The following is a 72,089-nucleotide window of genomic DNA, read 5'->3' on the forward strand; positions in this document are numbered from 1 at the left end:
ATGAGAGGTCAAATAACTTGGACATAAATTAGCCTCAAGTACGACAATAATCCTTCCCTCTTTCTCCTAGCAAATAGTTTGACAAAAACACGTCCTTCATAAAACCGAAGAAACGTATCCTTGTTTTATGATGATAAATAATTTGAATATCGTACGCGTGACAACACCCTGTTGTGGATACTGTAACGTTTCTGGGTTCGAAGATGCGGTTGCTCTGTCTGAGCAATTTGAGGAATAATGAAATAAATGATAAAGCTCTCAATCAAGTATTTTAATTAAAAATATGTACATATATCCTATTCAGTCCTGGAGCGCGTGCGCTTCCTAACTAAGTGAAATAGCATTTACACCTTTCGTAATAAAAACAACAAAGTCTCGAAAGCCTTATACAGGCACCTAAGACTTGTTAACCAAGTTTGATTTCTCACCTAAGCTGTACACAGGACTAACTCTGGTCGACTTCAGTCTGGAACTGACTAAGAGCTCTGATGTCGCTGCTTTTATACCCTAATTAATCACGTGATCCCGGGGGATCTAAAGGGTGCAACAAACCGGAAGTACTTGCTCCACAGACAGAATGGGATAAATTGATTTCGATTCCTACTTTTGTTTCAATACTATTCACGTGACCGCAACGACCGACACGCAAACACCTATATACACGTAAAGGATTGATTGATTGAATATTTCACTCATATGGAGACGTCACCACTGCCGATAAAGGGCTGCGAAATTTAGGCCTACGATCGGCGCTTATGGCCATTGAGCAGGGAGGGATCTTTATCGTGCCACACCTGCTGTGACATGGGACTTCGGTTTTTGCGGTCTCATCCGAGGACCGCCCCATCTAGTCGCCTCTTACGACAAGCGAGGGGGTACTGAGGATCTATTCTAACCCGGATCCCCACGGGATTACACATAAAGGAAGTACACGTAACTTCGATAATGTATGCCATTTTGAAAACAGCTCACTGAGAAATTTTTCACAGTGCATGATGTAATTAATTTATGGTGTTCATCGAGATCCTTGCGGTTGATGTTTATATGATAAAAATCACACACTTTATTTGAATAGATTTTTGTATTTACCATGTGTAATATCCTGTATTGCCCCCTTGTTCGGTTTGGTGTTGGTGAATATCTCTTGAGTTTGACTTTAACTTGTTTGTGGGATCCAGGAATCTTTTTGGTAAGTCAGGTGACTCTCTTGAAAAGAAATTTACTTTTGTGCTGGCCTTTTCCACGAGTTCAACGTGCTTGGTGTTTAAATTTGAGTCAGGAATAAAACCTAATGAGTTAATTCATTTGAATACTTGTAATTTTAAACAATTTATGAAGTTAATATTAATATGTGACTTTAATTTGAATAGCAAAATTAGCTCAAATATTAAAATACAGCAACATTGTTTTAGATCATTTTTTAAAAATATGTTGTAAAAGTTAATCTAACCCGTGAAGCAATGAAAATAAATTTCTTATAAAGCCGTAATGAGTGAGAGTTGATATGGGTAATTTTGTTATTTGAAAAAGGTGAAGATAACGAACAGTGATCAATCTTATAACTCCTATAAAGAATACAAACTTGAGGAGGGTAAACATGGATCCATGGACACACCAGAGGTGAATTTAGTTGTTTTATACTTCTTGCACTTAAATTTACACCTGTGACCTAGATTGTTCTAGAGAGTCGATGTTTACGTGTCGTGACAAGCTCAAATATTAAAATACAGCAATATAGTTATAGATCATTTCTTTTGAAATATGTTGTAAAAGTTAATTGTCTATTGTTCTAGACTTCATGTTAGTTTTAGTAGAAAAATGACGTAATGGTTGCATCATTGTCTTCAAGATTATACTAGAAAATTCATTCTTGTTATAAATACACTGGAATTCTTCTGAAAAAAGCTCTGGTTAGACAATTGCTGTGCAGTTAGATTTGTTTTTATAATACTGGGAACTAGGACTTTTGAATTACTATTTTTGAGTTTGTAGATTCTGTTTCGGATTTATTATTCAACTACTGTAAGTCAATATTTTTCTATTGTTACAATCTTCTTTGAATTATTAATAGTAAATAATTATTATCAATAGCCTTTTGTAATTAAATTCTGCTGCGATGTGGGTTTGTTCTGAGCCATAACATAGTGAATGGGTGAAATACTGTGATCGGCATAAGTTGCTAGTTATTTTTTTTTCAAATCCCAGTTACTTATGTTTACATGTGCCTAATATATAAATATTGCATGTAGTTGAGGGTAACGTTGAAAATTTTCACCCCGAGAAAACCATTGTCAACCGAGGCGTAGTCGAGGTTGATAATGGTTTCTCGAGGGATAAACATTTCAATGTTACCCTCAACTACATGCAATATTTGTTTAATTATACTGAATGTTATGTAAACTGGAAAGCAGAGAAACTTACGTATGTTGACAATTGATCAATCACTATCTTGCGATATTTCGTATTTCGATGCGAGTACTCGCGTTTATTACAAACGCTCAAACGACGTCGTATAGCAATCTACGGCGAACCGTACGCGCATAAATTTGACGCATGTGATAACTTTTTATAATATCACCCGTTGTGAAGTACTGTTACACGTTGCTAGATACTATCACCTGGGGCGCGTGTTTTCTGTTCTCAGAGGGTAACAATATGTTTTTTCAAATGCTTCTCGACCAGTCAGGTTCGAGTATTTTACATGAAAGTATAATAATATTATTTATCATGTTTTGTTTTACTTTATCATTATCTCAAATAGTATACATTGTATATCTAGGTAAACGGAATTTTATTTTACAACATTCAGATAGTGTAATATTGTGTGAAATGCAAGGCGAAGATAACGAACAGTGATCAATCTCATAACTCCCATAAGCAATACAAAATAGATAGTTGGGCAAACACGGACCCATGGACACACCAGAGGTGGGATCAGGTGTCTGAGAGGAGTAAGCATCCCCTGAAATGTCAATATTCAACAGACTTAGAGTCTCGCCCTTTCCACCTGATATGTAGTTTATTTCCTTGAATGTTTGTCAATTAGTGCTTGATTTTATATGTTACACATTAATTGTCATCTTCGCTAGCCAAGGGTTTACAATCCGCTCCGCTTCTCTACAAACCCTAGGCAGATTTAATGCGATGTTTGTAGCCTCAACTTTCAGTATATGATTGGACACAGGGAAAGTCCCTTGCTCAATCAGAGAACGTGTTACGTTAGATCACGTGCAAAACAAAGGAATGTGTAAATACCTACAACGGCCGTGTATCAAATACATATTCAAACCAATGACGTCACGTGCGCAGTTCAGACTCGTATATGCGTAAAGAAGAGCATTTTATTTACTACAGTACCGTGCCATAAGTTTATTATCAAACATCTTTTGTAATTGGTTGTTTTATGTTCTATCTATTCCAGATGTAGACAGTTGCGTCAGAACTATTTTCCTGAATTTGGAATTCACCCTACACACGTGGGGTTATTTTTAGATGTAGACTCAACGACTACATGTATTTCATAAGTTCACCACATGTTTATTTTCTAAATAATATTCTCACTGATTTCTTTTTCAAGTATGCAATTCATAAGAGATAGTTAAATTTATTATTAATATTTTGAATGATTTATATACCACTTTGCGTTACTCCCTGAGCGCAGCCATGTCTAAATAACATTTTTAAAAACAAGAGCTGAAACACGCATTTTCATTAGATAAGCATGATGTAATCCAAACAGGGTTATTTTCTCCATCCGCTGGAGGGAGCCATTCAAAGCCAAGAAAATCGCTTTAGAGCAACCAAGGGTTACAGAGAAGCGGAGCGGATCGTAAACCCTTGGCTAGCGAATGTGGTTAATTGTAGGATCCATGAATAAATAATGAATTTAGAATCCTTCCTTCCTGTAGCATTGTTCATTTATACAACAAATATAACATATCATGTTTATTTACATCCACTGTATCCCTTTCTTTAACGTAACATAAATAATTAATGTAAGAAAATTAAAAGTTGACAGATCCACCCGGAAAATTTACAAACTTTCTCGTGCATTTTGAAGATCATTAGGACAGATCAACATAATTAAGTTTTTGATTTGACGAGCATGATGCATTGAGAAGTTTATTTTCGAGTTCTTTATTAACCTTTACAAATATTATCGCCTAAACGTATCAAAGATGCGTATGGCCGAGTTGCAGTTTGAAAAATTATGCACTCTTGCATTCACGAAGTAAAAACATGAACGTATTTGATATAGTTTATAAGTATGGAGCTTTGAATGGCTGGAATAGGTATTTAGTGTGATAATGACCTTGACATTTGGATTTCAAAAGCAACATGAATCTATAATGTCATCAGGATTTGAAGTCTGATAAACATGCACCAGCAAGTACATGTATAAAAGTTAGAGGCAAGCCCAAATCTACAATATATAGTGAAAAAGAGACCTTGACCTTTTGACCTCAAAATAAATAGGAACCTTCCTCCTTTGGATGTGATAAAAATTTGCAAGTCTGACAAAGACGCACCAAGTAGTATGAAAGTTAGAGACCGGACAAGTTCAAATCTATGGCATTTAGTGATAAAGTGACCTTGACCTTTAACATTAAAATAAATAGGAACCTTCCTCTTTTGGATGTGATCATGTTATGTAAGTCTCAAAAAGATGCACCAAAGAGTATGAAAGTTAAAGGCTGGACAAGCCTTTTTTTTGTGGACGCCGCCCGCCCGACTGGACGCCCATCCTTCGCCAATTTAAAAGCCGAGATTTGCTACGCAACTCGGCTAAAAAACCTCTTTGTAGATACTAACATGGTTATTTCTAAGTAATTTTAAAAGCATTGTTGTAATTACAAATATTTAAAATTATAGGCAGATCAATGCGGAAATATTAATGAATAATAATATTTCCGAGTCTATTTCCCTGTCCACGTACAGTTCGAAATATTCTATTTGAACAATTGCATCAACATAGATATGATGAGAAAACTTGTACATTTTCTTTCAGTGGTTTGGTTTGGTAAGTACATGCACACTGAAACGTAAATAGAGTGAATAAAGAATATCAACTATAATCCACTAAACATTTCTTGAACAGCTTGTGGACTAGCTGACGAAAGGATGGAGAACTTATCTGGTCGTTCTGGTACAATCACCTCCCCGGGCTATCCTAGTTATCCAAACAATGTCAATTACACCTGGATTATAAGAACTGAACAGCCTGAAATGACTGTTAGTTTTACATTTGATGATCTGAACATCATCATAAATAGGGATGATGAATGCAAGAACGACTTTGTAGCGGTAAGAAATATCTTCAATAAGGTTTGAGCAAGCAATCTTGATCATGTACCATTTTTGTTCTAATTCATACAAGGATCTGACGATTCTTATTAGAAGTTATCGCGAACCCATTTTCTTTTAATACCGTTCTTAACATTGTATACTAAAATCCATTGGATGTATTTACATATAAACTTCCCATATTTATGTAGCAATATTTCATTATCATCTGCATATGGTGTTTATATATCTCAACTGATTCGATATGCAAGAGCTTGTTCTGCGTATAGTCAGTTTTTAAATCGAGGTAAGTTACTGACAAACAAGTTGATGGTACAGAGGTTTCAAAAGTCTCGATTGAAGTCAGCATTTCGCAAATTCTATGGTCGTTATAACGATCTAGTTTGCCAATACAACCTATCGTTGAGTTAAATGCTGTCTGACGTGTTTTTCATACCGATTGTTAAGCCGTTCTTGGCACACTAATTTTGACTACGGATAACTCCGTTTACCTGATCAGGAAATAGGGCTCATGGCGGGTGTGACCGGTCAACAGGGGATACTTACTCCTCCTAGGCACCTGATCCCACCTCTGGTGTGTCCAGGGGTCCGTGTTTGCCCAACTATCTATTTTGTATTGCTTATGGGAGTTATGAGATTGATCACTGTTCGTTATCTTCACCTTGCATGTACATGTATAAACTTGAAATTTCTCTGTCTCATCTTTAGAGCTGTAAAACGATTCTATTAGATCCCATGTATGTTTCCTAGTACTATTTTAGGAAGTACATGTATGTTTCCTAGTACTATTTTAGGAAGTACATGTAAGTTTCCTAGTAATATTTTAGGAAGTACATGCGTTGATGTTTAACCCAAAAGACATTCAATGAAGCATTCACCTCAAAATTTGATGCCGTTTAAATTACTATGTTTTGAATGAAAAAGTGAAGATAACAAATAGCGATCGATCTCATATCTCCTATAAAGAATATACAAAATTAAGAGTAGGGCAAACACGGACCATTGGACATACAAGGTACCTGAGGAGGGACCAGGTGCCTAGGAGGGGTAAGCATTCCCTGTCGACCGGTCACACCCGCCATGAGCCCTATCTTTCGATCAGGTGATCGGAGTAATCCGCAGTGAAAATCAGTGTGTAAGGAACGGCCTAACAATTTGTTATGAAACACGTCAGACAGCATTTGACCCAATGATAGGTTGTATTTGGCAAACTAGATCGTTATAACGACCATAAAATTTGCGAAATGCTGACTTTAAATTAGACTCTTTAAACCCTTATAACATCAACATATTGGTCAGTAATCTGCCTCGATTTAAACACTGGTCATGCGCGGAACAATGTACAAGAAATGTTGTCCATGTGAACACATTGCAGATCTTAAAGTTCTAACCAAATTAACATTTAATTAGAATCAGATTATCCGGATGAAAGAGGTATACGATTGTGCGAAAAACTGTATTACTGTATATGCACAGGAGAAATGAGGGAAAGAGAGAGCAATCTGTTTGAATGGTTTAAAGAATCTTGATATTGACTTTGAAGATAACGGAGATCGACCCGTGCTGTAGCGAATTTCTACGAAAATGTGGTCAATTGGATCCATTTACAGTAAATGTAACCGGGAACGTCACAAGAATATCATTTGTTACTGACGGGCGAGATACAGCCAAGGGCTTCAAACTCAGATGGAAAGGTTGGGCATCTGTTTACTAACTTTGAACGTTGACTTCCATCCTATATATGCCTGTTAATCCACTAGGTACTCCTTACACCTGAATACATGTATTACAGAATTATGGTACTCTGATAACAGTAATTGTGTATATAGTTACAGGAGGTAAAGATCAGCCAGAGAATCACTCTACAAGTGCATTTTCATCCATAACAAAGATGGGTAAAGTAGTCTTTTTGACTTCAATACTTATTTTCATAAATGCAATGGTTTCAGGGTGGTGTCGGAAAATAAAGCTACTCAGGATAAAAATTGTATCGTGCAATGTTTAAAGAGACGCTTGAATATTTAATTACATCATATGATCAGAGTATTACATTTTCGAGGGATAAGATGCCGTTAAAGATTTACATGGGAAAAAAAGGAATTAAAATTTCAGCAACAAAAAATCAACACGTACATACAGTGCCCTTAAGTATATTATCCTAGGACATAAGTCCAACACTCCATTCTTTCTCTCTGCTTTGTTTTACGCAGGCCTTCGTCATAATTATACCTGAGATATATACAGTTTACATGGACATGGTCTTCTTTTCTTTTCTTTTTTTTTTTAAATATTTTTCTTTTTCCATTTTTATTCACATTATGAATTTCCTGGAAGCTACTTTTGTAGCATTGGTCTGCATTAACATTCCCCATGATAATTGAAAGTCCATACTTTGTCACATGTATATATTGATTTTACTTTCTTTTTAATTAATCCCTTAAGACTCCGGGTCAGAATAGGTCCTCAATACCTCTTGCTTGTCGAACGAGGCGACTAAATGGGGCGGTCCTTCGGGTGAGACTGCAAAAACTAAGGTTCCGTGTCACAGCAGGTGTGGCAGGATAAAGATACCTCCCCGATCAAATATCGTAAGCGCCGAGCATAGACTTAAACTTTTCAGCCCTTCACCGGAAATGGTGACATCTCTGTATGAGTAAAACATTCTTTGGTGGGACGTTAAATAATCAACATGTACATTCAATCAATCTTTTCAACTACATCGGATCATGTCGAGTAGTAACCGACTGTCGATTCGAGGTGGTCATCCGCTGATGCAAGGTGAAGATAACGAATAGCGATCAATCTCATAACTCCTATAAGCTGATGTGTATCGTTATGATCTTTATTTTGCTCAAATCTTTTGCAGTACTTAGAAACATATAGTATTAAGGCATAATTGTAAAAAAGTGTATTTACACATATTTGTTGAAATAATGGGATGGACAATCATTCATGAAGCGAACAGTGAAGAACAAATCAAATTCTGAATGGAAGTACACATCTGGTAATTTTTGCATAATGTTTCAACAAATGAAAAATTGCATTATTTCTTGGTGTCTTTAACGACGTTTGTCCATTGCTGTAAATGTTCACATTTTAGATATCAAGAAATAAATAATCTAGCAACTAGAAATGTTATATACTTCAGATATTCTTCCCTTGAGTAATTCAGCAACGGCATTCTTATCCCCAACAACACGTACACGGGAGACAGTTACGACCGATGCACCAAATGTACCAATTACTGCGACTTTGTATTCAGCTGATAGGTCCCTGAAAACTTCTGAATTTGAATTGACCAGCATGATTGGAACATTGACAGAATCGGAGGTAACAGAAGAACCAGATGATGCATCAATAGGTAAAGTCGGCATAACGCTAAATCTTTTACGCAAAGCACAACTTGTATATGTTATTAAAATTGCCGATTACTCCTAAAACATCTACTAATGTTTAAGCAAGTAAGTCACATTTGAGCACATCCGCGCAGGATGTTACAGATATGTCGGTAGTAATTGAAATTTATTTTGTTTATCCACGTATATCATGAATTGATTACTACTTGTGGTGGAAGGGTTGTCTAATCAAAGGACCTACTATTCTGCATGATTTTAGAGTTTCTGTTTCATCTGAAACATGTATTCTTTCGACGTCAGGGCACTTTTGAACCCGCTTGGTCGTACCGTAAAAATTATGAAGTTTTTCGTCCAATTTTACCTATGATATCGCCATCAAGAAAGAAAAAATTAAAACCCATTTCTTAAATCATTCTGCAATGATAGATTTTTCAACTTTTGATAAAAATGTGATTTGTTTATTAAATTTGAAGCATATTACATAATAACTTTTTAAAAATTGTTAGATTATTTGTAAATGTAATCATTTTACAATTTGTCGTCTTTTCGTTATTTCGAGGCGAAAAAATGACAAAAGGATGGTTATCGTTTTGTCGTCTTCTCGCTTGGCGTTTTGTTGTCTTTTCGAGGCGAAAAGACAACAATACGAAAAGACGAGAAAACGATAATTAGTGTCTTTTCGCCTCGAAATAACGAACATACGACAAAACAAAACGACAACAAAATAGACGAAAACAGACGACAAACTGAACCTGCAAGTTAGCGACTTAATTTGTTGTGTTGTCTTTTCGTTTGTCGTTTTGTCGTCTTTTCGAGGCTAAGACGACAAAACCAATAATTAGCATCTTTACATCTCGAAATAACGAAAAGACGACAAAATACAGATTTCCCCGCTATTTTTGCTGTCTGATTTTCTAAGGATTAAATATGAAATTTGCTGTCTGTTGATAACTACATTTACAAAGGAAACAATTAAAATTAAATTACAGTTCAGATACTTGTATTCTACTGAAGAAATCTTTTTGTCTAAATGTTATACATGTACAAGGCATGTCGGAATAGGACGTTGAGGTGGGCAGGGGGCCTGGTCTGTCCCCTTTTCACATTTACTTTTCCAGTTATTTTAACATACAAATTCCACATTTTCTACATGAAAGGTGAAAATAACGAAAAGTGATCAATGCAAGGTGAAGATAACGAACAGTGATCAATCTCATAACTCCTACAAGCAATACAAAATAGATAGTTGGGCAAACACGGACCCCTGGACACACCAGAGGTGGGATCAGGTGCCTAGGAGGAGTAAGCATCCCCTGTTGACCGGTCACACCCGCCATGAGCCCCATATCAATCTCATAACTCCTATAAGCAAAATAGATAGTTTGGCAAACACGGACGCTGGACCTACACGCAAAGTTCGATTGATTTGCTTCCCCTTTTAATTTTAAAGCAGTAGCGAAAGGCAATTGATGTTTGAAATGCTAAATTGAAGAATACGTGTAATGAACTTTCTTCTATTTTTAAAACATTTCAAGTTTTGAGACACGACATTGTCATTATGCAATTTTGAAAACAGACTAGTTTTAAACTCACAATTTCTATAAATACGGCGTAGCACAATAAATGAGTCAACGTCCACGTTTACGCTATGTATTTCATTGAAAAATATCCTTTGATTGAACAATCATTCTGAATTGTTTTGTTTTAACATTTATGAAATCTAAAACATTTCATACGAAACATCTGCACATAAAATTTATTCATGCTTTTCAAAAAACCAAAACAAAACCTTTTACCAGAAATTGCAAATATATGACTAGTGAAACATTATCATCAACTTTTAACAATATATATCCTTCTGCATAAAAACGCTTACAAACTAAGATACATTGTTGGATCAAATAAGTGTTCTACCTATCGTTGCTTCTGACGAAAATATTAACAGCTGTGAAGGAGAAACTTCAAACTTACTGTGTGATTACACATGTCAGAAGTGATGTTAATCAAATGTGGATTCTAAACAATTCTAAAGAAATCTTAGTAAACTTGAAATCGCAAAACTTTTCCCAAATCAATAACATCGAAACCTATCACTTTACACGACCACTCCTCACGATGAATTAAAGACTAGACTTTTTAACTTCATCGGATCATGTCGAGTAGTAGCCGACCGTCGATTCGAAGTGGTCATCCGCTACTGTGTATCGTAATCATCTTTATTTTGCTCAAATCTTTTGCAGTACTTAGAAACATAGAGCATTAAGGTATTATTGTAAAAGGGTGTATTTACACATATTTGTTGAAATAACGGGTTGGACAGTTATTGATGAAGCGAACAGTGAAGAAAAAATTAAATTCTAAATGGAAGTACACACCTGGTAATTTTTGCATAATGTTTCAACAAATGAAAAATTGCATTGTTTCTTGGTGTCTTTAACGACGTTTGTCCATTCGTATATCATTGATGTAAATATTCACATTTTATATATCAAGAAATATATAATCTAGCAACTAGAAATGTTATGTACTTCAGATATTCTTCCCTTGAGTAATTCAGCAACGACATTCTTATCCCCAACAACACGTACACGGGAGACAGTTACGACCGATGCGCCAAATGTACCAATTACTGAGACTTTGTATTCAGCTGATAGGTCCCTGAATACTGCTGAATTGGAATTGACCAGCATGATTGGAACATTGACAGAATTGGAAGTAGCAGAAGAAGCAGACGATACATCAATAGGTAAAGTCAGCACAACGCTATATATTTTACGCAGTGAACAACTTAGATATATGTTATTAAAATTGCCGATTACTCCTAAACTAATGTTTAAGCAAGTAAGTCGCATTTGAGCACATCCGCGCTGGATGTTACAGATGAGTCGGTAGTGGTTCAAATTTATTTTCTTTGTCCACGTATATCATGAATTGATTAATATTTGCGGTGGAAGGGTTGTTTAATCAAAGGACCTAATATTCTGCACGATTTTAGAGTTTCTGTTTCATCTAAAACATGTATCCTTTCGACGTCAGGACACTTTTGAACCCGCTTGGTCGTACCGTAAAAAACGGATATGAAAAATCGGGTTCATATAACCGAGGGCGATTTCGTTACGGACATCCGTAGTGCAATAAAAATGATATAAAAAACCCCACAGTGTTATAGTCATAAGTGTTACGGCACCTTTGGTCGCTCGGCGACTATACGTGTGGTACGTTTGGTTGCCGACGACCATTTGTGCGGCACGTTTCGTCGCCAGCGACCAAACATGCCGCACGTATCGTCGCCCGGCGACCGAATGTGTCATAAGGGTGGGCACGAATGGTCGTCAATTTTAGGTCATACCCGAGCACGAATGGTCACCACCGAAGCCCCCTGTCCCAAACCCCAACTTTGCTTTTGTTTTGCAAAAAGGGTTTGTGTTCATGTGTGTATGAGTTCGTTCGTGCGTGTCTGTAGGTATTTAAGTGACAGTGTGAGTGTGTGCGCGAGTGTATGTGTACATGCATGTGCGTATACGTGCATGTGTGTATAGAATCCAGAAATGCCCAGCCTTTTTGTTTGTTTACTTTGTATCGTGCTTTACTTTTGTCACAAATGTGTGTAGGTATGTGCGTGTGCAATGCAAAACAAACTTCAACTTCTAAGCTATAAATAGGTCAGACAGTTTTCAGGGCTTTTTTCATTACCTATACAGATATTGCACTGATATTTAGTCATAGACTTCCTCTCAGAGGAATACAAGTTCAGTTTGCACTTCAACTGGATTGGTCCATCCTTGACTTACTTTTGGACTGAAAATAGGTCACACAGTTTTCCAGGCTTTTTCCATTACGGATACAGATATTGCCCTGATTGGCTGATATTTAGTCAAATGCTTGCTGTCCGACGGGCGTATATTGTACGGTTTGTGGTACTCTTGTTAAAACATTTCAAGTTTTGAGACACGACATTGTTATTATGCAATTTTGAAAACAGACTAGTTTTAAACGCACAATTTCTATATATGCAGCATAGTGTAATAAACTTTCACGTTTACGCTATATATTTCATTGTAAAATATCATTTGCTTGAACACTCATTCTGAATTAACTTTTGCTTTAACTTTTATGAAATCTAAAACATTTCATACGAAACATCTGCACATAAATTTTATTCATTGTATTAAAAAAATCTTTTTACCAGCAATTGCAAAAATATGACTAATGAAACATTATCATCAACTTTAAGCATTACATTTCCTTATACATGTATAATCCTTTAATAGAATGGAGTAAAATTATTGAGTGTGGTGTTCTTACGGTCTTACATCACGTGGGGATCCGGATTAGAATAGGTCTTCAGTACCCCCTTGCTTGTCGTAAGAGGCGACTAAATGGGCGGTCCTTCGGATGAGACCGCAAAAACCGAGGTCCTGTGTCACAGCAGGTGTGTCACGTTAAAGATGCCTCCCTGCTCAAAGGCCATAAGCGCCGAGGATAGGCCTAAATTTTGCAGCCCTTCACCGGCAGTGGTAACGTCTCCATATGAGTGAAATATTCTCGAAAGGAACGTTAAACAATATTCAATCAATCAATCTTACAGTCTTACAATATGTGCATGTGCATGGTTGTTTTGGGAAAAGACACCGATATCATACACTGCAGATATCATTGTTGTTAATTGTATAAAAATTACTATAAATTGAATCTCGATAAGTTTATAAAAATGATTTAGAGAAGTGATTGTTTTCAATGAATTATACAGTAAAATAAATAAAAGTTGACTCATTTATGACACTACATGTATGTATATATACTAGTATATATTTGGAAAAGTGTTCCGTATTGAAGTCAGTCATGTTTTTCCTGGCATCATAATTCATGCTTCTAAACGTATTATTTCCTTCGTGGTTATTAATACTTTATTAACGGGAAGATTCCCAACCTAAAATCACATTGTTTCTTGGCTGTAATGTCACTGTCATGTCAATCCTGTTAGCCTTACTTCCTCAACCAGCTGATGGATATTTGGTAAAAGATGAAATGTTTGCCAAATAATTTGTGTGAGGATTAAGGGTACTAAATTTAAGCTTATTTGAATTTGTGATAATTGTTAATAGATAAAACGTTGTCTGTGTATCTAAATGTCGAGCTGAAGGCCATATAGCTATTCTTTCTTCTCATGCAGATGGTTTTGAATAAATTCTGCCTCATAATAATATAAAAACAAGTCAGCTAATAAGGGAGCACAATTCGTACCCATGAAAATTCCAACTGACTGTTGAAATACACTACGAAGGTATTGTCAATGGGGAGTTCCAGTATCTTTTAAATATAAACTACAGAGTACTTGCGAATAGAATGAGAGTGGTGTTTAACATTTAGTATTTTTTAAATGACCGATCACTAGATATAAAAATTACATTTTCCCATTTTGTTTTGTTGAAAAAATGTAAATAGGTCATGTTGATACCACCTTCTTCACATACAACACCGGATTCTTCTTTACTTAATAATTCATCACAGATGTAGATATAAAATATGTAAACTTTATAATAAAGTTAATTAATTAGCTTTGAGTTCCATACATCTTTGTAGGCTGGATTACGTTTTATGTTACGTGGGGGTATAAAGGCTAGCTGATTTTTCATCACATCTTAGGAAGAAAAGAAACAAGAGGCCCAAGGGCCTAGAATCGCTCTTCTGATAAATTGTACAACCCCACCATTTCTATTCTTAGCCTCTTAGTATTCTAAATCTTTAGTTAAATCCTAAGAATTCAAAAAAAGTAGGTCAATGTGACCTACTTTTTGGTTTACACATTTTGAGAACCCAAGAAATATCAACTGACAAAGTTTGATGATTTTAATCCAATTAGTATCTGAATATTGAAATATAGCTGTCAAATTCCAATCGTAGGTCATGGTGACCTACTTTTTGGTCAGCGAACTCCGAACATGCAAGACCCATCAACTGACAAAGTTTGATGACTGTAGGTCAAATAGTATCTGAAATATATAAATATAGCCGTCCAATTCCAAAAGTAGGTCAAGGTGACCTACTTTTTCGTCAACACCCTTCAAACATGCAAGACCCAACAACTGACAAAGTTTGATGACTGTAGGTCAAATAGTATCTGAAATATATAAATATAGCCGTCCAATTCCAAAAGTAGGTCACGTTGACCTACTTTTTGGTCGAAACCCTTCGAACATGCAAGACCCAACAACTGACAAAGTTTGATGACTGTAGGTCAAATAGTATCTGAAATATATAAATATAGCCGTCCAATTCCAAAAGTAGGTCAAGGTGACCTACTTTTTGGTCGACACACTCCGTAGACTCAAGATGCATCAACTGTCAAAGTTTGATGATTGTAGGTCAATTAGTGACTGAAATATATAAATATAACTGTCAAATACCAAAAGTAGGTCACAGTGACCTACTTTTTGGTCGATACACTCTGAAGACTCAAGATGAATCAACTGACAAAGTTTGATGATTGTAGGTCAAATAGTGTCTGAAATATAGTAATTTAGCTGTCAAATACCAAAAGTAGGTCACGGTGACCTACTTTTTGGTCGACACAAACCGAAGACTGAAGACGCATCAACTGACAAAGTTTGATGATCCTAGGTTTTACAGTGCCCAAAATATGCATCTGAAATTGAAAATGTGAAATTTGAATATCTGCAAAATTGAAAAAGTAGGTCGCTGTGACCTACTTTTTTTATAAATATGTTTCAAGGCCTCAAGATGCATCAACTTACAAGATTTGATGATTCTAAACCTCTCGGTATTTGAAATAACAACTTAAAATATATCTATAAATGATAAGCCATAAAATTCAGAAAGTAGGTCACGGTGACCTATTTTTCAATTGACGCATTTCAAGGTCCCATGATCCACCAACTGACAAGTTTTGATGATCATAGGCTTCAAAGTGTCCAAGATATGCATCAAAATTAATTTTAAAATAAATACCTGCAAGATTCAAAAAGTAGGTCACCGTGACCTACTTTTGAGACAACTTGACACAAGGTCCTAAGATGCATCAACTGTCAAAATTTGATGATCCTAGTCCTTATAATGACTAAAATATCAAAGATTTAAGGAAATATAAATTTAGGTCAACTTTGAAGTGACCTTGAGACCACGCCCTTTGCCCCAGGGTAATGCCTTGAACAATTTTTAATCTACAACATATCCTCATCCTTATGTGTAAGTTTGGTGATAATCTGCCCAGTGGTTCTTGAGAAGAAGATTTTTTAGCAACCACTACTTTTGTTTGTATTTTCCTTATTATCTCCCCTTGTTAAAGGGTCACATCCCTCTATTTAGTATGTATGAAAGCCCTTGGGCCAATGATACCCTGTAACAAATTTGAAAAAAATTGGCCAAGGAGTTCTTGAGTTATAGCCCTTTTTCTAAAAAGTTTATGCACACCGCACAAATGGCCATAGCATTAGCTCTTTGAGCCTTCGGCTCAGAAGAGCTAAAAATCCAGTTTATATCAACCTTACCAAATCTAAGATAGATAGAATTATCAACAGCTACTGCAAAACTTATTAATTGCAAGACATACGAAATTAACATATAATTGTTGAATTTGCAAGTTAGAAATGTTCATGAAAATACTATTCGATAATTCATTTTTGGTGTGTAAATTTTTATTTACTTGCCGTTACCAAGCCATTGACGTTATTTTTGTTGTTGCTTAATTCATTATTCACGCCGACCGTTTTATTACGTATGTTATTTTATTATTAACTCTAGTTGATTAATAGGATTATAGCTGTTTGGAAGAAAAAACATAACAGCAGTCTTGAAAAATAATTCAATTGCTTTCAGTTACATTTGTGGTGGGAGGTGCTTGTGCGGTCGTGATTACGTATGCGTTCATAGCTGTAGGTGTTTATATAGTCAAACAATGGAGAAGGTATGCTTTTACACTAGTGTATATATGGGTAGATAAAACATTGAATATATATATATATATTTCTGTTTACTGAAATACAAAGAGATAAAAACCTATTTTAATGATAATGAAAATACAGAAATAATTAGAGTGAGAAAAAGAGGTATTTTTCGCTCAACTTTACAGGTATTCAATATATATTGAAAAAATAATGAACAATTTCAATGATTTCAATCAAAATAAATATGCATTGTTAAATAATAATTAAAGACAAAAGCAGATTAAATCCACATGACTGGTACTTAATTAGAAGCTGGCCTTTATGCACTTTATACTTTTGTTGGGTAAAATATGAAAAAACCTAGTTTTCTGAAACTGTGTGCGGAAAATGATTTAATTTCATTTCATATTTTCATAAAAAGAAAGTGTATCTAACTTTTTACCAAGATATTTGTATGAAATTACAATTTCTTTTTAAAATATTTTAATAAAACATGCGATTGCCATAGACTTTTAATTATTCAAAGTGAAATAAATCAAGCAGTAATCAAAATTTTGAAAATTTCTCTTTTGGATTATTTTTATTTCATAACCCTACAATATGATTTTAAAAATCCCAACACCCATTTACTAGATATGAAATATGGTCGTTATATGCATTTCATATCTCTAACATTGTATTTCACATTATTTTATTTAAGTCGTTCAATGGAAAATTTCAGAAGACCAACAAACAGTGGAAAATACATACTTGATTCGAGCAAAACAGTTTGCAATTTGGACAACTTCTATGACACTATTCCAGAAGAGCACTTCTCTTTATTTGATGACAATGTTGAATCGACCATCTACGCTGAGGTTCCAGAAAACACATATGACAGAATGTTTACTAGGAGGCCACGTGTGAATGATGGTATCATAAACATTTACGGGTCATCATCACCAATAAACACCACCTTCCAAAAGAACAAATTTACAAGTATCAAAGTACACTAGCATCCGAGGTTTAGAATACTGTTATCAATGGTTTAGAAAAGATTCCTAGATTTCAAAATTTGATCGAGTTTTGTTTGGGAGCTGAATTGATAAAATGTATGTGCTTTCATTTTTGAAAATGAGACGTGCAAACTAACGGACTCCCTTGAATTGTTTTCAATTCATCAGTTAATAAATGTTCAGTGGTTTATAACCGATATGTTTTATTAGTTGAGTGTCCACGCATCATATAGTTTCTTTCTGTGAAATTAGATTGAGGCCAAGCACTACATTTTATACCGGTTGGTTGATAGTATATTGATTAACGTTGATAGTATATTGATTGGCGTGTCCATATTGGTGAAAGATTCACGAGCGGGACGCTCGTAAATCTTTCACCAATATGGACACGCCACCATTTCTGGTGAAGGACTGCAAAATTTAAGCTTATGCTCGGAGCTTACAATCTTAAGTAGAGAGGGTTCTTTATCGTGCCACACCTGCTGTGACACGGGCTCCCGGTTTTTGCGGTCTCATTCGAAGGACCGCCCAATTTAGTCACCTCTTACGACAAGCAAAGATAGAGGACCGGAGTCTATATTGATAATGGTACATGACATATGTCAGTGACATATGCGGAGATAAGTCTATGCAAAAATAATGAAATACACGACTAAAATAAATTAAATGTAAAACAAATGGTCAGCAATCTAATATTAGATTCCCCCACACATTCCGATACCGGCACCCTACACTCAAACGTGGATTATTGGAGCGAGTACTAGTAGCTTAGCTGTTTGTGTGTTAGTTTTACGTCCTATCGAGAAATTTTTACTCATATTGAGACGTCACCAGTTGTAGATGTAGTACCAGAAATGTAGATCTATACTTAGCGCTTACAGCTGTAGCAGCGAGGGTTCTTTAACGTGCAAACGCCTGCCGCAACACGGGTCCTCCGATTATAAGGTCATATCCGAAGACCCTTGATTCTCACTTCTGAATGCCGAGCGTTACGCGAAAGTGCAATCACTGCTTAAGTTTACGTCTTAGGTTTAACGCGGCCAAGACAGAGGCGGGTATAATCTCGGTTGAGATTCGGCTCGGCTGAATATTTTGACTGACGCCTTCACCGAATCTCGGAGCAGTACTTCATAATTCATGTCTGGAAATTTACTTTCAGCCAGTTCTAGCAATTAATGTGCACTTAGGTGACACTGCTGTTTGTTTCAAATAAGTGACTTGACTGTTAAACTAACTCTTTATCACTATTAATGCTGTATTACTTACCGTCTAAATATGTAAAGTCCATAAAATAAACCATCACTAATTTTTCCGTTCAAATGAAGACTTCTATGGCGCAATATTTTATCTCCCAAAATTGAAGAGTTCCTATAGTTTGTTTTTGAATTAGCGAAATACAAGTTGGTATGTAGAGATTCGATGTATCAGTAACTAGAAAAAGCAGACTATAGGAACTCTTCAATTCCAGGAGATAAAATATTGTGCCATGAAAATCTTCATTTAAACGGAAAATGAAGTGCCTATTTTCATTTTGGGATTTTTTATACCTAAATGATAAGTAATACAGCATTAATAGGTTTTGTAAGTCTCGCGCTCCTCCTTTCCCGAAAGAGCACTTCGGGGAACATGGTGTACTGCTTCGCGTATGGGTGTAATCATCGTAGTGATAAAAGTACCACGAATTGCCATTTGTATCGTTTTCCAAACGGACGAAAATTTTAGAAAAAAGTGGATAGCTCTTTGCAGGTATGTGAACACGATTGTTAGGATACATATATGTGTATACGGTTTACACAAAGTGTGCCGAGGAAATTCAAACTAAGAATTTTGTATGTACATTTCTCAAAATCGTAGACTATATTAAACCAAAAACCTAATGCCTCTTGTAATTATTTACATTTTGTATTCTACTACGTTCAACAAAATGTTTATAAGTTTCCAAATAATTGGGATATTCAATTTCAGGGATCAACCTTGCAGTTCCCTAATAAGGGTCACCATAAAATAAATGAAGATGGCACGCTTTTTAGAATAACATTCTGAACACTTTTTGTTTTATAATGCTTGCAAATTATTCTTTGAATAAGATTGATTGATTTGATGTTTTCCGCCACAATCAACAATTTCTTAGTTATCTGGTGGCGTCCAGTATTTCTTGGTGGAAGAGATATCCCAGATATATTGTACCCGGGAAGAGATCACCAACCATCCGAAAGAAGAGGTAGAGAACATACAACATAGTGCCATGAATGAGTTAACTTTTTAATGACCGCCAATTTTCTTATTAATACAAGATGATCTTAAGATTGAAACTCACCTTTTTATGGTGTGGAATAAGATGCATACTTTGATGCATCTCCCTTTTGAATCAACAACTGTCTACGTGGGAGGCTTGAATACAGTTTTTGAACGTGAATTAATGAAATTTCAAACTGGGCACGCATCATTTCAGCATTCAGATCTTCAACGTTTTGCACCAAGTAAAGTATATTTTTATTTTGTTTTTCATGATTAGCCAAATGTTTTCTATTGAACCTAAGTTTGTAGACTTTGCAGGCCAGGAGAGCTGAAGGAGTTCATTGTCATCCTGGAAAAAGTAAGGTTCTCTGTCAAAATGTTTTGTCACAACTTACCATGAATGGTTGTCCAGTGTATGTATGTACTTATCAGAGTTCATATTTCCATTTATCATACACAGAGTACCAATACCATTATATGTAAAGCATCCCCACACCATTATTGTCAGGGTAGTGCTAGGTATTTCTGCTACATAGCCTAGACGCCCAGGTCTCCAAAGTTCTGAAGGCTTCCTCCAAACTTTATGCGTTCCTCCGGGTTTGATAACCATCATCATCTGGTTGCTGAATATAATTGATTTTCAACCATCCAGTGAAGGTTACCCCTACATGAAATTCTTTTCTTTTTATTCACCTCCCTAATGCCGATTTTCTTGTGTACTCCATACGTTGTACAGTTCGCCTGGATACTGGTACAGGTATGCGAGCATTAAATTCGTCTGTTATCTCCTTCAGAGTTGCTCTTAGAGACGTCCTTACAATCCTGGAAAGCGTATTTTTTGATCAGTTTGTCAGGGTTTTTTTCTGCCACTTCACGGTATGTTTTCTTGTTTTCCCGCGTATTCGTCAGCTTTTCAAAAATCCAGAAATTGTTTACTTACATGTACCTATATTCAAACTCGATGGTCGCTCTCAATAACAGGGATGTGATTGGCAGAGAAACAAAATGGAGGAAATGAAAGCAGTCGGGTGCAGGGCAGCGCCCTATGGGGGGGGGGGGGGGCAAAACCCCCAGAAGCTCCTGGGGTTTCACATATTTCAGAGCTTTGAATTTAGTTTCCAGAAATATATGAGATCCATTTTCTGACCAAAAAAAAAAAAAATGCAAATACATTGACATTTAAATCCTAAATTTACTTTTTTATTTGAATTGACAAATTTTGTCACTGTTTTAATTTTCTTTTTTCTGCCGAAGCCTTGTGAATTCGTAATCTTCCTTGATTGGCTTGCTGCTTTACATGGACTTCAATATCTTTCTCTGCTTCTGCTTGAAGTGTAAGCTTAGCCTTTTTCTTATAGTCCATTTCACTTGTGCTTTTAACTTGCAATTTATTTATCCTTTACATTTCATCATTCTTTTCTTCAACCTCTCCCTGTACATTGACCTGGATTCCATCATGTTTCTTGTCAGCTGTCTGTCTTTTGGTCCATACAGGAAATCATCCCTCCTGAATAGTTTTATTGCTGATGCTTCCTTTGATTTAATAAAGTATTTAACAGTTTGTATTGAACTGTATGTCTCCACTGCCATGCTGAAAGACTTTGGATCTATAATATCTCCCATGGTGCTAAAAGATGATTCCACCATGGGTCCATGGAAGATGGTGCAGGCAGCTATGACCACTTTTGATAAGGCAGGATACTGGCCAGATTTCTTGATAACTCCCCACCATGAATCCACATTTTCTGTTTGTTGAGGCAGACAGTCATCAGCTTGAAATCTGAAAGATTGCAAAGTACATGGTCTATCATATTCAAACAATAAACAAATTAAGATATATATAAACAAATTTGAAAAGTAATTACTTGAGTTACCTGTGTATTTCTGCCTCTAGGTTGTTTTCTTCTTCCTCTGTGAGGCAAGCTGGAACTATATCTCCAAGTTTCTTCAGAGCTTTCAGGAAAGCACTATGCAGTCTTGCATCTGGGTCCAATGCACTCAAACTCCTAAGCACTTTATTATCCAAAGGTACCTTGTTCTGTAGGTAAACGCCACAGCATTTATAGCATATATTTTCCAAAAAGTTTTCCGTAATAGAGTCTTTCTTTGGCATTGGTGAGATCAACTTTCTTGTTTTTCCTCCCAAAACATATCATCTTTGGGGAGAAAATTTTTCTCCTCGATCTTCACCTCTTTAATTTGCTTTCCAGATCTTTTCGTGAATGCTTCTGGTTTAAGGAAATATGTCATGAAAACCTTGAACAATTCTAGTTGTTTGTCTAAGACCCGATGGACCATGGGCTGTTTAGTTTGAAACATCATGTCATACTCCTTCAATATTGAAAAAATGGAAGTGTAAAAGTGGAGCACTAGTAGGGTTCTCTTTTCTTGGAACAGCACCTTGAAAAGCAAAGTTTGTAAAACATTTATTACAATCAAACATTATTATACATTATTAATTTCCATGCTACCAAACCTTTTCAATAAAAATACAAAAAACCTTTTCAAAAATTCTTGTTTTTCTCATCTTTTCATCGTTGTCATGAACTTTTTCTTCAAGTAGTTGTGGATACTTTCTAGTTTTGTTCTCGCAGGTTCAATAACTTTTCTGTCATTTAAAATCTCTCTGATAACTGGCTGGTAACTTTTGCTGTCTTCCAACCTCAGAAATCCCAAATAAAAGACATAATATGCATCCCAGAGTCGTAATGTTCCCGAAGCAATATCATAACAAGTCATCCATCTGTGACTTACAAATCTTAATCCCAAGAATTTCACAGACTTCTGCAAGTTTTTCTCGCACGTCTACAGACCAGAGATGGTCTGTGTGGAGATCTGTAAAGATGGACTCCAAACAATAATCAATTGGAGCACATAATGTTTTGCTTGCATTATGCAAGTGTGACAAATGTCACCATCTATGTACAAAAGACCTGGTGCCCTTGACTCTGATTTTTGTTATCCAAATCATTTTTGGATCCTCTCATTACTCATCCATGAGAATAGAAAGAACATTAACCCATGGAATACCGTTGGATTAAAAAATTTATCTAATGCATCTAACAAAGATGACGTATCCACAGTAATACGTTCAATCGAAATCAAATGTTCCAAGACAATTTGTCCTCCAGATTCAAGGTAGTAACTCACCAACACAGCTAACACATGCTTGTTGTTGTTTGACGTGGCTTAATCAATATTTAATGAAAATGGACTGGTGCGTAATGTTTCCATTGCGCGTTCACGGATAGTCTTAGCGAAACCATGGGTCATCTTATAGGATGCAATGGTCCTATCCATGCTAAGGTTCTCCAAGACTTTTTTTATCCTTTGACAAAGCTATGAACCGGTGCCGTTTTGGTATTAGTTGTCATTTCAGAAATAAATTTCATTTTTGAAAATACTTTAGGACATGACCTGTGACGCTTTACCCAGGTATACCCTCGAAGCAGTTTGTAAAGATACCGACTGATTGGTTGTATAATAGTAAATTAACTGTTTTGTATTATCCATTAAAGATTATCGGAAAATGTTATTTTCTTCACTGTTACGTATTAGTAAAAATCTTATTACATGTATCAGGTAAAGATCCCTCCCTGCTCAATGGCCATAAGCGCCGAGCATAGGCCTAAATTTTGCAGCCATTCACCGGCAGTGGTGACGTCTCCATATGAGTGAAATATTCTCGAGAGGGACGTTAAACAATATTTAATTAATCAATCAATATTAACAGTTATTTGATTTCTTCTTGCATGTACCATCGCTGAATGTGCGATTTCTACTAATACATAACAGAAACGATAAATAACATTTTAAGATGATATTTAGTGTGTATTTACAAATCAAAAGTTAAAAACCTATGTAGAAAAAAAGTTAGAGTAGGTGGGGGTGTGTTGCATAATTAACATCTACCCCTATTGTGCCCCTAGCAAAACATATTTCTCAGAATCTGGTCGGCATTGTTACATATACATTGTGTATATGTATATATCAAGCGTTCATATTGAGAAGAATTTATCAGTGACATACCGGAGTAGTATACATGTTGTTTCCCAGTGCAGATTTTGTTTTTCATATCTTGTGTGAGGGACCTTTTCTTGGGGTATTTATTGCCATTTAGGTATATTACCTATCCGAATAAGTGATTCATTTCCAATTGGTAATATCGCCTATAGGAATAGGTGAAAGATTTATCCCTCATTTGAATAAGTCACATCACTTATTCAGATAGGTAATAACACTAGATATTTATATTCCCAATTTTTGTGACTTCGTCATCTTTAATCCCGGGGGTCTGGATTAGAATAGGTCCTCGGTACCCCTTGTTTATCGTAAAAAGCGACTAAATGGGGCGGTCCTTCGGATGAGACCGCAAAATTCGAGGCCTCGTGCCACAGCAGGTGTAGCAAAAGATCCCTCCCTGTTCAAAGGTTGTGAGCGCCGAGCATAGGCCTAAATTTTGCTGTCCTTCATCAGTAATGGTGAGGTCCCCATATGAGTGAAAGATTCTCGAGAGGGATGTTAAACAATTTACAATCAATCAAAAGCTTTTACATAAGAAGAAAAAACCTCCGCTTGTGGCCATCAACTCGACATTTTGATATATGAAAGGTGAAGATAACAAACAATGATCAATCTAATGACTCCTATAAGCAATACAAGAAATAATGTTGGGCAAACATGGACTGCTGGATATACCAGAGGTGGGATCAGGTCCCTAGGAGATGTAAGCATCTCCTATCGACCGGTTACACCCGCCGTGGACCCTATATCTTGATCAGGTAAACTGAGTTACCTGAAGTCAAAATTAGAGTGCCAAGAACGGCCTAACAATCGGTATGAAACAAGTCGGAGAGTATTTAACTCAACGAGAGGTTGTATTGGCAATCTATCGTTAAAAATAGTTATAAAGACCATACAATTTGCAAAATGCTGACTTTAAACGAGACTGTTGAATCCCCTGCACCATCAACTTGTTCGTCAGTAGCCTGCCTCGATATAAAAACTGATTATACGCAGAACAATTTCCTGCGTGTCGAATCAGTTGTGAGATACCAATACCACATGCAGATGATAATGGAATATTGCTACATAAATGTGGGAAGTTGACGATGGAGAAGCAGAAATCATCCCGTTTATGGTTGTTAGTTTTCTGTTTATATCTATTTTTAATAAAATATCTAACTATGAATCAGAACTCTGTTGTGTTTTTTATCTCAAGTTCACAGGAATATATCGAATTGATATTTGAATCAAAATTATCATTCTTAATAGATAAAACGTCATCAATATATTTGAATTTCATATCAAGAGATTTTTTTCTTAATATAAAATACTGTAAACCAACTTTTATTCACGTGCGAGAAAAGACCTCATCATCGCGAATATTTCTCATCGCGAACCAGTCCTTGAATGTCTGTCATATGCTCGATCGCGAAAATTACCGCGAACTAATTTACCACAGGTGAATCGCGAAATAAAGTAGCCACGAATAAAAGTTGGTTTATAGTAAATAACTGTTGAAATATTATTCAGTCTTGTCTTGTACGAATTGTTTTCAGTTCAAAACAAAAGTGAAAATAAAAGATATCCTTAGGAAATTTGATTGAATTGTTCCTTGGATCACACTATCCTGAATACTGCAGAATTTAATCTTTGTCACGGTTAAGTGATAAAAAATGTTATAAAGTAGTGTAAGGGGGTTGCATATTAAGTACAAAGGTAGGTATTCATTTGGTGAACTAAACATTTTACACAACACAGCCACATCTGATTTTGGATCACATATATATACACATGTATACACCCCTCCTCCATGTGGTGAAAGAGCGTCTGGTTTCCCTGTAGCTATTAAGATTACCATGTTCTCTGCATATTTTGATGAAAGGTAATTCTACTTTCATATATATCACGTAAAGCTATTTGTAGAAGAAATTCAACTCGGATTTCATTTACATACACAGTGATATAATTCAAATATATATTTTAGAACACTGATTTCCTATGCAACACCCCTTCGCTGTGTTTAATTGCAAGAGCGGATGCAGCGTCAGTCCAGACCCCCTTAGATTGAAAAATGCAGACAAAATATACTCAAAGTAAATCACTCTATGTCATTTTTTAAATCATCAATTGAAGTTTATTCCCCCTCCCTAAACTGTGGTTAATTGCAATAGCAGCATGGCTCTAGATAGACACCCACCCGTCAACATTGTTAATTATCTATAGGAAAAAGTAAATTCTATTTAAATAACTTGATACCTATATCATTATTAAATGTAGTCTACAAAATTGGGTCGGGGTATATTGTTAGAAAACTGAGACATGTGTTAGACATTATAATCACTTCTGATCAGACATGATTTACTCTAGGAAGGTATATAGGAGAAAATATACGCTTTTATATGATTTGATGAACTATACAAAAATTAACAATACAAGTTCTTCTTTTTTCATATTTAGCTCATCGTCTGGCATAATCTTCGACAGAATTCATAATAGAGATGCAGTTCTGTCGCCAACTGAAAGACCGGGGTTCTCGGTATTTAGAGCCTTTTAGAATAAATGATTCGAGGTCCTCATTTTCAACTATATCACCATCATCAGTAATGATATGTCCAGCTGGACTATAGTAAAAAAAAACCCAGGAAAAACAAGGGCACGTAGGTGGATTAAATATAATATGGTCTATATCCAGGCACTGCAAAGTTTGTTTATAATTAAAAGGTTTGGACGCAATATAGAAATATATTTGTACGAAATACTGGATGTAAACCTGAACTTGAAATAAGTTGGAATACACGAGTGAACTCTTTTATGATGAAGAATGTTTTTATGTTGACGGCATCTATTCCTTTGTTTGTGATGATTTGGAAGGAATATCATCCATGACCCGTGGTGGTTTAAAGAACCTTTGATTGACAACATCCATAATCATAGAGTTCAGTCTATATTCAGGTGTTGAAGAATCCAAGTATAGACTAGCTGTGGCTTCTTCAAATACCGTATGTAAAACTCCCAAAGGAACAGAGTAAAGTTTTGTACGAATATGATGTGGACCCAATTGTCTGTTGATGTAAGGTAATAGTAAATCAAACGTGGCATCAATAATACGTTGTCTTTTATATGAAAGGTGAAGATAACGAACAGTGATCAATGTCAGAACTCCAATAAGCAATACCAAATAGATAGTTGGGCAAACACGGACCCCTATATGAATGATGTCCATGACTGTGTTTCCGTCTTTGAGTATTGGGAAAGAGTCGTATCACATTCACGTTAATTCCTTGTGGACTAGTAAAATTTCCACATCATACACATTATCATTGCATCCATATGGAAATGTAGTACCTAGGTTCCTGATCCAGCGATTATCTCGTCGTCTACGAAAAGGTATACTTAATGTTGGATTGTTTGTGTGATGGTAATTTTTTTCAAAATAAATACCTTCATGGACAAGATGGAGTGGTCCGGTGAATTGAAATGCATGTAAAGAAGTTGGTTACCAGCATTATATTTTTGAAATATGTGCCCTGGTATTCTTTTATTAAGTGAAACGTTAGTTTCTCCTACATAAATTAAGCCACATATGTTACACTCAATAGCATGTATATATCAATATAGTTACATGTATATAAACGTTGAAATAATTTAAAAAATTATCTATAGACAGAAATAGCACACATGTTTTATGCATATTTTATGTAGTAGATACTTAGGTTAAAATTAGGTACATCACGTGATCTTCACCTTTCATGAATCACATGCTCGGCATTCAGCATGAGAAAGGAGCATATTGCGGGAAGGAAAATAGAAGAATGATGTGGTTCAAAAATGAAATTGGGTAATAGCAAGCCGAAGCATTTTGACAAGTTTTGTGCTCTGCTTAATAAAAAAAAGTTATTAGTCACCTTAACGGTGTTGCGCAATTCTGACATGTCCAATCGACCGTGTTTGTCCTACTCTTAATTTTGTACCCTTTATTGGATTCATAAGATGGGTCACTGTTGTTTTTTATTCAAATCAGCTACATTTCAATTGTATGCACATATATGTAGTAAAACAGCAAATCAATTATAAGAATGGAAATTTTTGAAGAAAAGAACTAGATTGACCTGTATGAATTATGCAAATTATCAGTCCCATTTACTGCCATCTGACAGAGAAAAGGTTTGTGTTAAGGAATGAACTTTGGTTTTAATTTAGAAATATGTATTACTTTCCGGGTTGATGTGAATATGGAATGCAAGTAAGCATCTGCGACTATAGGGTAGTATGGAAGTTAAATAAATGTATATTGCAAGATAAAGGTAGTAAACTTCACTGTTGAAAAGTTATGAAAAATCTTAGATTCACAAATTTTTAATATAAATTCATCTCTTCCTGAATGAAAATGATATTATAAATAACAAGAAAAACATACACAGTGAATTGTGTTTTTAAAAGAAATACGTGTAACTATCATGTTTGCAATTTTCTTAATTTATTGATCTAATACCAATGTTGTGATTTCTTCCTCTTGTTTTCAAGTATACAGGAAATGGACCATCCGTTTTCCTTGCATCTAACTGGTTCTCTCCAGTATTTTTATATTATTATCATGTTAATGTTTGTATATCAAACTATCGTGATTCCAGGACCTTGATTTGTTAAGTTGGTGCGAAGATAACTAGTGTTCTTTAATATTATCTGAAATTTGGAAGTGAATGAACCCTCTCTATTGAGCTTAATATGAATTGCAAATCCTCAGAATTTTTTGTTTGACTTACCTGTTATGATATACGCCATCTTTAACACCGCCCCCTTTATAAAATTGTTTCCTAATTACTATGAGCCTGAACCAGGAGTTCACAGTCTGAAACACTGATATATGACAATCTATTATCGACTTCATATCGCATACACATCGGTGTCAAATACATACACTGCCCAAATGTTATATGAATATAGGATGAGGGTATAGATGAGAGTAATATATAAATTATATGAAATATCAAACTGTCTCCTTCCGTATTTGCAGTCATTCACAGAATGCACTGCAAGCACAATTACTGATATTTTCTTTTGCTTCAAGTTTTCTAAACATCGTTTCCTCTGTTAGAACGTTTTTCAAGGGGTGAACTCTTAATATCAGTATAAGTACATAAGTAGACACACCGGAACATCGCTTTATTTTCTTCGTCTGAATCCCCCCCCCCCTTCGTGCCACAAAAAAGCAATTTTTTACCAATGCAAGCAATATCAATCGGAAGTACAAGTATCCCTGCTGAACGTTTAATTCATAACAGGTGACCGGTGTTACTAAATGCGAAAAATCCTGAGTGTTGCGGACAAACTCGAAACGTACCTGTTGTTAAGCTGTTCTTTATATAGTAATTGTGACTACGACATGTGGTGTCCCTTTTACACCCTGATAAGATAGAGGGTTCGCCGCAGAAGTGATCGGTCAAAAGAGGTTGCTTATTCCTCCTAAGCTTCTGATCCCACCGCTGGCGTTTCCAGGTGTCCATGTTTGCTTTTATCTTGATTTTGTATTCTGTATATGATTGATCACTCTTTGTTATCTTTACGTTTTTCACACTTCAGAGCCAAAAATTATGTTTAAATTAGTATTTCCTTATTCAAAAAAATATCCAAACAGAACATCCTATCTTAATTTACATACAACAAATAAAGAACTTATATGTACTTAATCAGTTTAATGTTAAAAGCAAGTTTAAGAATTGTTTTTGACGTTTCCCTCTCATATGACGTGTGACTGGAGAGAGGGGAGTTAAACTTGCTGATTTTGAGGCTTAGACAATTTTATTATATATGTTGTTTAGAGTATCTAAATGCATCTCCTATGCACAATTTTTTTTTCTAGGAATTAAAACAAAATAGTGTTTCCTCATAACTAGCCTTGCCAGTGACCTTCCTCCGTAAAAATACATTTTTCACGAAATTGTAACGTCAGACTCGGTTAACATTTCCGTGTGTATGTTTTGGAAATACTAGCCGTGAACCATCTGAATGTTTGAAATGCATGTCATGTACTTTGTTTTATGTTTAAAGTTGTTAGCTTTCTTCCCAGGTAAGTTTTCTTTCCTTCCAGTCATACCAAGGTTACTAAAGATGACTAATATGTTGTGAAATAGAAAAGTAAAATTCAGTAATGTTGGTATTGAAGTTTACGTATGGGCGGAGAGACAGCTGGTGAGACAGAATATCTCAGGAAACACAGGACATTTAACGTCCCCTGGTTATCCTGGAATCTATCCCAACAACGTCAAATACACCTGGATTCTCACAACGGGAGATCCCACAGCAAATGTCACCTTTACATTTGACAAGTTTGATATTTATAGATATCCATCTGAACCATGTACAGACGATTACCTGGAGGTGAGATACATGCATTTGTGTTTATTACTAATTTTTTATTTCCTACGAACTTTTAAGTTGTGTTAGTTATCAAAACGTATTCTTTAATACATATATCTTGATACATCTAGGTATTACAAGTATAGCTTTATAACAAAGCCTGTTGTCTTTAGGCACAACCTTATACAGTAAACTGATATAAATGTATGATATGCTGTAAGTATTTATATCTTTATTGAATGACCACATGATTAAACTTTTCCAAAAGGGTAAATCTTATATAAAATCATGTGTTAAAAACACCTACTAGAAACTACTGTACAATAATATGCCTAGTATGAACTTGAAGTAGACATGATATTTATACTAAAAATAGAAAGCATTCTTTCTTTTTAATTAAAAAACCCCATTGAAAAGCAGATGTTCAACGTGTTTTTATCAAACACCTAGAAACAAAGACTACTAAATAGCTGAAAATTTCCCTATTTTTTTCAAGAAGAATTTTAACGTTTGCGTGCAAAAAACCCCATATCTGTTATTTTTTTAACTATAGAAACGTTTTTAATAGTTGTTATGAGTAAGATTAAAATGTCACATTATTATGTTACGGTTTTTCTTCTTCTTTTTCTCTCTCTGTTTGAAGATTGAAAATCCTGTAAAATTGTTAAGTCATACGTGAATTAGATCACCAGGAAATTGTCTCTCTTGCGTTGAACAGAATTTCAACCAATGAAATGAATTAGAATTTTCACACCATACATTTGCTACTAATAACAAAGAAGACGGTAATTATAGAATATATAAATATTCCCTCAGATTGTACTTTTTTGCGTTAGAAAATCAACTGTTAGGTTTTGTCAACAGAAAATCTGTAAAAGATGATACTGATGATGTATAGTTTGACAAGTCATTTGTTATTTTCTCAAACATGTAGACGATATATCTATAATGGTATAAAATCAAATAAATGCTAGAAATCGACGAAAGGCCAACGCCGATTTCGACCCCAAAAAATTATGCAATATAAAATATCTCATGGTTTGTGGTTTGCTATAACCACACATCATAGAGGATTCTTTTTATCACATGTTAACACTAAGATTATTCATTTACGTCACTATGTTTTGGGGGATTTTGTTTCCTGACATTTTGTGAACAAACTACGAAAAATTGACGTTTGCTCGTGACGCCGTAAACGGCGTAGGGAAACAAAGTGTAATTAAGATTTATGTAATGGTTGATAAAGGAGTAAACCGGTGATAAAATAATATTGATAGTAATTTGTTTTAATTATTGAATTTTTATGCCCCCGAGATCGAAGATCGGGGGGGGGGGGGGGGGGCATATTGTTTTTGTCCTGACTGTCATTCTGTAATTCTGTCTGAAACTTTAACCTTGCCAATAACTTTTGAACAGTAAGTGATAGAGCTTTGATATTTCACATGAGTATTCCTTGTGACAAGACTATTCCGTGGGTACTTAACCTTTTGACCTTGGCATTTGACCTACTTTTAAAAAAAAATGACATTGGTCATAACTTCTAAATGGTAAATGTTAGAGCTTTCATATTGTATATGACTATTTCTTGTGACAGGATCTTTCTACTGGTACCAAGATATTTGTCCTTGTGGCCTTGGTCATCTTTGGAATTGGCCATTATCGGGGGCATTTGTGTTTCACAAACTCATCTTGTTAAAGATGAAAGAGCATCTTGATAACCTACATTGGATAAGGATAATTCCTCCAACCTTAGCAGGACAGTTGTTTCCATGTGTTTTCCAAGAAAAATCTGTCTTGTACAGAAATAAAGAGCAATGTACTCTACACGTTATGACATCACAATGAAAAAGGATGTCACGACCTGCAGGTCTATTGCAATCAGATCAGACCACGTCCCTTTTCGTAACTGAGAATAGGATTGGGATGCTGGATGTGCGAATGATGATGATGTCCTTCTTCCTGGAAAGTGCTGCCCTCAGGAAATGTGTTTTATGGCGCTTCGACCATAGCTCAAACCTCATATTTACAAGTTTAAAAAACAAGTTTAAACTAGAGCCCTAGGTTTCTTATGGGTAGTTTGAAGTAGCCATGATATTGGCTAGCTACTCGCTTAAGCCCTTGATGGTTCTGGCTTCTTTAACATGTCCTGGCAGGCTGTTCCATTCCCTAATGGTTCTTAGGGTGTAACAAATTGTTACGATATGTTGGTAGCTGACTGTTCTTGCTGTCTCTTGCCAGAGTATCTCGGTGTCAAATAAAATATAGGATATTGATCAGGTCATTGTTGATCTTATACATCTTGAGTAGCTGAAATCTTAATCTGATTCATCACATTTTAAGGGGCTTCCAGTGTACATCCTTCATCATTGATGTTACATAGTATAATGCTCTTTCATAGTAATTGCCCTTGGCATACATTGGTGCTCGTCTCTGATTACTGTCCAGCTATTGTGCTTGAAACTGTTGCTGGGAATCCCATGATGTAGCTGTATACACCAAGGTGGATCTGTAACCATGGTACTGTAGGCAGTGGGTTTGACATCAGCTCTATATCCTTGGAGATTGCTGCGCAGAAATCTTGGTGTCTTCCATGATTTGCCTCGGATGGTCCTGATGTGTTTCGTCAAGTTCATCATATTGTTTAAAGTAACAGCTAGATAATTTACACTGCTGACTGACTCTAGAGTCAATGGATGAGGTATTTGATGTTTATGGGTCGCTGCACATGTCATGAGGTGAAATTCCATTTGCCTTTCTCTATCCCAGTACTCCAATGACGCCGTATTTTGCTGGAGTTGTCTTATGCCTGCTGTAGAGTTGGTTTTCCGACAGAGGAGACAATGATTAGCGAACAATCTCACATCTGAAGAGGTATACTCCGGTAGTTCATTGATGAATGCGAGAAAGAGCAATGACCCCATATCAGCCCCTTGGAAGACTCCAAAAATTACATCAGCTCTGTTACAGGATTGTCCCTCTAGGGTGACTTGCTGTGTTTTGCCAGAACATTTTTGACCCAGTTCCATGTGTTCCCTATAACGCCTTAATTGTGGAATGTGTGTAGAAGTCGCTGATGTGGCACTTTTATGAATTGGCCAAATTGTTCACTGTAATCAATAACTGAGATTTGTATGATCTTCTCTACCTGAAGCTGTAATGTTGGCCCGCCAGTATCTGGTTGCTTATTTGGCAGAAAGTTGCATGAGATAGAGGTTGAGGAACATTAGTTGAGATTTGATGGTAATTCGAAGCTAGGTGTCGCTCTCTTGTTTAGATATGGGGATAATAGATGATTCCCTCCAGTCACCTTGATACTTCTTCTGTATCAAACAAACGTTGAAACAGCTTTGCCATAATTAAAGTTCTGAGGCAAAGTTATGTAGGAATGTAGTCGGGACTGCATCTTGTCCTACAGCTTTGTGCACATTGAGGCCCTTCAGTAGCTTGTATACACCGTTGATTCCTGCATGGATGTTGTTCATTTTAGGTGTGGGCTTTTTCCTTTCAATGACATGTCCGAGAGGTTCTCGTTCGTGTAAACCAAGAGAAATTGGTTATTGAGGACTTCTGCTTTTGACAATGTGCCACTGTGAAGAGTCCATCAGAGCCCTGGTGGAGATATGCCACTGGAGTCCTGTATTTGGTGATTGATGTAGGACCAAATTCCCTTTGGGTCCTCACAGATGACATCCTCTGGATGTTTGCTTTGGCTAGGCAGATTCCCTTCTGACTAGATGTTTTCAGCCTATGATATTATGTCCTTTTTGTTGGACTTTCTAGCTCTTATCTTCAAATTCAGTGTTGCTCTCATTAAAATTTACTCACTAGTTTGCTAATATAACCTGCCATTGGGTCAAATACTGTGTGATGTGTTTCATACCAATACGCAATTTCCGAGTTGCCCAATAGTTCTTTCCCTATGTGGAACTCTTGCGCACAATGAGACGCTAAACATACTATTGTTCACATGCGGTGGGTACAAATGCTTATCGCTGCCTTCATATATTGCATAAAGGCCGATTATCAGACATAATGCAACCACCCAAACTGCAGGGACACGTGATATTGGTAAGTTTATAAGTATTTGATAATAAAATACCTCAAACAAAATCGATAATCACCTTTTATTCTTTGATTAAAATATCACTCGAGCAGAAGAGGAAATAAAAAATAATTTCATATTTAATCTAATGGCCTAATTCAATCAAACATTATTCTTGATATGGTCAGTTTAATGTATACCAACGGCTGATATAAACAAAATTTACACTTTCATTACTTTTATTCGTATTTGCATAGATATTATATAGTATATGTATACATATTGTATCCACCCAAGCGTTCAGCAGAACGCTGAACGTACAATGTGCCTCTATCACAGAAGAACTTATTTCCAGGACCTTTCGTATTGTAAGACCGTTCTTTACACGCTGATTTTGACTACGGATTATCCCGTTTACTTCATCCAAGTATAAGGCTCACGGCGGGTGTGATCGGTTGAAAGGGGATACTTACGCCATATATAGACACCAGATTTCACCTCTGGTATATGCAGGGGTCTGTGTTTTTCTACTCTTAATTTTGTATTCCTTATAGAAATTATGAGATTGATCACTGTGCGTTATCTTCACCTTTTCACTCTAATAAATATACAATTGAAAATTGTTAGTAACAGAATATTGTAAATGTAGCTATGTATGATATCTTATGTAGCTATGTATGACATCTTATGTAGCTAAGTATGATATCTTATGTAGCTATGTATGATATCTTATGTAGCTATGTATGATATCTTATGTAGCTATGTATGATATCTTGTGTAGCTATGTATGATATCTTGTGTAGCTATGTATGATATCTTATGTAGCTAGGTATGATATCTTATGTAGCTATGTATGATATCTTATGTAGCTAGGTATGATATCTTATGTAGCTATGTATGATATCTTGTGTAGCTATGTATGATATCTTATGTAGCTATGTATGATATCTTATGTAGCTATGCATGACATCTTATGTAGCTATGTATGATATCTTATGTAGCTATGTATGACATCTTATGTAGCTATGTATGATATCTTATGTAGCTATGTATGATATCTTATGTAGCTATGTATGACATCTTATGTAGCTAAGTATGATATCTTATGTAGCTATGTATGATATCTTATGTAGCTATGTATGATATCTTATGTAGCTATGTATGATATCTTATGTAGCTATGTATGACATCTTATGTAGCTATGTATGATATTTTATGTAGCTATGTATGATATCTTATGTAGCTATGTATGACATCTTATGTAGCTATGTATGACATCTTATGTAGCTATGTATGATATCTTATGTAGCTATGTATGATATTTTGTGTAGCTATGTATGATATCTTGTGTAGCTATGTATGATATCTTATGTAGCTATGTATGATATCTTATGTAGCTATGTATGATATCTTATGTAGCTATGTATGATATCTTAGGCACATACGTGTACATTTTAGCCTCAGAATCGCATGCTTCATATCGTAACTTAAAGCTATGACGTCATGGCTACATATGTATTCATTTTAGAAATGAAGTATATAAAATTATGAACTGCAAAGCTTGATGCCAGAATACTTCATTAAACGTGTTTCACGAAAGTATGCTGGCGTGAAGCTTTGCTGTTCATACCCTTGTGTATTTTGGAAATATTTATGTATGTATGTGCAGTCCCTGAAACGTTCTACTTGATCATTTTTCCGTTCGCTCACCGTGTGTTCACCGTTCGTTCACCGTGCGTTCACAGTTCGCTCTCCGTTCTTTCACCGTTCGCCCTCCTTGTGTTCATCGTGCGCTCTCCGTTTACAGTTTTGCGCCCTCCGTGCTTTCACCGTTCACAAAGCGTTCACCTTGCGTTCACTGTCATTCGGAACACCAAAGTCAATGGATCGATTTTCATAGCAAGGCAAAATGAAAAAGAAACTTGTGTATAAGAGTGAAAGTATATTAACTTCTTATTGTATCAGAGGTTTATCATTTTTCTTAACACCCCCCTTCTCTCTTACTTTAAAAAGCTATGCTACACTGTACGTTTCAATGCACATTCGTGCTCAAATGTCAAATTAATTTGACAAATATTTCTGATTATTTTACGCCTATCTTTATTATAGACATTGTCAACAAATATATTTAATCCTTTCCCCAAAGTTTTGAACCGTTTGTCTCTAATATAAAGATGAAATATTTCTCGTATATTTCTGCCCCACATATGATATACGTATAGTTCAGTGCAATACACAGTTTTATCCGCACCAAATATATACAAATATTGCACAATCTAAATGTAAATTCATGGTCACACTATTCATTTAGTACGTACGTACATTAATTCTGGGAGATTATTTCCTCAGTTCGATATACTAATCTGTATTTACAGTAAAATGAAGTACGCAAACTCTACGTGGGAATAAAGTTTTATACTATTAGAAGCGTTCAGGTGTCAACACGAGGTACATGATGTACCTGTTCTACCTGTGCTGGTTGTTCAATGCAGTTACATTTATCTCTACTCCTTTCGGGGATGTTTTTTTTTTTATTTACGAGCTCGTAAATATTGAAGTCATGCATGTGCATCTGTAAATTTTTGGCGCTAATTACTAGACTATCTTTAACCCACATGCATCATTTGTACTCTTGTGTTAAGAAATGTAATACTATGCAGATTAAGTCTAAATATATAATTACATGTAGCATACCGAGATAAAGCACCGATATTCATGATTTACGTCAAGAATTCTAAATATCATAAAATATGTCTTTCTAGTTTTCATGTATACATGTATCTGTACAGAATATGCAACACTGTAAACAATGAACATATATAATTTTCTTTTGTTTGTCCATCATTGTTACATGTACGTGCATTGATGTGAAATTTACGATTGTTTTCATGAGAAGTATACACCCAGTATTTGCACAAAAATGAACAAACAGATGTATTCATATATATATATATATATATATATAAATTGACGATCAGATGGAGTTCAATCACATAACATTTATTTCTCTACAGGCTGTTTCGTGAGGGGATGGTTTCCCCTCACTCGTCGGGAGAAAAATGACATCTAACGAAAAACATCCGCGTGGCTGAGAATATGTTACACAGAAACATACTGGATAGTTGCTAAGCATGATTACACACAGGATTGAGTAAATAGAAATTTATGGGAATGACGGCAAGTGCTGACAAGTTCTGAACGCTTATTCAATGAAGATTTTTCGGGATGACATATTATAAAGAATTTCTCTAGAATACAAAGGTTGCACTTTTTTGAAATGTTTGAGTATGATGATGTTTTTCCTAAAATTTCCCACTTGATTTTGTAGTCAATATTTTTGTCTTTCAATGTCCATATGAATTTGCTGAGCTCGGTGGTATTCTTTTTCGTGGAATTACGGAATGAATGAGTATGGTTGGCGTATCTTAATTTGAACTCGGTGTCTGCTAGTCCCACGTAGCTCTCTTCTTGTCCATTATCGGCTCTGACTCTAGCTAAATACACAATTCCGTGGGCGCGACATTCACCGTTGAGCGGGCATTGGTCTTTGTTTCGGCAATTACACCTGTTACATGTATCTCCGGTCTGGCGCACTTGTTTAATTGAAGCGTTATGCGAGTCAATTACATTTTGCATGGATGGCATACAACTGTATGATATTTTAATAGTGTTTCTGTTGATAATCGGGCGTAGAACATGGCCTATCGGGAAACACTCATCTATAATTTTGAGAAACTGTTTACCCAAGTTTGTTTTTACGTTACTATCATATGGGGGGTTAAACCATGTGATGTTACGGGAACGATTTCTTCTGCTGTTCTGTTTAGTTTTGGCTGATTCGTCGTATGTTAGCTTGTATTTATAGCCGCTTTCATCAAGTGCTTTTTGGTATATGCCGGCGGCTTTGACGAATTCCTCTTTGTCCGATGAAATTGATGACAATCGGTGATTGATGCCTGATGGTATAGCTTTAAGTATGGAAGGCGGGTGGTTACTGCCGGAGTGTACGTAACGCGGAATGTTGCCGGGTTTCAAATACGGGGAATGTTTACTTGTATGTAAGTTCAACGTTACGTCCAAATAGTTGACCACCTTCTTGTTGGCATCTATAGTGATACGGAGACCATGATCCTCAAATATCTTGCACAGACGTTGTTTTATCTTCTCTGTGACTCGTGCGCTGCATTTCGTAACGCCTAGTCCGTCGTCTCTGTATAGTCCTACGTTTAATAGACTACCGAACTCGGCTTTGATCACTGACAGCAGGTAGATGCCGACTAATTCACAACACTCAGCGCCATCGTATGAGCCCATGGTAATATCGAATAGATTTTCTTTGGCTTCTTTCTTGACCCACGGTTCGTTTTGACATAGTAATAACGACTTCTTTGTGTGCATAATGATGTGACTATCCGCATCGGAAATATGATGGAACTTCGATGCGTAACTGAGAGCATTGTGGAGTAATTGCTCAGATATGCTGGGATAAAAGTCCACGATATCAAAACAGATGAATGAAGATGAACTCTTGTCAGATATACTGTCGAACCATTCCACTACGGATAAAGTTTTTCGCCATAATTTGTGTCTAGTGGCTGCCGCTACTGTTTGTATAATACGTTGTAGATTTGATTTACTGATTTTTCCGAGTTCGGACTTCGTCGGGTTGATGAGACGGCATTTCGGGTCGTTTTCAAAGTTCTCTTTGTGATCTTTCAGTGTTATAAAGCATTCTCTTTCGGCTATACGTTCGGTTCTGTCGCTGATACCTAGCTGCTCAGCTATGTGCTTCCCTTCAGAGTTGATCTCGTTTATTTTCCCACCGGTAGATTTCTTGTACGTTTTATGTACGTTTTTGTCACGGAGGGTTGAGTATTCTTCATTCGTGAGCTCGTAGTAATTAGATGTTTTGTCGGCTTTAATAATTAGTTTGGGGTTCTCTTTGATCCTGCGCTTGTCTTCATTCAATTTACGCTGGAACTCGTTTGTCTTGTTTTCAAATTCGACGTTCTTTATAAGGTTGGTCAACTTCTCCTCAAATGTTTTCAGCTCTTTGATTTGCGGGGGAGATTTGCGTGATTTGAAGCCAAATGTTTCTTTCTTGTCAGTAGAATTCTTCAGTTCCGGGTTCAAGTAGAATAACGCTCTCCATCTTAGGTTTTTGACGAAGGTTTCTGTCCTTTCGATGAGTTTTTTTAGGTACGTAGTTATCATACAGTTGTATGCCATCCATGCAAAATGTAATTGACTCGCATAACGCTTCAATTAAACAAGTGCGCCAGACCGGAGATACATGTAACAGGTGTAATTGCCGAAACAAAGACCAATGCCCGCTCAACGGTGAATGTCGCGCCCACGGAATTGTGTATTTAGCTAGAGTCAGAGCCGATAATGGACAAGAAGAGAGCTACGTGGGACTAGCAGACACCGAGTTCAAATTAAGATACGCCAACCATACTCATTCATTCCGTAATTCCACGAAAAAGAATACCACCGAGCTCAGCAAATTCATATGGACATTGAAAGACAAAAATATTGACTACAAAATCAAGTGGGAAATTTTAGGAAAAACATCATCATACTCAAACATTTCAAAAAAGTGCAACCTTTGTATTCTAGAGAAATTCTTTATAATATGTCATCCCGAAAAATCTTCATTGAATAAGCGTTCAGAACTTGTCAGCACTTGCCGTCATTCCCATAAATTTCTATTTACTCAATCCTGTGTGTAATCATGCTTAGCAACTATCCAGTATGTTTCTGTGTAACATATTCTCAGCCACGCGGATGTTTTTCGTTAGATGTCATTTTTCTCCCGACGAGTGAGGGGAAACCATCCCCTCACGAAACAGCCTGTAGAGAAATAAATGTTATGTGATTGAACTCCATCTGATCGTCAATTTATGTAGCTCCGTGAGGCCACGTCGAGCACTCTAGAAGATTATATCGGAGATTTATCCCAATATATATATATATATATATATATATATATATATATATATATATTCTCTACCTGATTATAAAGTAAGTACAATCCAGGGGGAAAATTCGAAACATATCGAATGAATAGACCATTTTGCGTTCACCGTGCGCTCACCGTTCACTTTGCGTTCACCGTACGCTCAATGTTCACCATATTGCGTTCACCGTTCGCTCTACGTGCGTTCACAGTTCGCTCACCGTGCGTTCATCGTTCAAGTGGGAAAGTAGAACGTTTCAGGGACTATGTATGTATGTATGTCTATTGATTACATGTTAGTAGTATAATGTTATAGAGAGCATTCTTATCCAGATATCACTAGGTGTCGTAAGAGGCGACTAAATGGGGCGGTCCATTGGGTGAGACCACAAAATCGAGGCTCTGTGTCACAATAAAAACCCCTCCTGCTCAAAGGCCGTTAGCGCCTAGCATAGGCCTAAATTATGCAGCCCTTCACCGACACGTCTCCATATGATTTAAAATTCTCAAGAAGTACTTTAAACAATGTACAATCCATAAATCACTAGATGTAGGCGAAGTACCATTAATTTAGACCAATTTGTTATGGGCTCGGCCAATTGTAGTAAGATATTTTCTTTTTAACAAGGCATACGACTTTAACACTTTGAAAAAGGAAGAGACGAAAAACTGCTTTCATGGCATAGAGAATTTCCAGTTCCACCATTATGGAACAGGCCTGCTGTCTGGGATATTGCAGGCATATATTAGTAAAGTTAAATTCCGAATTGATTGGAAAATGTGTAAGGTAGAAAAAGTGCCGAAAACGAACAGTGATCAATGCCAGGTATTTTATAAACAATACAAAGGACAAGCAACTCATTGCAGTTTTATTTTCTCATTACAATGCAGATCTACCGATGAAAGATGAAGATAACGAACAGTAATCACTCTCATAACTCCTAATCCCGTGGGGATCCGGGATTAGAATAGGTCCTCAGTATCCCCTTGCTTGTCGTAAGAGGCGACTAAATGGAGCGGTCCTTCGGATGAGACCGCAAAAACCGAGGTCCTGTGTCACAGCAGGTGTGGGACGATAAAGATCCCTCCCAGCTCAATGGCCATAAGCGCCGAGCATAAGCTTACATTTTGCAGCCCTTCACCGGCAGTGGTGACGTCTCCATATAAGTGAAACATTCTCAGGAGGGACGTAAAATAATATCCAATCAATCATAACTCGTATAAGCAATACAAAATAGATAGTTGGGCTTGGATATACCAGACATGGGATCAGGTGCCTAGGAGGAGTAATCATTTCCTGTCAACCGGTCACACCCACCGTGAGCTCTATGTCCTGATCAGGTAAACAGAGTTATCGGTAGTCAAATTAAGTGTGTCATGAACGGTCTAACAATGGGTATGAAACACAGCTGACAGCATTTGACCCAATGATAGGTTGTATTGACGAACTAGATTGTTATAACGACCATAGAATTTGCGAAATGCTGGCTTTAATCAAGACTGTTGAAACCCCTGTGCCATCAGCTTGTTTGTCCGTAGTTTGCCTCGATTGAAAAACTGACCATACGCAGAACAAGCCCTGCATATCGAATCAGTTGAGATATATAAACACCATATTCAGGTGATAATGGGATATTACTTCATAAATATGGAAAGTTGACGATGGAGAAGCTCAAATCATCCCGTTTGTCATAGAGTTGAGTTGTAACTTTGCCGTTAATATGTACTTTCAATACAATATCAAGGTATAAAGCTGAGGTATGGACGATTCTGTGGTATCTTTTATTTCGAGCTCACAGGGATACATCGAATCGACATATGAATGAAAGTTATGATTGTTAATGGACAAAACGTCGTCAATATATCTAAATGTTGAAGTGAAGGCCACAGCAAGAGATTTTTTCTTCGCACTTAGGAGTTTTTGAATAAAGTCTGCTTCATATGAATGTAAAAAAACAGATCAGCTAACAAAGGAGCACAATTCGTGCCCATGGGAGTTCCAACATAATGTTGGAAGACATGATCACCAAAGACCGCGAACATATTGTCAATGAGGAACTCTAGCATATTTTTTATTCGAACTTCAGAGTACTTGTGCGTGGAATCAGAGTGGTGTTTAACAAAGTATCTTTTTATATGACTGATCACTAGATATGAATGTTTCCGTTTTCCATTTTTGTTGAAGAATCACCTGTCTATGATGCCTACATCAGTCCAACAGCAGGATGAGGCCGAACAAGGAACGGAGTGAACGATGGCATGCGAAACAATGATGTCACCATCCCTCCAGTGACCCAATAATATTTGTTGCGCAAGTTTTCTCGACCTATATTTGTTTTTATTCCTCATAACAAAGTTATTGATGTTTTGCCATATAATTTTTCACGAGTGCCTCCACTTTTCATGATCAAGTAAAATGTAAACTATCAAATTTATTGTAGGGGGAAATTTTTCTAACGTTTGTGGCGAACTATGGATTGTGCCGTGATTCTGCACAAAACTGACTCTCCTCCCACAAGCTACTAAAGCAATAGTCATCTATTTAATGTATACCCTCAAGATGACCACTTAAATAGGCCATGGGTCAGTCTATATTCATAGAAAATAGTAATTTTTTGAATAAGTAGGTCAATGTGATATAATGGGGTTCATAGTTGGGACTATATTCACCCCCACCCCCACTAAGGGTCGGGATATTACAGACTGGTGTATGTTTTTGGCAACTGTAAAAGGGTTCAAAATGTGATCCGTACTTGCTCGTCAAACCAGGTAACATTCTAGAGACAGGTAAATACATAGAGATGTCTACCCTACATAGTTATACGTACGATTTAATTGCTGTGTCTTCGTATATCGTGATTAGATGCATACATAAATTCAAGGAACCAGTGTTATCGGCATCTGTGTATATTTAAAGAAAATAAATCATTATCAAAATTAATTGATTTTGATCATTGGCGTTTTTCTTCAAATCTTTGAAAAGCTTTACTCCCAAGAGTATACGCGGGTGCGTTAAGGCAGGTTATGAAAATTTTTACTGGGAAAAAATCCACGAAACAATGTGACGTCATAATTGAAATAAGTATATCACTAAGTATATATTAAGTTCCAATTTTATTTTTTATTTAAGTTTGATTTATGCATAAAATAAACCATGCAGCTACTAAGATCCAACGAAATTCGAAATGCTATGCTGCTGTTGTGTAATTTCTGTCTGATCGATATGAAAGTAAACTGATGAGGTCATGACTATACATCGAGTGACGTTGACACATGCAAGGAATTTGTTTATGTGTGCCATGCAAATATCGACAAAATGTGGAGTATTTGAAATATATGACATGGGATATATGGAATATATATGTGAAACGCTGAGAATTTATTGATATTAAGAAGGTATGTTGATATCATTCATTGACAACTTTGTTTAACGGAGAAAACATACCATTTAGCATGTCGATCCGATTTTCCTCTGTCACATACTGAAATAAAACTGCAAAAGTAGCACATTAGCCCGCATACTTTTAGAGACTTTTTATACACCGTTTGAAAGGTCATAAACTAATGTACACGGCAATTACTGATAGAATCCTCTGTTAAGAAAACTTTTAAAGAAAACTACATAGCATCATGCAAAATGTAAAACATGAGCTAGATGGTTTCGTGTATAAATGTTCAATAATTATTTCTTATTGAAAGTGGTAGGATTCTATCAGTAATTCTGATATACTATGGGTATTTTACCGTCATTATCGCCAGTTAGACCAATATTTGAATCTTGGGATAATGTGTTACTTTTACATTTTCTATTAAGGTACCTCCATGATCTATTTATAACAGTCATGCAATGACGTCATACGGAAGCGCATGTTTGTCATGTTGTTATGATACAAACTGTTCTCATGTAAACAACCAAAATAGTTTTTAAGAGTTAGTAGCTCCCTCTCTCTATGTAAGACAGAATTTAAAAATTATGCAGTTTACGTGCATAAATGAAGCATGACCTGCCTTAACATACCCGCATATTTTGTACTTTGATTATTCCTTACGCTTAACGAGGTAAACATTTGACATATTAACTAGGATATGAAATCTTCATGGAACCGTTCACGATTCACAATAGCATAAGACGACATCCGGCATAGTAACGATCAGTAAAAGAGATTTATTCAAGGAGTGGATAATGACACTTAATTGAAAGGGATTTCACAATAAGCGAATCATTGGAAATACAACAGAGTATAGTTGGGCATGTTTTAAAGAAAATCCATCATAAGTGTAGTGACCCCAAGGGACAGACGAAAAGGGTGAAAACAAATGTTATCACATACTTTAAACAGATCGCAGATAGTTTCTTCAAGATATCGTACCAGCATTGAATAGAAATGAAGGATCAAATGTGTCGAGACAAAATGTTTGACGTAAAATACATGTACACCAGGAAGGATACCGACGGGGAAAATTCATAAAACTCTTAACTAAATCAAAAATGAACCAACAACACCAAAATTGTGTAGTACCGAGGGAAAAGACAATGTCTGAACAGTGGTAAAAAGGTATTTTCTCAGACGAAACAGGGGTAGTTATTGAACTAAATAATTGTCTATGAAGAAAATCGTTTGACAGGTGGACACTTTTCTGTTTCAACGTAAAACGCTCATTAAAGCAAACTGCATGGGGAGGGGGTACATACGGAGAAATTGGTGTTCTTGGGACTGTTGATGGAAAAATATATTGTGAAATATTAGATAACCACTTATGGTCTGCTGTTGACAAAGTGTTTGGAAGACATCAGTTTATTTTCCACGATGACAATGCCACCCAGTCCGTCAAACATACCAATGCCTGGAACGACATTCAAGAGTTAACTGATCAGCACAATCTTCAGATCTTAGCATCATATAAAATGTCTAGTTTTGTATCAAAAGTAAACTGTCCTGTTAGATTGATCACAATGAAAACAAGAAAAGGCTATGTGCTGCAGTTACAGGAATTAGAAATGGGCTCTCTCATATATAACAATATCAGTGCAAAATTCTAGAGAGTCAGGCGTTAAACAAGACTCTTTCATATCTTATATGAATCTCCATCTCCTTCACGACTTAGACAGGTTATCATTCAGAAAGGTTATGCGACAAACTGCTAGAAGAAAACTGAAGTAAATAACTTTTATTCTAATTAAAATCGGTTTTTTTGTTATTTCTATGCAGTAGGAGTTTACATTGTGATGATATCAACCAGGTGATGTTTATAGTACTTTTGATCACCCATTGTATGTGGTCGACATGGTCAATAGATATTCGCCCTTTGTCTAAGAAGTGCAATTTGATAATGATACGTTCATTTGCATAACACAGCTGAGGGAGAGGGGGGAGATAAAAGGAGTATGTGTAATTTTATGTAATATTGATGTCAACAAACAGTACTAGTTGAAATAAATTTGTCTAAAACAAAATCAATTTCATCTTTTTCCTTAAGTAGTAACATTTGTTAGAATGTTATTGGCACTGTTTTATGATTATCATTTTTGTAACAGCTTACAGAACAAGAACCATGTTGTTTTGTCGCCCTGAAGAGGTGTGGTGACTTTGATCAATTTAAGCAGGTGGTGAGGGGTAACGTGATAAGATTAACCTTCGTGTCTGACGAACGCCACTCAGCAAAGGGATTCTCACTCCGATGGAAAGGTAAATAATGCATTTGCACTTGTCTAGCTAGGATATTCTTACTTTAAGGGGATAGAGGAAGCATAAGCAGATGGATTTTATCTCTCTGACATGAAACGGTAATAAAGTATCTTTGTAAAATCAGAATAATTTATGTGATCATTGTGTACTCTCAAGATCTGCAAGATCAATCCCTTCCTATCTCGTGTTAAGATTTATCACTTGTATTTATGAACTCTATTTTTGTCTTAGCCGTGGTATCATCACGAACCAATAGTTTATATGTGTTTACACAGTTTCTTTTACCTGGACCATTAGTAACGAAAGAGAATAGCATCAAATAGCACGTGATCTTCACTTTGTGGCCATCGATTGATTGATCGATTGAATATTGTTTTACGTCCCTCTCGAGAATATTTCACTCATATTGAGACGTCACCACTGCCGTCGAAGGGCTGCAAAATTTAGGCATATGCTCGATGCTTATGGCCATTGAGCAGGGAGGAATGCCATCGAAATTGTTATGTTACTTATTTAAGCCGGAAATTTACCCCCAACCACTCAAACGTTCTTCCTTTTGCATATATTTTGTGCCTGACTAAAATTCCGGATTTCGCCATTTTTCTGTTTGACATTATGGAATACGGTTATAACGCAGAAAGACATCTTACCATTATGTCCCGTACAAGTTCACAATCATATCTTTTTAAAGCTCAGGGGTTCCAATTGTAAATTAGATCGTTATAACGACCATTGGATTTGCGAAATGCTGTCTTTAAACCAATGAAATCTGTAGCGTGAACTTATTTGTAAGAAGCTTGTCTCGATTTAAAAATTAATGATACGGAGAACATGGTATCGCGTATTGAATCAGTTGAGGGACATAAACACCATATGCCGGTGATAATAGAATATTGCTGCACAGATATGATAAATGGACAATGCATTGATTGATTCTATATTGTTTAACGTCCTGTTTGAGAATATTTCACTCATATGGAGACGTCACCAATACCGTTGAAGGACTGCCAAATGTAAGCCTATGCTCTGCGCTAACGGCCTTTGAGCAGGAGGGGGTCTTGCCACACATGTGAGATGGGGCCTCGGTTTTTGCCGTCTCAACTGAAGAACCGCCCCATTTAGTCGCCTCTTACGACACACAAGGGGTACTGAAGACATATTCTAATCCGGATTCCAACGGGATTGGGCGATCGGGAATATTAGGTAATCTCGTTTGTCATAAAGTTGTGTTGTTAGGATGCCGTTGGTATCGATATTCAATACAATACTCGGATATGAAACAGATATGGGAGACTTTGTGGTGTCTTATTTCAAGTTCACTGGGGAATATCAAATCGAGATATGAATGAATATAATTGTTACTAGATAAAATGTAGTTGATATATTTTTGTCAAGTTTGTTTTTTATGAAGACGTTTCCGAATAGATTCTGCCTCATAAGAATATAAAAAACGGGTCAGTAAATAATGGAATATAATTTGCCCATGGAAATTCCAAAATACAGGTGGAAGACCTGATTACTAAGAATAGGTAAATGAAAGGTGATGATAACGAACAGTAATCAATCTCATAACTCCTATAAGCAATCCAAATAAATAATTGGGCAAATACGGACCCCTGTACACATCAGAGGTGGAATCAGGTGCCTAGGAGAAGTAAGCATCTCCTGTCGACCGGTCATTACCGCCGTGAACCCTAAATCCTGATCAGGTAAACGGAGTTATCGGTAGTCAAAATCAGTGTGCTACGAACGGCCTAACAATCGGTAATGAAACACGTCAGACAGCATTTGATCCAATGATATGTTGTATTGACGAACTATATCGAGAAAACGACCATAGACTTTGCGAAATGCTTACTTCCATCGAGAACGTTGAAACCCCTGTACCATCAACGTGTTTGTCAGTATCTTGCCTCAATTTAAAAACTGATCATACGCAGAACAAGCTCTTGCGTATTGAATCAGTTGAGATATAAACGCCATAAGCAGGTGATAATGGAATATTGCTACATAAATATAGGAAGTTGACGATGGAGAAGCTGAAATCATCTCGTTTGCCATACAGTTGAGTTGTCAGTTTACCATTAATATCTACTCTCAATAAAATATTTGAAGTAGTTTGAAGTATGAAGTAGAAGTGGACGACTCTGTGGTATCTTTTATTTTGAGCTCACAGGGATATATCGAATCGACATATGAATGAAAATTATTATTGTTAATAGACAAAAATCGTCGACATATCTAAATTTCGAATTGAAGGCTGTCAAATACTGTCAATCAGGAACTCCAGAATATGTATCTAAAATCACCTTCAGAGTACTGATGAGGAGATAAAAAGTGATGTATCATGGTACAAGTGGGACTCGAACGCACAACCTCATGTTACTAAGCAAACGTTCTACCACTGAGCGACCGCAACCGATTGTAAAGTGTTGTAAAGTTCTACGTTTTGAAGATGTTCATTTGGGAAAAGGTTTGGTGTTAAATTGTTTGAGAATCCACATTTGATTTATACCATTTCTTGCATATGAAAGGTTACAATTACGAACAGTGATCAATCTCACAACTCTTATATGCAGTACAAAATAAGGAGTTGGGAATACACGAAACCCTGGAGATATATATATATATACACCAAAGGTGGGATGAGGAGTAAGCATCCTCTGCCGACCCGTCACACCCGTCGTGAGCCCTATATCTTGATCGGGTAAACCGAGAAATTCGCAGTCAAAATCAGTGTGCACAATACGTTTCTCTTTCACAGCAGTTAATATTTCCGTGAGGAGTAAAGATAGGGACTTGGTAGAACATTGACTATATCCTGCAATACATGTCTGTAAGGGGTTTGGGATAGTTTTGGACTCGAGTATAAGATATGTTTTCATATTAAAATTGAAAGTCTATATTGATTATTCAATGCAAGTACGTTTTAGAAATATTGACAATCATATTAATCTATCATTGTTACAAGAAGGCTATTTTTAAAGAAAAACTGAATATTTTTTTATAATATACCGGTAACTGTATATATGAAGTGTTATTTTTTACCTGCTGACATTTTTTTTTATTTTTAAGTCCATCGGATGGGACGTAAAAGGTTGGCGATGTCAAGGACCACAACCCAATGATATGCAAAAGATCATTTCACTGATTTTTGAAAACGAGTTGGGTCACTTGGAGCCGTCAGGAAAACTCCAAACCGCTGAAAAATGGCTGAAATATTGCTTAAACGGCCTAAAATCATATACAATTAATCAATGAATCTATATTGCTTAAATCCAACAAACAATTGAACTCTGGGCTGCAGTTGCATTGCTATACCAAGCTTGATTTCCATATTTGTAGATACATAGATTTGCTTATTATTAAGCCGTTAGAGTTGTAAAATACTATTTGTTGAACCCCTACGATATGCATTGTCATTGTCAAATGTGGACACTACATCGGAGGTATTTACTGGGTCCACAGATGCATATTTTTAAGATAAGTCATTCCACTGCATTTTATTTGGGCTCCATCATATATTTTCATCCAAAGGATAAATTGTGTAGTCGAAGTGGAACAATCGGATTGTGGGTAAATGCAAACTGTAAAAGATACAGAAAATTTAAAGGCATTTTCCACACAGCATACGGTGGTAAAAACGCAGATTGATACATGTAGTGCATAAGTTAACTGCAAAAGTTATTAATACAATTTCACTAACAGTTTTGATTTAAAGTAAAATGATGGTGGTGCACGCAGAAGCAAGTAGATCCTTTATTTTATTTTATGCGTGTTTACCGTATATACTCGCCTATAAGTCGGTCCGCCTATAAGTCGGTTGTATTTTTTAAGGTTATTTTGTAGGAATTTGCCATTGACCCGCTTATAAGTCGGTACAAATTTTTGTCAGAATCGGTTGACAATCTCAAGTCAATGCTCTAGTGTTTTTACCTATGTTTCAAAAAATATTTTGTGAAATTAATAATTATGAGGTGTTCAATATCCAAGCCATATCTGTTTGGGGTTTAAACGCAACCCTTGATCTATTATGGACAACGATCCCTTGTTTACCTAAGGAATTATGGTCTCCTAATTACCAGTACCTGACACCGTGTTTACTTAGTGGCACGCGCCTCGCGAAAACTATTACTGTGAGATTCCGGTATAATTCATTGTATCAACAATAGAGTTTTTAAGAGTCAAGAATGATGATCTAAATTATCTGTTAACAATATTCAATCTTTTATGAAATATATTTCAGCCGGTATACGTATGAATATTTCAATATTAAATCGGGTTCGTAATTCAATTTTATCGATAAACAATAGATTAGTTGAATTGAAAGTATTAGTTACCGGTATTTTAAAATACATAAACAATCTAATATGTCTAGATATTTGTGAACAATAATCATTTGTGTGGTAGTCCATGATCATCGTCGGAGTTGTTTTAAAAAACACTACATTACGCCGCCCAGAAAAATACCAATCTTCTTAATTTCGTTTGCATTTCGTTTGGTCAAAGACACTACACATTTTACAAAAGTAGGCGTATTCTGGGTCTAGTATAACTTAATGGATAATTTTCTGTAACAACCCGTTCTGTTAGTCAGTCAAACCACAGTAAGACGCATTCGATTGGTTGGTTGTATATTGTTTAACGTCCCGCTCAAGAATTTTTCAGTGATACGGAAATGTCACCATTTCCGGCGACGGCTACAAAATTTAGGCCTATGTTCTGCCCATACAACCTTTGAGACTGTTGGAACCCCTCTACATAAATATGGAAAGTTGACAATGGAGGAGTTGAAATCATCCCGTTTGTCATAAGGTTGAGTTGTTAGTTTGCCGTTAATGTCTATTTTCAATAAATATCTAAGTATGAAGCAGAAGTGGACGACTCTGTGGTGTCTTTTATTTCGAGTTCACTGGGATATATTGAATCGACATATGAATTAAAATTATTATTGTTAATAGATAATACATCGTCGATATATCTAAATGTCGAATTGAAGGCCACAGCAAAAGATTTTTTCTTCTCACGTAGAAGTTTTTGAATAAATTCTGCTTCATAGGAATATAAAAAGAGATCAGTTAACAAAGGAGCACAATTCGTGCCCATGGGGATTCCAAAAGACTGTTGGAAGACCTGATCACCAAAGACCACGGAGGTATTGTCAATGAGGAACTTTAGCAAATGTTTTAGATTTTAACTTCAGAGTACTCGTGCGTGGAATCAGAGTGGCGTTTAACATAGTAATGCTTTGGATGACTGATCACTAGATAGGAATATTTGCGTTTTCCATTTTTGTTGAAGAAGCAACTGTCTATGATATCAAAAAGTCTAGTCTTTAATTTATCGTGAGGAATGGTCGTGTAAAGTGTTGAAAAATCATAAGTTCCGATGTTGTTGATTTGAGAAAAGTTTTACAATTTCAAGTTCACTAAAAGTTCTTTAGATTTTTTTAGAATCCACATTTGATTTATACCACTTCTGGCATATGTAGTCGCACAGTACGTTTGAAGTTTCTCCTTCACAGCTGTTAACATTTTAGTGAGGAGCAAAGATAGGGCCTCCATGGCTAGAGAATCGCGCTCAAAATCATACGGTTTCTCACTTCTGGTCGGCGCGGGTTCGAATCCCGTACACGCCGGTAAGTGAGAAAGTTTCCCAGTTTACTTTCGGGAGGTCGGTGGTCTCTTCCCAGGTACATTTATCTGGGTTCTCTCTTCCACTAAGAAAAACTGGGCACCACCAGATAACTGAAAAATTAAGTGTGGCGGCAAACAGCAAAACAATCAATCGATTAAAATACAGTTGTAATAATGAGGCTTCCAAACAAAAACAATGTTGTTACAAGCTTTGACAGTTGGAACCAAAACATAATCCTCATATAACTTATATAATTCCCTGATCACTTCTGGTTTACTAAACACAGAAGGATAGATGGTACGTACTTTTGTTTTCATATGTTTATTACGGGGATTTTGATATTTCTCTTATACCTTTAATCCATTCTTCTTTTAAGTTCTTCTTTTCATATTTAGCCCATCGTCTGGCTTTATCCTCGGCAGAACTCATAATAGAAATGAAGTTATTTTGCCATTTGAAAGACGGGGATTTTCTGTATTTAGGACCTTTTAGAATAAGTGCATTGTGTGTTTATTGCAGTTTACTGTACAATTCAACATTTATAGTTGTTCTTCCTAAATCGCAAACGTACAGAGCAGTAAAAACAACAATTACAACACCTGTAATAACAACAACATACGTAAAAACAACACCAGCAACAGGTAGAAAAACAGTGTCAACTACAAAACCAGAAATAACTACAATACCAGCAACGACTGCAGCACACGTAACACAAAGAGCAAAAACAGCAACGCCAGCAACACCCAGAACATCCACAACAACAATTATAAAACCAGCAACAACTACAACACAAGCTCTAACTACAACATCAGGAACGAAAACAACACCAGAAATAACTATAACACCCGTAACAACAACACAAGAAACAATAAGAACAACAACACCAGATACAGCTAGAACAGCAACTATAAAACCAGAAATAATTACAATACCAACAACAACTACAGCACCAGCAACAACTGCAACACTAGCAGCAACTGCAATACTAGCAGAAACACCAGCAACAGGTACACTACCTTCAATACATACATCCCCAACTCCTGCAACAGCTAAACAAACAGTAATAACTTCAACACAAGCGACAACTACATCACCAGCAACAACAAAAACACCAACAACACCAGCAGCAATCACAACAACACCAGTAACAGACACCGCACCAGTAGCAGCTACAGGAGCAACAACAGCTACAGGACCAACAACAGCTACAGGACCAACAACAGCTACAGGACCAACAACAGCTACAACTAAAGCACCTGCAATGAGTACGACTACAACAATTGCAAACAGAATCTCCGACAGCACGACTGGTAATATTATCAACGCATGATAAAATAGTATATCACGTTCTTATATCTGTGATATTACCTTTGAACTTTTTAAAAAATCTTAAGATAGGACAATTAAAGTGTGTTCAAATGTTTTGTTAGTTGAGATAAGAAACTGAATGAATAGATGTAGATATGATCTACTTGGAATGACATTCTTAATATGATTTATGTTCTGATATTATGTAAAGAAATATTCAAGGCTTTAGTGTCAACACTCAACAAGTGTATACTGAACCATTTACACATGAGTATTCAGATATCATTTTCCATTAGAATAAAGCATTATGATAGATAAATATCTATCTTTATGCATAAACTTTTAGTTCAAAGAAATGCCAACTTACGCCTTATTTGAAGCATTAATATATAAAGTATAGGCTATGCACCTGGCTTGACATTTGAAAATCCGTAATGCATTCGACCCAAAACAATAGATGATATGGACCTATAATACTACTATTAATTATCATAAATAACAAGTTATTAATTGTTGTGTTCATATATTTAGAAATTTTCTTTGGGGTTTGGGGGGTATTTTGAATGAAATTTAAGAAAATGACTTTAAAATGGATAATTCTGATGTCATTATCCACAATTTTGATACAGCATTTTAATACTATGGAGATACGATCGCTACAGAATTTCCACCATTTGTATACGCTGATATCTCATGTTCAGAACATAGCTGTGACAATGGGTTTGATTATCTAACCATATTTTCAAAGAAAGTCGGTAAGAATTATTCGGTTTGATTAAATACCTTTAAATAACATTTTGTTTAGATGATCAAAAACACTTCTGAATGATTTTCTTTTTTACATTTCAGATGGATACCTGCTTCCTGTTTTGTTGACAACGAATGGAATTTTCATCATCATCCTTGGTTTTCTGGGAGTAAAACTAAAAAAAATCAAGTATAATATTATATCATTAAGTCATCTTTAACTATTGATAAGTACATTATGTATGAATGGTGAAGATAAAGAACAGTGATCAATCTCATAACTCCTATAAGCAGAAGAAAATAGTTGGGGGAAACACGGACCGCTGGACACACCAGAGGTGGTATCAGGTACCTATGAGGAGTAAGCATTCCCTGTCGACCGGTCACACTCGCCGTGAGCCCTATATCATGATCAGGTAAACGGAGTTATCTGTAGTCTAAAGCAGTGTGTCAAGAACGACCTAACAATCAGTATGATACACGGCATACAGTATTTGACCCAATTGGCGAACTAGATAGTTACAACGACCATAAAATTTGCCAAATGCTGACTTCAATTGAGACTCTTGAAATCTCCGCACCATCAACTTGTTTGTCAGTAGCTTGCCTCAATTTAAAAACTGACCATAAGCAAAACTAACTCTTTCGTATCGAATCAGTTGAGAGATATAAACACCAGATGCAGGTGATAATTGAATATCGCTACATAATAATAGGAAGTTGACAATGGAGAAGTTGAAACCATCCCGTTTGTCATACAGTGGAGTTGTCAGTTTGCCGTTTATGTGTACTTACAATAAAATATCGAAGTATGAAGCAGAAGTGGACGACTCTGTGGTGTCTTTTATTTCAAGCTCACAGGGATATATCGAATCAACATGTGAATGAAAGTTATTTTTGTTAATAGACAAAACGTCGATATATCTAAATGTCGAATTGGAAGCCTCAGCAAGAGATGTTTTCTTCTCACAAAGAAGTTTTTGAATAAATTCTGCTTCATAGGAATATAGAAACAGGTTAGATAACTACTTCAGAATACTTGTATATTGAATCAGAGTGGTGTTAAACAAAGTAATTTTTTGGATGACCGATTACTAGGTAGGAATATTTGCGTTTTCCATTTTTGTTGAAGAAGCAACTGTCTATGATGTCAAAAAGTCTTGTCTTTAATTATCATGGGGAATGGTCGTGTAAAGTGTTAAAAAGTCTTCTTCTTTTTTTTGGCTAAAAAAAGTCATATTTTAATGTTATTGATTTCAGAAAAGTTTTCCGATTTCAAGTTAACTAAAAGTTCTTTAGAATTTTTTCTAGAATCCACATTTGATTAACATCACTTCTGGCATATGGAGTCGCAAAGTAGGTTTGAAGTTTCTCCTTCACAGCTGTTAATATTGTCGTGAGGAACAAAGATAGAGGCTTGGTAGAGCACTCACTGGATCCAGCAATGTATCTTTGTTTGTAAGGGTTTTTTAAATTAAGTTTAGGAATCTAGGATAGGTACGGTAATTTATGTTCATTCTACCCATTGACTGGGATATTAAATGTGTTCACAGGCTCTATAAACCAGCACGGACCATGGATGGTATTCCTTCCAAATCATGCCGCCAGTTCCTTAAGTTCAAATTTACAAACAAAGGAATAGATACCGTCAACATAAGCAACATTCTTCGTCATAAAAGGGTTCAGTCGTGTATTCCAACTTATTTCAAGTTCAAGTCTACACCCTGTATTTCCTACAGCTATACTTCTACTATTGCATCCAAACTTTTTAATTATAAACAAACTTTGCAGTGCCTAGATATAGACCATCTTATACGTAATCCACCAACATGTTCTTGTTCTTCATCTTCTTTCAACTATAGTCCAGCTGGACATGTCATTACTGGTGATGTTGATATAGTTGAAAATGAGGACCTCAAATCACTTATTTTAAAAGGTTCTAAATACAGAGAACCTCGATCTTTTAATTGGCGACAGAACTTCATCCCTATTATGAATTCTGTTAAAGATTATGCCAGACGATGGGCTAAATATGAAAAAGAAGAACTTGATACATTGTCAGAATGTGTTAAAAGCATAAGAGCGATATTAAAATCCCGCATTAGACATATGAAAACACAAGTACGTACCATCTATCCTTCTGTGTTTAGTACCAGAAGTGATCAAAGAATTAGATAGGTTACATGAGGAATATGTTTTGGTTCCAGCTGACAAAGCTAGTAACAACATTGTCTTTGTTTGTAAGGCTCATTATTACAACTGTATTTTAAACGAACTTGGCATTAATTCCACTTTTGGTAATCATACTTATACTCTAATAGCCCTTTCAAAAGATGAAATTCTTAAACACCATGCTTCAGTTTTAGACAAATTTAATATCCCAGTCAATGGGTCGAATGAATGCAAGGCGAAGACAACGAACAGTGATCAATCTCACAACTCCTACAAGCAATACAAAATAGATAGTTGGGCAAACACGTACCCCTGGACACACCAGATATGAGTTACCGTACCTATACTGGATTCCTAAACTACATAAAAACCCTTACAAAAAAGATACATTGCTGGATCCAGTAAGTGATCTACCAAGCCGCTATCTTTGCTCCTCACGAAAATATTAACAGCTGTGAGAAATTTGTCCGCTCGATTATATGAAAGTGCATCGACAAATTCACTTCAAACTTTGTGAGCTGATAGGGGGTCATTAGGAGGGGTGCATTCAACTTTTCAAATTTTCAAAATGGCCGCCGTTTCAAAATGGCGGCCAAAAAACGTCAAAAACTCAAGGTTGTCGGATTTCAACCAAATTCGACGTTTAGGGTAATTTGGTGACCCGGAGTCCATTTCCACCATCAATTTTTTTTTGAGCCGCCATTTTCAAAATGGCCGCCATATACCGAAATATTTGAAAGTGTTAAAATCTCTACAATATTAGGGTTCTGGGGTAAATGGAGGGTCCAAAGTGCATTTCTAGCATCAGAATTTCCTTCCAATCTATTTTCAGATGTTTCAAAATGGCCGCCATTGAAGAAAATGGCGGCCAAAAAACAAGTCCGTCGGATCTCAACCAAATTCAGTTTCTAAGGTTTTTTGAGGATCCTGAGTGCATATCTGGCATCAAAAACCATTTCTGACATGGGGAGGTGTTCGGAGACATTTGTGTTGGCATCCCAACACAGTTATAGCTCGTTATTCTTATTTTCTTCTTCTTATTATTATTACTCTTCTTTCCAGAGAAATTTGTCCGCGCGATTTTATGAAAGTGCTTTTACAGATCCACTTCAAACTTTGTGAACTGATAGGGGGTCTTGAGGAGGGGTGCAATCAACTTTCGAAATTTTCAAAATGGCCGTCGTTTCAAAATGGCTGCCAAAAACGTCAAATATTCAAGGTTGTCGGATTTCAACCAAATTTTATTTCTAGGGTAATTTGGTGACCCCGAGTTCATTCCCACCATCAAAAAAAAAAAATTTCAGCCGCCATGTTCAAAATGGCCGCCATATACCAAAATATTTGAAAATGTTAAAATCTCTACAACATTTGGTTTCTGGGGTAATTGGAGGGTCCACAGTTCATTTCTAGCATCAGTATTTCCTTCCAATATATTTTCAAATGTTTCAAAATGGCCGCCATTGAAGAAAAATCAGGTCCGTCGGATTTCAACCAAATTTAGTTTCTAGGGTTTTTTGAGGATCCTGAGTGCATATCTGGCATCAAAAACCATTTCTGACATGGGGAGATGTTCGGAGACATTTGTGTTGGCATCCCAACACAATTATAGCTCGTTATTTTCTTCTTCTTCTTCTTATTACTCTTCTTTCCAGAGAAATTTGTCCGCGCGATTTTATGAAAGTACTTCGACAGACCCACTTCAAACTTTGTGAGCTGATAGGGGGTCATTAGGAGGGGTGCAATCAACCTTTAAAATTTTCAAAATGGCTGCCGTTTCAAAATGGCGGCCAAAAAACGTCAAAAACTCAAGGTTGTCGGATTTCAACCAAATTCTATTTCTAGGGTAATTTGGTGACCCTGAGTCCATTTCCACCGTGAAAAAAAAATTTGAGCCGCCATTTTCAAAATGGCCGCCATATACCAAAATATTTGAAAGTGTTAAAATCCCTACAACATTTGGGTTCTGAGGTAAATGCACGCACGTGTATTGCAATTTTGATACAAAATCGGAATGCTCAAGGGATCGATATGAAACCTTGATAGGATGAAGTACATATGTATATCATTTGTAGATGTGAACAATGATATTCATTTCTTTTCTGCACGCGCGTGCATGAGCATGCACGTGCATCACAAAATTTGTACACTAACTTTGTAATCAGTCTAACTTTCATGTTGTTCATTGAAATGGTTTGATATTCATACTATAGGTAGGTATTGAGATCCTTAACTGATCTGCATGGTCAAAATTACCAATTTGCAAGCGCATGCAAGTGCTCTTTATTTTGATTGGATAATACTAAAACGTCTGTAACTCTTATTAATGAAACGAATGAGTTGATATTCACAGTATAGGTAGATGTGTATTTATATATTGGTGTAATAAAAAATGCGAACACATACACGCATGCGCATGTACCGTCTTTCAAACTTAATTTTTTAAAGAACGATATAGTTTTCGTTTCTTTTGATTTTGAGGTTCTAGGTGTCTCTTGGTACTCCTTACAAATTGCTGTGGTTAAAACTACTGCTCATCACGCGCATGCACCTGTGCTACATTCTGATTGGACGATTTTAGAATCATTATAACATCCTTATATTTGATGTAAACGTTATGAAATTCATACTGTGGGTAAATGATACAAAGGCCTGTTGCATAATATCAACAAAAGTGCAGAATCATTCTCGCGTGCACATGTATGCACGTGTATTACTCTTTTTTCCTTTCTTATTACTGAAATGACCCTATTTAACGGCCTACGTGTCATTAAAGGTTAAAATAAAATGATTTTTGCTATAGGTTTACAATGACATCACTTTTTAATTGGGGGAGGTTTGGGGAACATATGTAACGGTCCCCGTTACAATTAGAACTAGTCTTGGTTGCTTTTATAATTGTAAGAATCTAACACAAATTCGCTATGAAAGGTGAAGATAACGAACAGTGATCAATCTCATAACTACAATAAGCAATACAAAAGAGATAGTTGGGTAAACACGGACCTCTGGACACACCAGAGGTGGGATAAGGTCCCTAGGAGGAGTAAGCATCCCCTGCCGAACGGTCACACCCGCCCTGAGTGCTATATCCCGATCAGGTAAACGGAGTTATTCGTAGTCAAAATCAGTGTGTCAAGAACGACCTAACACATCGGTATGAAACAGGTTAGACAGCATTGGACCCAAGTATGTGACGTTTAGGATACATTACATGTTTATTGAATTTCAAAAATTACAGAGTTGTGAATAAAACTTTCATCTTTGTCAACTGAATAAATAACTAAACATTAAACTAATTTGATACTGGCAAATATGGTGACTTGGTATCAACATGATAGGTCACAGTTCAAACAACATTAAATGCACATCCTCTTGAATTACGTCCGTCAATTAAATGTACGGAACATATATTGCTTATGTAATATTCACGGAATATTTCATCTGTTTATATTAAGTATAAATCTGATAAATCGCTCCAAGATAAGTAAATTCGTAACCATTTTTTTACCATGTCTTTCAGCCATCTTCGTCGGGAATCAAGATACGTTTGTGCAAATATAGACATCTCACTGCAGGAAAGGAGACAACCATACCGTACTCTCAACACATTACCTTTACAGGAGAGGGCCTCACCAAGAAACAGCGTTTGTTCATATGACTACATCGAACCGGATGTTACTAACATTGAAGTCATCGGCTAGAAAATACTTTCATCATGCTTCTCATGTAGAAGAATATTATTTGATGTACATATGTATATGATTTGAAATATGTTTAGTCCAGATAATTTCGTTAATATGTACATTCATTTCGTTTTCTCCTTGACATCTTTCCATATTGAAACTAATGGTTAATATCATAGACTTTCAACTCTTGATAAAGGCTAATTACTACATATGAATATACCCATATATTGAGGTATGTATTCGCAACGTTGGAGAGTACAGCACGTGCTTGTTATCAAAAATTGAAAATGTGCAACGCAGAGAATGTAACTAACAATGTATTTTAGTTTTAAGGTCTCTTCACTCTTGTATATAAATTTTACATGGAGCACTCGTTAACAATTTCCATTCAATTTATTTGGTACATCAAATCTATAAATTTTTACTCATTGTGTGTTTGAACATAAATCTGTGTAGTACAATGTTTTCATCACCAATAAACATTCCTGTATTGTGTCATAAATAAATGTATCTATGTATGATGGCATCATATCTCTCTTTTTTCTTCAATAAAAACACCGATCTTCCAACTTTACATGATACAGGATATAGGGCTCACGGCTGGTGTGACCGATCGACAGGGGATGCTTACTCCTCCCAGGCACTTGATCCCACCTCTGGTGTGTCCAGGGGTCCATGTTTGCCCAACTATCTAGTTTGTATTGCTTGTAGGAATTATGAGATTGATCACTGTTCGTTATCTTCACCTTTCATGAAAATATACAGATAGGAGAGAAAATCATTTGCGGTATATGAATTTCTGTGAATTAGCCACTACCTCCAATTTTTGCTAATAATACATCATTGTTGTCATTCTTTATATACTGTTTTAACTATGGATTAATTCGTTTACCTCACGGTGGATGTGACCGGTTAACAGGTGATGTGCAATCCTCCTAAACACTTGAGTTTCCTGGCGTCCTTGTTTTCTCTGCTTTCAATTCTTTATAGGATTTATGAGATTGATCACTATTCGCCATCTTCATTTTTTTCCGTGCAGAAAAAGATGAGTTTGTGAATTGATGATGCTCCCATATGACTACAAAGTATTTATGATACCCAGAAAAAGTCCACATGTGAAATATGAAAGCCATATCACTAACCATTCGAAAGATATAATTGAAGTTTATTTTCTCCTCAAAAATTGGTTCAAACTCAAGGTCGAATCTTCAATTCCGTGGGCATAAAATCATTACCGAATCGCAGGCGGAAACAAATTCTAGCGTCAAACTAGTCATGAAATAATAGGATATCAAATTGCCCAGAGCATCATATTAGTATTTTTCGATTAAGGCCCAATTTGATTTACACGGGTTAACTTACTTCAAACTCAACTGAATCTGGGGGGGGGGGGGGGTCTACTGCACAACAGGATGTCAATCATGCGATTTTTCTTTCACAACTTCAGTTTGTGCATTAGATCGATTGGTGCCCGTGTTAAGTTGTGGGGACATATGTTCAAGGTAAATGCCGTTACTTGGGTTGGTGTCCCTTTTTGGCATAACATATTAGGTGATAGGGCATTTTTAGAGCTAGTACCGGTGGTGCTGGTAATATATTTATGGACGGATAAGCTCACCAACAACAAAAAAACCATCCTTCATATAGACAATCAAGCCGTGTAGCAATATTAAATAAGCAGTCATCAAAGTCAAACTTTGTTATGTCCCTTGTTGTATAATTCACGTAGTACAGCATTTTATTCCGAGCAGAATATATTCCCACAACACTTAACATCATTGCCGATTCTATTTCTCGCCAACAATGGGACAGATTTCGTCATGTAGCACCGGAAGCAGATCCAGTTCCACCGTCAATCCCCTCCTCCTTCACAAACGTCATCTCTACTTTGAACTAAGGAAATTATCAGATGCTCCACCATCACAATACACGCACAGATATCACAATGCAAGTCTCCAGGAGTATAACAAGTTTTGCTCAAAGAATCGGATTAACCAAACCTAGCTTCAATAGTACAATTCATGTTGTATTTATCTATAAGGGGTTTAGCCTTCTCCACAGCCCGTTCATACATGGCAGCATTGTTATATCATTGCAAATTCAAGGACTTCATTATCCTATCTCTGAATTTTCGGTTGTTAAACTTTTGCATATGAAACATCTGAGACATACCGTTGCAGGCTGCCAATAACAAAAGATATTTTAGCTAGAATATTCCAGGTGCTTCCATGTATTTGAAGTAATATGTACGAGTCTATTACCTTTACGTTACATTCTCTTTAGCTTTTCACGGGCTGCTTAGGGTCGGCGAATTGGCTAACCATTCAAATGCACCAGCAAGAGTTATACAAAGAGGTGATGTTCAACTCGACAGAGCAAATGGCTCAATAAGTTTAACCATTACATATTCTAAGACTGACCAGGTGCGCAAGGTTCAGTACTTACATTCCTGGGGTGGGAGACTCGACATGCCCATTTTATCACATATACATAATGTGTATATATATATATATATATATATTCACCAATCAAGGGCCCTCAGGGGGCATATACAAATTAACAATTAAACATTATAACTACATGATACAATTTACACATGTGTACCATATACACGTTAAGGGTTTCTACATTGCCATAGGTATTGCAAGAGAATATGTTGTAAGTTGATCTCGAATTTGCTTTTAATGATGCTTCTGTTGTTTTTGGGGCCTGTCCTTTGTCATTCTGGTGGTCCGTCACTTTTATGTTGTAAATATAGCCGTGCCCATAAACACCACGATATAGAATTTAAAAGTAGTCATATTTTCCCGTTTATTTGATACACTGTTCTGAGATAAATACAATGCACATACAAATATTAATAAAAATTGTTATGAATCCCCCTCCAAGGAACTTACTATCTCTGCCAAAGTTCCCCTTGATGTCTGTAGTAGTATGTCGCCAATGATGCCAAGTGTAATGGACTCCGACAATATACAGTGTACCTTTAGTTTTAATTTTGAGACATTTCGTCATAAAAATGATAACAATATGCCATTCAAGTATTAAACGATCAATATTCAGCCCGTGTATATACCTGGTCATTTTCCTTTTCTATCAATCGGAATAAAATTGATATTACTAAATCATATTACACTATTGTATAAAGATGTAAATGGGCATATGAAAATAGCTCTTTTCAACTTTCTTTCAAATAAATGAATGTTTAAAAGTCCATTTTCAAACAAACATAAAATTTCTAAAATTAGCTTCAATGTAATTTGAACACTTGATGGATCTGTAAAGTTATAATTCAAGAATTTTCCCCATCAAATACCTTAGCAACACATGTCTACATAACAAAAACATTGTAGAATGCCTGTAACTTTTGCGTTCGTTACACGAATTATCATAAAATTGGAAATAGCTCAGGACTGCAAATTCCATTTAAATAAATTAAATACAATTCAACATCAATTCGTCCTGTAAATGTAAGAAATCAAATAGTTTTTAAATTAAAAATCACAAAATCTTACAAAATGTTCCTTCAAGAATAAAAAGAAAAATATCAGAATCTTTTATCGAAGGTTTTAGAGACAACATATATGTAATACCCACTACAATAGTCAGAAACCGTAAAAAAAATCAACATTACACTCTTTATAAAATAAGACTAGCATAAGAGAAATTTTGAAAGGGGTGTAAACAAACCTATATCAAAATCACAATTAAACAATATAACCTATGCATGCAATGCATGGCATCATTTGATAGTGCATTTCTTTGTATTCACAAATAACTGGAAAAGATCGGCACGATGTCCTCTTTGTACCTAGAAAATGATGATAATAACAATAATTATATTGACGACGATGATGATAATGATGAAGTTGAGGAGGAGGAGGAGGAGATTAACCAGATGAAAGGAAATCAAGTAAATGTACATGTAATCAGAATTGAAATTAAACATATGCTATTAAATTATTCTTAAATGTAGCTTTTCAAATCTAAAACAAAGATATGACTGTGTTCAATCCAAGGATCGATACTTTAACATTGAAGGTGAATGATTTCGTTTCAAACCTAGACAATTATATGGCCATATCAATTCTAATTAATAATGAGCCGCAGGCATGTTCACGGACACTATTTACGTCTGCTCTTTTAATTTACACATGGAACCGGTGACAAACATACACACATTTAGTGATTGCTCCTTCATCAAAACTTTCGTCATTTAGAAGTGAGAATTACGGGTCTTTCAGACATGACCTTAAAAATCACTGCTACGACCTGGGTCGTAAGCAGCAATCCTGGATCACAAAAGAAAATGTGATTTATTTCGTTTGAGGTACGAATTAGACAGGAATCAATTTCTACTTGGTGTAATAATGAATTACTTGTACGGAATTACAAGGTTTTCATTCGAATACCTGTTTGTGTTACGTGGTTCTTTAGAACCGGTATCAATGCAAGGCTTTATAAGGGAATGCATAGGTGTTAAATACCAGTTTAGGACGACACGGGCAGCTAAACACATGAGTTTCAACTTCGGCATGCAGAACAAGGAGATGCCGGGCGGGGCTCAGGCAGACATGCTACAAGCCATTCTTAACAGAATGAACAGAAAAGGGATATGGAGAATACTATGGCGATGCAACTGGACAATTTCAAAAGAGAAATACAGGGAGCGACTTCTTCTGTTTCGCCTGAAGTTAAGAAGTTAAAGTCAGAACAAGCGACAGTCTGGAAGCATCCAGGTAACAAAGATCAATTTGAACATAACGAGAAGATCGTTGATTCGTTGAAGCAGGCTTTATGGGCTTTGAATAACAATAAATATGATTATTGTAAGGAGGTTATTCAGGAAGCAATTCAACTTTGTAATAAGCGTAACAAACTTCTCAAGATGGCAGATGCATCACCCTGTGGGTGGAGTACAGTGCAAAATTCTGTAACCAATCCATTGGCGGATGATTCGGACGATGAAAAACGAATGTTTAAAGCGGAAAGTAAAGCCATGAAAGAAAAGAAAGAAAAGGAGAAGCAAAAAGAAAAAATGAAATCTAAAAGTACTTATTCTAATGTTAGGAGTCCTGCTCCTTATTTTCCATTTCCTTTAGAGAAGGTAAATCTGTACTTATGTATTTGGATGATGGGTTTGGCTGTCATAGTAACTATGATGAAGAATGCAAAATATCCAAAGAGGTACAGTATGATTTAGTTTGTTCAGGATTTGTGCCTAAAGCAGACAAGTCCATGTGAATTCCTTGTCAAATTATTGAATATTTTGGTGTTGTTTTGGATTGTAAAGGAGGAAATATCCATAATCCTGAACATCGTTTATTAAAGATTCAAAAAGCAATTTTCAAAATTGAGCATTATATGTTCCAGAATTGCAGAATTAAGGTAAGACGCATAGCAAGTCTCGTTGGACAAATTAATATCTATGTCCGTTGTGATCGGAAGTGTAGCTCAGTTAATGACTAAGTATCTTAGTATTGACATTGTGTCTACTCCCACGTGGAATAGCATGATTTTAATTTCTGAGGAAACCAAAAAAAAAAATCAAAAAAAAAAAAAAAACAACAGATAAGTTTCTGGAAAGCGTCTTTACATATGTTGAATAAAAGGAAAATGAAAATTAAACCTAGCTCTAATCTAGTAGTATATACAGATGTAAGTGATACTGGGCACGGCGGTTATTGCGTACGGACAGGTCAAAATATTTATCATGGTTTATGGGAAGAATCTGAGAGAATTATGAGTTCCACATGGAGATATTCGCCGCAGTAGAAAGAGTTATTCGATCATTTGTACAATTTCTCAAAGGTGATAATATAAAATGGTTTTCAGATAACGCAAATGTTTCCATTATTCAGAAAGGGGGTATGAAAAGTAATTTAGAAGATCTTGCCATGAACATTTTTCACATTTTTTTTTAGAACATAAGACTGGTATTGAAACTGAATGGATACCAAGAGAACTCAACGAACAAGCAGATTATTTGAGCAGAATTGTTGATTTTGACGATTGGGGTATAGCGAAATGTGTTTTTGAGGATATTTCACGGGAATGGGGTCCGTACAATATTGATTTATTTGCTTGCGATTACAATGCAAAAGTATATAAATTTTGTTCCAGGTATTGGAATCCTTTTACGTATACAGTTGATGCATTTACTATTAATTGGACAGATTGGAACGCATGGATCGTACCGCCTTTTTATCTTTTTCCAAGAGTTTTGGAGAATTTGTTTGAATGCAAAGGATATGGAACATTAGTAGTTCCGTTTTGGGAATCATCAGCCTTTTGGCCAATTTTAATTTCAGATGTTTACAGGTCACGTAGATTGGAAGGATCTTCCAGTAAAAAGGGAGTTTTACACACGAGGTAAACTCGGATGTGCTATTTTTGGTAAAGAGGATTTAAAGTTTAGAATGCTTGCAGTTGTTTTTGATTTCAGAGTTTAATTAGCTCTCCGATCCTTCGAAATAAATGCATTAACTGATTTACTTAATTAGATGGAATTATATTCCATGGACTTGCATGAGAAATGCCATGCAATTGGAGCTATATGGTTATTAAGATAAATTATATCGTAATGTGTTCAATTGAAGTTTCTTCTACCACATTTGTGGTTTTGCCATTTGGTGAGTTTGATTTTATATCAAACTGATATTTTCGTTTCTTCATTTTTTGAAGAAAATGTGTTGAATATCTGATATTGTAAATATCTTTAGAATACGTCACAGATTCTCGGTAGGGTTATAAGGCACCTGGTATATTAATACCGAAGTATGATATTTATTGGTGTTCCTTTACAAATTTGTTTTTTCAGGTTTTTGAAAGAGATTTGATTCAGTTGCCTTCAAAGTTGCGTGAAAAAGTGTATACAGTTCCTGGAATCATTCAAGCATCACGAGTAGATTCAACTATAAAGAAATATTGTAACAGTTTTCTGAGATTCAAGAATTGGGCACTAAAACAAGGAATTAAGGAAAGTGATTTATTTCCTTCAAACTCTTTACATATATCTGTCTATTTAGCATGTTTAATTCAACGGTCAAATTCTTCATCTCCTATTATTGAAGATTTTTATGGGATTAAATGGGCTCATTATCTTGTGGGATACAATTCTCCGACTGACAATCAGTTCATTAAAAATATCATGGAAGGCGCTAAACGTATACTGGCAAAACCTGTTCAAAAGAAAGAACCAATAACTGTTGAAAACTCACGTTGTATGTATCAGAAACTATTTGAAAATAATAATCTTTATAATCAAAGAATCATTTGCATGGTATTGTTGGCATTCGCTGGATTTTTACGTAGCAGCGAACTCATAAATATCAAGAGATCTGATATACAATTTTCCCCGATCATGTTGAAATATTCATCAAGTCAAGTAAGACTGTTATCTACAGAGATGGTACTAAAGTTGTTATAGCGAGAACATTTTCAGATATGTGTCCTCTTTCTAATTTTGAGTTGTATCTTCGTTTAGCTGGGATCCAAGACGATTCACAGGAATTTGTATTCTGTTCTATTTCGAAATCAGAAAATGGTTACCGGTTGCGTAATCGTGAAAAACCCCTGTCTTACACCAGAGTTCGTGAAGCATTGAAGCATTTATAGGAATTGTAAATAATATCAAGGATTAAGGGCTTCACAGTTTTCGTTCGGGTGGAGCGACTGCTTCTGTAGTGAGAGGAATTCCGGACAGGATTTTTAAAAGACAAGGACGTTGGCGTTCGGAATCTGCTAAGGATGGATATGTCCAGGATTCTCTTTGTTTATAACAGTGATGATTATGTTTGTTTATAGTGATTGTATTATTTTGTATTTTTCTTTACATATATGAAGTTGGATTAAGTTATTATATAACATTTAATTACATCAGTTCCCCGTTCTTTATATTTACATAGTTGCAGTGTGTCGTTGCTAATTCCACACAGTGTGTTATTTATTAATATTCTACTTTCGTTAGAAAGTAATGAATGGACTTAATTAAAGGAGAAATATCTATAGGCGAGAAGACTTTTCCGGAAAAAGCCACGTGGCTACACCAAGTTCCTGTAGTTAGTTTTTGTCGTACAATTGTACATATATATGAATGTTTAAGATTTCTTTTCTCATATTTTGAAACGTTACAATTTTAAGAATAATTTACAATAGAATTTCCAGGGGCACCCCTGTCTTGGGGTCAATTTTCTCGAAAAACAGAGGAACAATAAGGGAACTATTTTTGAAAGCCTGGTACATATTTACACGGGTTTAATTGTGCTTATAATAGCTTAGTCAGCTGCACAGCTGCCAGTATATGCTGTGATTATTTTCTTTTGTCCGCCTCGCATTTCTTTTTCTTTTGTGTTTCTCATTTTCAACTTTTTAAATATCTCATATAATTATATGTCTATATATTGTTCAATAATCTAGTTTAAATGGATATCAAATGCACCAAAAGAGAACGGGAGTAGTAAATTATCTCTATATATATGCAGTCAAGTGGAGTTATCTTCGATTTTATCCCAAAGACAATGTTTTACTCGACGGGGGCACATGTGCGACCCCCCCCCCCCCCCCCCACCAACAAAAACATGTCATACCCATAGGAAATGAAATCTAGAAATTGTACATTCCTACTTTATGCTTATTGTCTCCGGGAACCGGTTTGATATTTTAATATGTGACATCTACTACAACCTCAGTTTTAAAGGTCGTATCGAAATGAAAGACCCGTGACTTTCACCGTAGTTCTGACGTCTGTCAATGGTAGTACTAGTACTATACATATCTTCAAATTTCCAATTTTATATTTCAGTTACATGTATCATGCCAGTAACATATTTTATTGTTCCCATAAATGAATGTCTTATAAAACAACCACCCTGAAAATATTGCATAAGTATCTGTACTTAAATGTACATTGTATGTTGTTTGACCTTGAACTGTGACCCGATACATATACACCAAGTCACCATGTTACATGTAACCAGCATTGCATTAGTTTACTGTTTTGTTCATACAGTTGACGCATGTCTTTATTATCAGGAATGAATAGTCTTAGTCTTTGAACAAAATGTGTGGGGAAAATATTTAAATCGTGCAAATGGGGAACAAAGCAACACATCGATATAACATTCATATCTGTATGTTAAATACTTATAAAGCACTTCTGAATACTACTTACTATCAACTGATTTCAGGGGCGGATCCAGGAATTGCCGTTACGGGGGACGCCACTTTATCAGGCAGTGGGTCCGGGGCGAAACCCTCGTGGGTGTCCAGGAGGCGAAGCCCCTAGAAGCTCCTCGCTTTTACAAATTTTATGAGGCTTGAAATATTTCTCCTATTTTGTCATTTGTACTATTTTCTATCATTTTAATGAGGTAAAATTAATAAAATGACCCAAATTTTAAGGGTTTTAGAAAAAAAATTAAGTTCTCCCAATAAAGTAATTCAAGGAATCAAAATATTTTGTCATTTATTTCTCCGGGACTGGAAGGAATTATTGCTTCTTTTATCGTTTAGTACAGTTTCCTAAACAAGATGCCGCGATTTACCTTAAATTTTGAAATTTTAATGGGGGGGGGGGGGGGGGGGGGGGCGCCGGCTGCGCCCCCTCTAAATCCGCCACTAGATTGAATGCCGATTTCGAATACCTGCGATTGCAAGGATGCAATAAATTGAGAACTGCCGTTGCATCAGGCTTCGCTCACCGACTACACAAAAATACTCGCGTGATTAACAGATTTGCTCTATATTTTCATTCACGAAAGGTGAAGATAACGAACAGTGATCAATCGAATATCTCCTATAAGCAATACACAATAGAGAGTTGGGCAAACACGGATCCCCGGACACACCAGATGTGGGATCAGGTGCACAAAAGGAGTAAGCATCCTCTGTCAACCGGTCACACCCGCCATTAGCCCTAAGTTTTGATCAGGTAAACGAAATAATCCGTAGTCAAAATAAGTGACTAACATATTATATGTTCCTTTTGCGATTAATAAGCTTGAAATGTTAAATCATTCAAACTGTCTCTATTGAGATGTCCTACTTTTACTGCATTTCCATCGGAACACAATCCCGATGTATTAAAAACGTAATTTATAAAATACGAACATTAAATTCTTTGAAAATCCATGAATGGTTACGAAATTCCAAACTGATCTGTAGTTTGCCACTCTGAAACTACACTGCAAGTTTTAAATGAATCCACCGGAACATAACGGAAATAAGTCTGGAAAACCAGTAGGACAGACTGAGTCAGGCAGAGGGACGGACGAACAGATGCCGAATAAAGCTTTAGTCCCCTTTGGTTTTACAAACCGGTAGGGGACTAACAAATGCATATCGAGTTGGGAGTTAGCCCGAAAGTAACTAAGTAATTGCGAGAAATTGAATTTCGTTATATCATTAGGTAGAGGGTTTTGTTGTTTCGAAGTTGGCATTTACAGTACTATAGGCATAAGCGAGTTCCACTGTGAGCGATGCAAATATTAAAAAATCGATCATCCCACTTTCTGTCTCCTATACACAGTTATACATGTAAAGCGGTTGAACTATGTCATATCCAGAATTAAATGTTATATTGCTTTAAGCATTCATATAATGAAGTGTACCATAATTCAAATGTTGGAGTTTCCATTTCATATTTCTCCCCGTCTAGTATTGTTGTTCCCCTTCCCATCGACGTATCCGGTCCTGCATCATTTGGATTTCCTGTTAGATCCAATTTGAGTCCTCGTACATGTAAAACATCTATCTCATTTGGGAATTGGTCCTGCAAAAATTCATACGAAATATGTACACTTTATATATATATATATGTCACATATTTACAGTGATTTTCTTTTGTTGTTCAGGTATTGTATCTGGTTATCATCAACAGTTTTTTTTTTTTTATCGCATATGTTATAAAACGAGCTCTCCCACCTTGATATTGCACGGGCGGTACTAACATCAGAATTACACAATAGAAACAAGACAGGGATAATTCAGTTTTCGTGAAGTTACTTTTGCTGTTTCATGGGTAAAGCGTGCGCCGATCGATGTCTGGGGCGTTGAAACAGACGAGAAGTGTTATGTAACAAATACATGTACATGTACGTGTAAACACATACCTGTGCCCGTTTTTGCAGTCAGTAATGTTATAAATAGTTCTCTCTCTCTCTCACGCTCTCTCTTTCTCCCTCTCTCATTTTATAAAGAGTTTGCTAATGCAAGTCTTTAATCCTTTTCCCACTTTAATATTTGTGTTATACAGTCACCAATATGTGATAGATACTGCCAGGGATAATCAGTTTTCGTTGAGTTAGTTTTGCTGTTTTACGAATAAATCGTATTAAATTTTATATACACATGCATCGTCCGACGATGGTATATATGGCAATCTACCATTGTATTGAATGTATGGTTCAATAAATATAAAATGAGAAGCTTTTGAAATATGTGACAAGTCGGTTATCTTCTAGCATCCTCGTAAAATTCACATGATCAAAGAGATGGGCGGTCCTTCTCTCACTCGTGCGCTCCGCGCAATCGTGACAGAAGGACCGCCCATCTATTTGATACTCAGATGCAAGAAGATAACCATTGCTTATCAGAACTTATCAGCACCAACAGCACGGTAACAGTAGTTATCGACAATTATCAGCAAAAATTGACACTCTCGGTACATTTTCCGTCCAGTAGTGCAAAAAGTACGATGACGGAGAATTGTGATCAGAAAAGCATCATTGACATTTCAAAAGCGGGTAAACTGAATGCGAATACTTCTCATTACCAGCATATTAGAGTTATCGCGCTTTGATGACTCTTGTGCCTCATTGGTAAGAAAATGCACAAGTCTCGCGAGCAAGTGCGAGATTACTGGGACATAAACGAAACGTTCATAGCACTCCCCCCCCCCCCCTTTTTTTTAAGTTAAAGTACATGGTGTACTTTTAAATAAAATAGTCATTGGTCAAACTGCATTAAAAAAATATTCTAACACTAGTTTATCAAGGATGTTACATGTTTTTTTAAACTCTACTACACCTTTTATAAAAATTCCAAACAACAATGTTCTCTGTCCTAAGTCAATCAATATTTTGTAATTTTCAAAATAGCTTACATGCAGTTTAGAAACGCATTTGTTGTGTTAATTAGTGTTATAAACGTCTAAAAAAAAAATTTGCAGTTTGGCAAATATATAACTTATTCTAAAATATTTGAAAATGAGAGAGAGAGAGAGAGAGAGAGAGAGAGAGAGAGAGAGAGGTTACATTAACGATTACAAAGTCCATGCCACATGAACCTGTCCAAATTGTAAGATAAAATAGAATGTCTTTATAATCTGACAGAATAATTTTAATAGCATATGAATCCCATTAATTACAAGAAAAGTTATTGTGTCGGATGTGCATATTGGTTTTTCCCTTCACAGTTCTTCTTGCGATTAATGCTTTATATCGGTCACATTTGGCAGATTTAGTACCTGTACTCCTTTACATAGTTTAATAAGTTCGTCTGTTTTCTTGCAAGAATAATCAATTCCTTTTGCCTTTAGAATTTTAATCAGTGTCGTGGTTTGCAGTCGGTTATAATATCTATTCGATACCTTAATTTATATTACGTATGCCTAAAGTAATGTTTACGTATGATGTCCCAGTAGCACGACTTTACGCGCCTTTAATTTGAAGAGTTCCACTAATGGAAATGAT

At 36.0% G+C, this 72,089-nt stretch overlaps 3 protein-coding genes and 1 pseudogene across 4 annotated transcripts in view; 2 read left to right on the plus strand and 2 right to left on the minus strand.

The window, feature by feature from the left end:
* The first annotated feature begins 4,953 nt into the window (after positions 1-4,953).
* Positions 4,954-17,754, plus strand: LOC125682613 (uncharacterized). 2 transcript variants are annotated; one of them, XM_048923293.2, is made up of 8 exons: positions 4,954-5,020; positions 5,099-5,304; positions 6,848-6,998; positions 7,134-7,199; positions 8,453-8,665; positions 11,194-11,406; positions 16,497-16,584; positions 17,265-17,754. In XM_048923293.2, exons 1-8 carry the CDS (start codon positions 4,978-4,980, stop codon positions 17,557-17,559), a joined length of 1,275 nt encoding a protein of 424 aa, XP_048779250.2. In that variant the 5' UTR covers positions 4,954-4,977; the 3' UTR covers positions 17,560-17,754. The 2 variants fall into 2 exon arrangements, with proteins under 2 accessions (XP_048779250.2, XP_048779251.2); XM_048923294.2 differs by having other exon boundaries at positions 17,286-17,754.
* A 4,164-nt stretch (positions 17,755-21,918) lies between these two features.
* On the minus strand, positions 21,919-29,306 carry LOC125682670 (uncharacterized; annotated as a pseudogene).
* Positions 29,307-42,801: 13,495 nt separating this feature from the next.
* LOC125675791 (uncharacterized) lies at positions 42,802-59,917 on the plus strand. The gene is made up of 5 exons (XM_048913627.2): positions 42,802-42,885; positions 45,697-45,847; positions 52,030-52,794; positions 53,642-53,729; positions 59,232-59,917. Exons 1-5 carry the CDS (start codon positions 42,802-42,804, stop codon positions 59,410-59,412), a joined length of 1,269 nt encoding a protein of 422 aa, XP_048769584.2. The 3' UTR covers positions 59,413-59,917.
* A 2,277-nt stretch (positions 59,918-62,194) lies between these two features.
* LOC125675703 (uncharacterized) overlaps positions 62,195-72,089 on the minus strand; it is a 21,244-nt gene continuing 11,349 nt past the window's right edge. Inside the window, exons 8-9 of the mRNA XM_056144316.1 lie at positions 70,008-70,168; positions 62,195-63,208 (exon numbers count right to left, since the gene is read on the minus strand). Coding sequence (XP_056000291.1) covers positions 63,166-63,208; positions 70,008-70,168 — 204 coding nt within the window. The 3' untranslated portion in view covers positions 62,195-63,165. The remainder of the gene's footprint in view (positions 63,209-70,007; positions 70,169-72,089) is intronic.

The sequence above is a fragment of the Ostrea edulis genome, chromosome 1, assembly GCF_947568905.1.
Source record: "Ostrea edulis chromosome 1, xbOstEdul1.1, whole genome shotgun sequence".
Lineage (NCBI taxonomy): Eukaryota > Metazoa > Mollusca > Bivalvia > Ostreida > Ostreidae > Ostrea > Ostrea edulis.

What these genes read in the sequence shown, in the direction of transcription:
- LOC125682613 (XM_048923293.2), top strand. Translation starts at nt 4,978, where the DNA reads ATGATGAGAAAACTTGTACATTTTCTTTCAGTGGTTTGGTTTG. An exon ending in CTTCAAACTCAGATGGAAAG is followed by an intron (nt 6,999 to 7,133) that starts GTTGGGCATCTG and finishes TTGTGTATATAG; the next exon opens with TTACAGGAGGTAAAGATCAG. An exon ending in ATAGTCAAACAATGGAGAAG is followed by an intron (nt 16,585 to 17,264) that starts GTATGCTTTTAC and finishes ATTTTATTTAAG; the next exon opens with TCGTTCAATGGAAAATTTCA.
- LOC125675791 (XM_048913627.2), top strand. Translation starts at nt 42,802, where the DNA reads ATGGGGTTCATAGTTGGGACTATATTCACCCCCACCCCCACTAAGGGT. An exon ending in GGTGTATGTTTTTGGCAACT is followed by an intron (nt 42,886 to 45,696) that starts GTAAAAGGGTTC and finishes TTTTTGTAACAG; the next exon opens with CTTACAGAACAAGAACCATG. An exon ending in GTAAAACTAAAAAAAATCAA is followed by an intron (nt 53,730 to 59,231) that starts GTATAATATTAT and finishes CATGTCTTTCAG; the next exon opens with CCATCTTCGTCGGGAATCAA.